Genomic DNA, 72,089 nt, shown 5'->3' with positions numbered 1-72,089 from the left:
AGAAAATATACACTCCAAGAAGAGATGCAAGAAGCTCTCTACTTCACTCAGGCATAGATCACACCGAGGTAATGAGAACCCCTCTTGTAGCAATTTTATCTTCCATAGGAATTTTCCCAAGGTGAAGTATTACACCCGCACCCGAAATATACCCTAATACCCCTAGGCAATTTAGACCTTACCCAAAGGGTAATGCCATGGTGGCAATGGTCAACATTGATGACCTTGAACCTAATACTTTATTATAGGTGTCCCCTCGAAGTCTTAGAAGTACGGGTCAAAGCCCTGCAACTTTCCTTGAAGTTTGGGCCCTAACAGTAGCATCAGAGCCACGACCAGATCCACTGCTGGTGAATCCGATCGATAATCCGCCCGTGCTGTTACCTGCCCTTTTGATTTATTTTCCTGTGGGACCCACATTCCCGTGTCTCGGACACTATAATCAGACTCTTGGACCACATGGACCCCCACCCTTACCTTCTTTTGCATTTTTGGATCTTGTATGTGGGCCCACAAGGCCCAAATATGATTTTAATGAGTTTAGTGTTAAAGGCCTAAACCAAACAAGACTCAAGACTTTAGTACTTGAGGTTTTAATGAGAAACCAAATGAACTTTAAGGCCCATGTTTTATTCTAAAACTAGCTTTAAATGTGTTTCTTGTTAAATGGACTTTTAAGCTACCCTACCCAAACAGGCCTTAAGTTATAATTAAGAAACCCTAGCCAAACAAGCCTTAGACTAAAACACATTTTGGGCCTTAAGTTAAGCCAAACATACCCTAACTAAGTGGACCTAAGAACCTTAACCAAACTGGCCCTAAAGCCCAACTTGAATTAAAATGGATTTTTAGAGATTTGGGCTACCAACCAAACTGGCCCTAAGGCCCATTTGGTTTTATAGCCAATAGGTTCTTTTTAGGTTTGAGATGTTGGGTTGGTTCAAGGACCATGGGTTTAATCTTGGCCCAATAGTTAGACCATGGCTTGTTGTAGGTAACAGGGAATAAAGACAAGGGTAGTTTAGGGAGTTTACCTTTTATTGTTTATTTTAGCTTTAAGAGGGTAAATAGAGGAAGCTCTTAAGCTTTCATAATTTCTCCCAATTGCTGAAACCATAATAGGGAGAAAGGAATAGAAAAAAAAAGGAAGAAGAAGAAGAAGAAGAAGGAGAAAGGGGGCTCACCTAGCCCTAGATCTTTGTTCTCCATTGGAGGTGAGTGATTTCCAACTCTCCCTCTCTATTTCTCTAATTTTTAGTTTAGGTTTTGGATTTTGGAGCTTGGGTTTGGCTTGGGTTTCACTTGGGATCCAATGCTCTTGTTGGGGAGATGATTGTAGTCCCTTTGGGATGCCTTTGCATACCCTTGCACCTCTCTTTGAAGTGTCATTCAACCCAAGCCATGAAAACCTAGATTTTTATCCAAAAACCCAAGTTTGGGTTAAGGAATTTGATATAGACCATAGATGGCTTAATACATTGTGCCATTAGGATTATTGGGACCCTAATGAACCTTGAAAGTCATCCCTACAAGCCTTTGAAGCCATTGGGGGCATTGGGGGTCAATTTGGATGAAGTTCGGACTTGAAAAACCCATTCCTGCTACGAGCGGACTAAGGACTGGAGTCACCATCGTGCATCCTCCCATGGATCCACTCCCTTAGGTGTGTCTTGGGTGCGTCTCAGGGTTTGAACGGATGCACAGGCGACTCACACAGCAGAATCCGTTCGTACGTGGATCCGCCTGCAGTTTACAGCATGACAATTGTTTAGTATTTTGACCATAACTTTGTCTATGCATATCATATCGACGTGATTCAAGTTGCGTTATAAAATAGACTTGAAGGGATACATTTTCTATGAAGAAACCATGGACTCAATCTAAATAAAAGACCCTAAAAAGTGGGTCCAAACCTAGATGATGTATTTTGACAGCAACTTTAGAACATAACTTTAGTTCGGTGACCTCGCCCACATTGTGGCTACTTGTGTAAGACTTAATAAATCTTATTGGGGGTTAATTACCACCTAAAGTGGCCCCCTTAAATATATTAATTAATTGACCTATCAAGGTGCCAAGGTCTACCCTTGATGCCCTCAAAACCCCTTGCTGTCCTAAGAGACTTGTGACCTCATCCTAGAATTGGGAAAAAATCCTAAAGTGATTCCAAACCCGTGAATCCCAAAACTAATACTTAGACTAGGCCTTGGTGGTCTTGTTGGACCTTGAAGTGATCCTTTTAGGGTTCTAAAAGCCATGACACCTATAGGGGTGAAGCTTGAAAGTGATTGACTTAGGAAGTTTGTGTTGTATTTTGTTAAACTTAACAATAGTAACACTTGGAGAAAACCTTGGAGTTGGATCCAATCCCTTGAATCCTCTAAGTCCTATAAAGGACTGTGTACTTTGGACCTCTAACGAAGGATTGGACTCACCTCCCTAACCCTAGGACCCTTGTGGTTCCATGGACGAAAGGCTGAAGGTGCAAATCTTCTCAGATTTCAAAAGAATGGTGGCGGGGGAACGATCGGACTCACCTGACTGACTCCGTTCCTTCACCCGCCCTTGCTGTCTTGACCCAGACTTCAAATAAACTATTGGGACCCTTCGTGGGACCCACCTATACACTTCTAACAATATTCTCATGAACCCTCAGACTTTGTAATTAATATGGGAGTATGTGCACCAAGGTAAACCTTACCGAACACACCGAACAACGAGCAAACGAACTATGCGTGGGTTTTACATGATGTTTGGGCTTGTTATAAATACATATATATATATATATATATATAATTATATAGATCATATAATTGTGTATGCTTGCATCCATACTTAACATGTTGCATTCTTGCATATAAATTATGTTGGATATGAATTGATGAATTATGGTTATGTGTTGGATAGTCTGAGCACCTGATGGCTGTGGAGGTAAGAGAGGCCAAGTTAGGGGTAGTGATGGCTATCGGGGTCTGCCACTAGGTGGTCATGATGGCTTCTACCGGTGTAGGTTTCCTCGTGATAATTGAGGTTTCACTGGGGCGATAGGATAAATGACCCTCAGTGTCTCCCGAGTTTTCACAGTAGTATATACCATGACTTAGATTGTTTGTTAGGTGAAAAATATATTTAACATTACATGCATCATGGACTATGTACGATTGTGTGTATGTGCATTCCCCATCCCCTCACTGGGCTCAGTGGAGCTTACTCCTGTTGCGCAACCCTTTTTAGCTGTATGCAGGTGACATATGATGGTGATCTTCTTTTGATGTGGACTGATCGGAGCCGTGATTTTGGACCTTTATCATGGCGTGTACTCATGGACTATGCCATTGGGGCACAATTTACATCTTTTGTTATTTTGTTCATCGTGGGTACTGTATATATTTAGTAGTATTCCTACTGTTTCAGTTTCTAGTTAATAATTTTGGATTGAAATGTAAAACATTAAACTATCTATCACGTAGACTTGAACCTTTTGTATTTGTAATGCTTCCGCTCATTTCTGATCTTTTGGAATGAAATATTCCTTTACTTTTCGTGTTCTAATATTACTGTAATTTAATATTAGTGTAAGACTGTGCGTTGGCCACTGCATCGAGATCCTGGTAGTGGTTAAGATGTTGGTAAGCATTCTATCATACCCCATTTATAGTATTTTATCCTTTAATGGGATGGGGGTGTGACAGTGTGGTATCAGAGCCGTGATGCTCTGCACCGATCACAGTCTATCGGAGACCCTTGATTTACTCTACACAATTAGGTTCAGAACTTAAAAGCTTGCAAGACAATAAGTTGATGAGTACACAACCTAGGTAGAAGACTAGTTAGGAGTGAAAGCCGATAACATCGATAATAAACAAAGTAACAAGGCACAGTAATGAAGAAATAACTATTCGGTCATAATTTCATCTGAATTTCTTGAGCTCTTACATATATGGGAAAAGAAATAAACTACTACTACTTGAACTAAAATAATGTAAAGAGCATAAAACGTAAGAAAACATAAAAGAGCTATAGACCCTATGCTTAGGATTCCATGTCACTGTCACTGTCAGCCTCTGTGTTTGAATGTAGATTTTCTGGGTGGTTGATCAGGCGATTGTATGATCTATTCGCAACTTGCACTTTAACCATCCAAGTCAACTGAGGAATTTTTGACTAGCTTTCTTTGGCCAATCCAATTCTAACTCATGCTATGTATTTCCCATCACATACGACTTGTTATGCATGCATATGTGTGTGGGAACTCAATGACGTAAACTCTTCTTTTGTACTTTGATGTTTTGGCGTATTTATGTTGAGGGTGGCAAATGAGCAAGTACTCGAAATGGTTCATACCCGTTCTAGTGGGAATCGTTCCCCTCCCCATGATGAGGCCGCAGACTCCTCCGGTGCGGTTCTGTTAGCGACGCCTCCAGTTCAAAATGATGCGAAAGTTACCGCAATGCTAGGGAACACGTTGCAAGCTATCCTACAGGATCAGCGGGTTATGCAACAAGAACAAAACTTATTCATGCAAACCCTGAATGCCCAGCTTCAAGCAATAGCAAGGGAAAGGCAGCCAGTGCCCCCATCACAAGTGCCACCACCTGTACCTCCTTCGGAACCTGCTACCATTGGTGCGCAGGGTAACCCACCCCCTGCACCTGCTGCACAACCCTTCCTCATTGGTCATGATGTCACCGTTATGGTGAATGATATGATGAGAAGTTTCCTGCGACGCCAAGAGGAATTTTTGAAGGACACGTTCTTGGACTTGCTAAAAGACCTTCAGCAACGTCAAGAACTATTTATGAATGAGGTAACTACTGCAGTGCAACATCAGTAGCAATAATTCATGGCTAGTCTGAATGCACAATTTCACACTGCACAGTGAGCACAGACTGTACCAAGGACTCCTCCAGTACCCGATACACACCCTGTACCTGATAAGTCTAGGAAGGACGTACAAGAGGAAGAATATGTAACTCAGCACAGATCCAGAAAGAGACCTACAAGTCCACAGGAACCCGTGGGGCCCAATAAGAATTTTAAAGGGGCCTACCCTAGTTCAACTCCGGTGCAGCCTAGAAGATAGAATGCAACTCCATATGGCCGATCATCACGATCCACCAATACCCCTCAGGCTTGTGATCCAAATATTACCTGCTATGGATGCAGTGAGCGGGGGCATATGATTAGGAATTGCCCATACCATAAGGTCGAGTACGTGCCGTATCTGAATGTCATGTATCCCGAGGAGTCATAGCGGGACAGTAGATCCCAAGGCAATGTCTCACCATGATTCTAGAGTGGACGGAGTCACCATCGAGCGCAGTGATAGGTATCTTATTCCTATGCCTGACATGTATTATTTTCTTCACATTGCTAGCATAACTTTAAGATGAAGTTCATTGTGTCAGGTACCATATGTTTATACCTATTACATGCATATGCTCTATTTTTTATTAGAACTTTGGACTCAATTTTAGTTGCCGACCATTGCTGTAGGAATCCCTTAGTGCGTAGCCTATTGTCGGCGAGAGACTCACCAAAGGACTTATTAGGTAGTCTAATGATTAGAAGGGGGTTTGTTCTTTTCTTTTCTTTTATTTTCTCGTGGCCTCAGTGATTGGCCCAGGCTTGTTTGGGAGATATCTGAGTGCTGAGATTGGGCCCGAATACCCTTGGGTGTGCCTATCCTTGGCCTTGTTCAACCCTGAGTACCACTTAGGAGTATCAGATGGAGATTTTGGTCTCAACCCTGAGCGATCCTTGGGAGAGCAGCTTGGATCTTGCCTGTGCCGGAGTACTACTCGGGAGTATCAGATGGAGATCTTGGCGTCGACCCTGAGCGACCTCATGAGAGTTGATTCTTAGATCTTACCTAAGCCTGAGTATCACTTGAGAGTGTTATATGGAGATTTCGGTCTCAGCCCTGAGCGATCCTTGGGAGAGCGGCCTGGATCTTGCCTGTGCCTGAGTACCACTCTAGAGTATTAGATGGAGATCTCGGCGTCGGCCCTGAGCAACCTCATGAGAGCTGATTCTTAAATCTTGCCTAACCCCGAGTACTGCTTAATATTGTTAGATGGAGATTTTGGTATTGGCCCCGAGTGTACCTCAGGAGAGCTGATTCTTAAATCTTGCCTGACCTTGAGCATCAATTAGGTGAGTTGATCGAGTTTGAGCATCGGCCCCATGCATCCCTTTAGGAGAGCTATTCTTAGAACTCATTAGTGACCATACTGGAAGTACTGGGAGTGGTCCTGAGTGCTCTAGAGTGAGCCTATGGCACCCATGACACTTGGGAGTGCCATTCCTAGGACTTATCGATAACCCTACTGGAGATGCTGGGAATGACTTGGTATACGGGCCTAGTCCATGGACCTTGTCCTGTAGGATCCCAGATGTGTGTATTTCAGAGGGGTGGTGAAAGACTGTAAGGCGTGTAGTGGAGAGTTAATACAGTTGTTCACCCACAACCGAAGGATGGCTAGAAGAGGTAGTCTAGACCAGAGGTAAAGAAGTCGGTAACAGCACTTGGGATAGAAGTCGGTGTAGAATGTTCTGTCGGGAGTCGGTCTTATAGTCTTGCATGGTTGAATGGCTTTGAAAACAGGAACTGAAGGATTTGACAAAACTTTACTCAACAATAGGTATGAGTGGAGTAATGGGTCACCGAACAACATGGGATCCATCAATATTCCAATTCATTCTAAAATTGAGTTAGGTATTGGAGAATCAGAAGTGAGAGTCTTCAGAGCAAAAGCCTTGTAAGAAAAAAGGTAGTACAGACTTATACCTTACAACCCAAAACCTCAAGAATTGAGACATTGGGCGTGTTATATAGAGATAGTTAGATCTGTTGATTCTCGAGGATTATTCAGAGTCGATCCTCCAAGATCCTTAGATATGTTGAACATAGATCAATCAAACTCGGAGGATTTCAGGCCACCGGTGTAAGGGTGCAAGGATGGATATTATTAAAAAGAGGATTTTGGATTGTTGACAAAAGGTACCACTAGGTCATTTACAACCTTAGTTGTACAATCGTTATTGATGGAGAAGATCAAAGAAGCCTGACCTACTGATGCAGTGTTACTAAAGCGATAGATGTATTCGAGAAGAGAAATGGTAGGAGTGAAGCCAAAGTGTACGGATTGGTACTGTCACCATCCTTGACAGGTAATTATGGTGTGTTCCATGTATCGATGTTGAGAGAGTATACTCCCAGCCTGACGCTTGTCTTGACTCGCGAGCTGCATTAGCTTGTTACGGACTAGATAATGAAGAGTTATATCCCTATGGGAAGGGAGGACCTGGAGTTTGCCGTAGGAGACGATGTGTTACTTTAGGTATCGCCAACCAAATGGGTGATGAGGTTCAGTAAGAATGAGAGTTGAGAAGATCATTAACCAAAGGCATAAAGGTTGGCACTACCTTTAACTGGCAGGAATCCATGATGTATTCCATACATTGATACTGAGGAGGTACATCCTAGGCTCAACTAATGTTTTGATTTGGGAATGACCTAAACTTGTTGCCGTCTTAACCTGCGGTGAGGACCTGAAGAGAACCTGGGGTGCAACAAGCTTAATCTCCACAACCATACTATCTCATAATGAAGGTACCGTGGAGTGAGCATTTTGATCAAGGAGCGTCACGGTGATGAGAAGATGAAAAGCAGTCCGAGTATCCTCATCTATTTGGAACCCCAGACACGTCAAATTTTGAGGACAGAATTTTTAATAAGGTTGGGGGGATGTTACACCCGTACCCAAAATATACCCTAATACCCAGGGAAATTTAGACATTACCTAAAGGGTAATGCCATGGTGGCAATGGTCAACATTGATGACCTTGAACCTAGTATTTTATTATAGGTGTCCCCTCGAAGTCCTGGAAGTACGGGTCAAAGCCCCACAACCTTCATTGAAGTTTGGACAATGACAGGAGCATCGGAGTCACGATCGGATCCACTACTGGTGAATCCGATCGATAATCCGCTCATGCTATTACTTGCCCTTTTGATTTTTTTTCCTATGGGACCCACATTCCCATGTCCTGGACACTATAATTAGACCCTTGGACCAGATGGACCCCCACCCTTACCTTCTTTTGCATTTTTGGATCTTGTATGTGGGCCCATAAGGCCCAAATATGATTTTAATGAGTTTTAGTGTTAAAGGCCTAAACCAAACAAGACTTAAGACCTTAGTACTTAAGGTTTTAATGAAAAACCAAATGAACTTTAAGGCCCATGTTTTATTCTAAAACTAGCTTTAAATGTGTTTCTTGTTAAATGGACTTTTAAGCTACCCTACCCAAACAGGCCTTAAGTTATAATTAAGAGACCCTAGCCAAACAAGCCCTAGACTAAAACACATTTTGGGCCTTAAGTTAAGCCAAACATACCCTAACTAAGTGGACCTAAGAACCTTAACCAAACTGGCCCTAAGGACTGTGTATTTTAAACCTCCAACGAAGGATTGGACTCACCTCCCTAACCCTGGGACCCTTGTGGTTCCATGGACGAAAGGCTGAAGGTGGAAATCTTCTCAGATTTCAAAAGAATGGTGGCGGGAGAACGACCGAACTCACATGACTGACTCCATTCCTCCATCCACCCTTGCTATCTTGACCCAGACTTCAAATAAACTATTGGAACCCTTCGTGGGACCCACCTATACACTTCTAACAATATTCTCACACATCCTCAGACTTCGTAAATGATACGGGAGTACGTACACCAAGGCAAACCTTACAGAACACACCAAACAACGAGCAAACAAACTGTGAGTGGGTTTTGGGTGATGTTTGGGCTTGTTATATATACATATATATATATATATATATATATATATATATATATATATATATATATATATATATATATATAATTATATAGATCATATAATTGTGTATGCTTGCATCCATACTTAATATGTTGCATTCTTGCATAGAAATTATGTTGGATATGAATTGATGAATTATGGATATGTTGCTTTACATTATTATATCAGGTTACGATGCCTGGTATGCCGATGCCGAAACCCCCGAAATGCTTATAATATTCATTGCTTGCCATCCTGGTCATTATGCGATGTGCCGTGCTGGTATCCGGGTATTAGATGGAATGAGACGTTGATACATCCGAAATACCTCTCGGGATGATAGGATTTGCAGATAGTACATCTGTGGCTAGGATTTATGCTCCCTTATGCTACGACCCTTGCCAACAGGGGATTATGTGTTGGATAGTCTAAGCACCTGATGGCTGTGGAGGCGGGAGAGGCCAGGTCAGGGGTAGTGATGGCTATCGGGGTTTGCCACTAGGTGGTCATGATGGCTTCGACCGGCGTAGGTCCCCTCGTGATAATTGAGGTTTCACTGGGGCGATAGGATAAATGACCCTCAGTGTCTCCCGAGTTATTACAGTAGCATATACCATGACTTAGATTGTTTGTTAGGTGGAAAATATATTTAACATTACATGCATCATGGACTATGTGCGATTGTGTGTATGTGCATTCCCCATCCCCTCACTGGGCTCAGTGGAGCTTACCCCCGTTGCGCAACCCTTTTTAGCTGTATGCAGGTGACATATGATGGTGATCTTCTTTTGATGTGGACTGATCGAAGCCAAGATTTTGGACCTTGATCATGGCGTGTACTCGTGGACTGTGCCATTGGGGCATAATTTACATCTTTTGTTATTTTGTTCATCGTGGGTATTATATATATTTAGTAGTATTCCTACTGTTTCAGTTTCTAGTTAATCATTTTGGGTTGAAATGTAAAACATTAAACTATCCATCATGTAGACTTGAACCTTTTTTGATCTTTTGGAATGGAATATTCCTTTACTTTCTGCGTTCTAATATTACTGTAATTTAATATTACTGTATGACTCTGCGTTGGCCACTGCATCGAGATCCTAGTAGTGGTTAGGATGTTGGTAAACATCCTATCATACCCCGCTTACAGTATTTTATCCTTTAATGGGATGGGGGTGTGACATGAAGTCTCCACGCAAAAATAGATTGACGAGGCTGAAGGAAATTTTTCCAAACCATAGAACAGCAAGCCACTTTAGGACCTTTCACACGCAGTTCTTCCCAGGCTGAGTGGACAAAAAAGAACCCGAAGAGGTAAGAGTCCATTAACAAACATCCTCCAGGGGCAGGGCAGGTAAATTCACCCTACTAATAGTATCAAAAACCTACAATAAGAACTAAGACCGAACCTGGGGAAGACGCCATTGACCTTCCACAATGTAATATAAAACTAGAGATTTGAAACTTTAAAAAAGCAAAGGATTCAGATTCAACATTTCCACAGTGGATGATTCTCTCAACCACCTATCAGACCAGAATAAAATCTTCCTCTAAGTCCCCACTGACCACCTTTCCTTGCTCGAGATAAAGTCCCACATCCTCCTCACACCTGGCCAAACTGAAGATGATTTGTAGTTGCCTTTGATCGACCCATCAGAGTTGACAAATCTGGCCCAAAAAAATCTGCTCATACCAGAGTCTTCATGCTTGATCTGCTAAACTAATTTACAAATAAGAGCCATATTCATCGCTCTCAACCTACGGATTCAAAGACCGCCTTCTTGTTTGGGTTTGCATAAGTCTATCCATTAACTCACAAAAGTTTTCTTGGAAATCTTCACATTTCCTGACCAAATAAAATGCCTAATCCATCTCTCAGTGCTTTTATTAATGACTTCGGCCACTAGTAAACTAAGAAGTTATGCGCAGGGATAGAAGATATTACCCACTAAACTAACTCCACCCTCCTTGCCATGGATAGCAACTTTTCTTTCCAACCTAATAGTCGCCCTTTGATTTTATCAAGGGAAGGAGGGGATCCCTTTTCACACACCCTTTGAAAATCTCAACACCCAGATAATGGGTAGGGATGGTGCCAACAGAGATTCCCATGATTTCATAAATTCTCATCTTGCGACGACGAGGAACAAGACTGAAGAAAAGTTTGCTTTTCTCTAGATTGACCCGCTGCCTGGAGAACTCTTGGTACTTCACCATGAAAGAGTTTAAATTAGAGACATACCTACTTGAGCATTCATGCAGATGACAAATGTCATCCGCAAACAAAAGTTGGTTGGGAATATAAACACCTCTGGGACCAGAGAGTGCTTTAATCATATTATGTTGCAGTAGCTTTTTCAAACCTCTATATAGCGAGGATGAAAAGCAAAGGGGATATTAGATCACCTTGACAAAGACCCCTCTCAACTCTAAAAAAGCCTACAAGCTGGTCGTTGAGAAGAATTGATATCTTCGTAGAGACAAGGATCTGATGAAGCCAACTATTCCATTTGTCTGAAAAAACAAAACTCTGAAGGACAACAAAAAGAAACTCCTATGACAAGGTATCATAAGCTTTTTGAACATCATGTTTGATACACATACCCCACCTTGAGTTGCAAAGAGTATAAGATTTGCTAACTCCGATGCCAAACCAATATGTCAAGATATTATTTTTCCTTTCGGGAAAGCCCATTGCTCCACTGATACCAACCTTGAAAGCTTGATAACCAGCCTTCATGCCATTATTTTTTACAAAGATTTGCAGAAGAAATTCCCCATTCAAATCAGCATGAACTGACCAAGCAACTGCACACTTTCAATCTTTGAAATCAAGGTTATAAAATAGTTGTTCACCCCTTCTAAGAGCTTCCCTGATGTAAAACAATTCATGACCTCTTTGCAATAATCTTCTACCACAATATCCCAACACTTTCTTAAAAAAAACACACACCTAAGTAATGAGATAAATACAGTCTTTCTCCCTCTTGCGATTTGGGATCTTCCAATTATGGAAACCGTATTGATGCATGGTTGCTCAAGAAATCCTTACATGTGATATCAAGTCCATGAAATCCTCACATGTGATAACAAATCCATCAAGGAATGGCAACTTCCTTATTGGCTGAGATTCCTTCTTAGCTATTGCCATATTCATTGTAATCTCTTATTATTCTCTTACCTCATAAACACCAACACATTTACTCTTTATATATTCTCTTCATTAGAGAGAATTAAAGCAATGCAAAGTATTCTAACTTCTAAGCTCTAATATGGTATCCAGAGGACATCCAGCTCCACCAAGCTTCTCTTAGACCTGGGCGAATTTTTTTTTCCTCTCCATGGCTGAGGAATCTGCCAACTCTTTGGCTTCCCCTACTATCGTTTCTCCCTCTATTGGAGGCTCTCCTCCCATGTCTTCTCTACCCAATGCTCACCACTATATTTCCTTGAAGTTAACCTCTAAAAATTACCTGTTCTGGCTGACTCAGATTGAGTCGTTCCTTGATGGTCAAGGTTTCTTTAGACATGTCGATGGCTCCACACCATGCCCTGCTGCTGCGGATGACGCTTCTCTTTGGCGTCGACAGGACTCTCTTATTCGCAACTTCCTTATTGCTTCCCTGTCTGAGGAAGTTTTTCCACTGATTGTTGGAAAGAAGACAAGCCAGGCTATCTGGCAGACTCTCTCCACTGCCTTCTCTACTCCGTTTAAGAGTCGCATCATGTCATTACATATGGCTCTTCTGGATCTTAACCAGAAAACTGATGAAAGTGTCTCTGCCTTCTTACAGCGTGCACAATCTATATCTACTGAGCTCAAGGCTGCCGACGAAAATATTCGATCAAGCACCTTCAACATGCATATTTTTCATGGTTTAAAGCCTGAGTTCCAAGCCATTGTCTCCTCTTTGCTTACTCACACCGATGCGATTGAGTATGATGATTTGCACGCCATGTTACTTAGCCATGAATTTCTTTATGATACCTCACTGACCAAGCTTACTCTCACGGACCAGCCTGCTTCCTCCTTCTCCTTCTGCAAACACGGTTCAATGTAGCAATCCCTCCACCGATGGGTCTCACACCTCTACTAGGGGTGGGCATGGGGGTCATGGTGGTCGCAGACGTGGAGGCTGTGGCCGTGGCGGCTTCTATGGTCCATCTCAAGGACGTTTTTGGTGTAACATCTGCAGACAGACAAACCATAGCACTAATAGGTGCTACTATCGCCAGCAATCCAATAACCCTTCACCACCATACCCTTCCCAAGGCCAGTTCCCTGCCACTCACTACACCAACCCCACCTTCCCCTCCTACTATGGCCACCCTAATCCATCAATTTTACCTACACCACCTGCATCACACACGCTTCCTTGGTACCCTAATACGTGCGCATCTCACCATGTCACACCAGATCTGAACTCCCTTTCGCAGTATAATGAGTATAATGGTAATGACCAACTTCATGTTGGGAATGGTAAGGGTCTATCTATTTCACATCTTGGTTACACTTCTCTCCCCTCTCTTTCTAATCATTCTTTTCATTTGAATAATGTGCTCCATGTTCCTACTATCTCTAAACCTTTACTTTTGGTTAATCAATTTACCCGTGATAATAATGTCTTTTTTGAATTTCACCCATCTCATTTTCTTGTGAAGGATCAAACCACCAAGTCTACTCTGCTGTCCGGATCGAGTAAAGGGGGTCTCTATGAGCTTCATTCTTCTTCACCGTTTGTCCACGCTGCCGTTCGTACTTCTCCTGACTTATGGCATTGTCGTCTTGGTCATCCCCATGTCCATCTCCTTCGCCAAATGCTTCAGTTTAATAATTTACCATGTCATTCCTCTAGTATTAGTTCTATGTGTTCGGCTTGTCAATTAGGAAAAGCAAGTCGCTTATCTCTTCCTGTTACTAGTAGTAAAAGTATTTTTCCTTTGGATCTTATTCATAGTGATGTGTGGAGTCCTTCCCCCACTCCTTCTTGTGCTGGACATCGATATTATATTATTTTTGTGGATGACAATACTAAGTTTATTTGGTTTTATCCCCTTTTGTGCAAATCAGATGTTTTTAGTACTTTTATTGCATTTCAGGCCTATATTGAACGCTTATTTGAACGTAAAATCAAAGCACTTCAAACCGATTGGGGTGGGGAGTTTCGCTCCTTACCCACTTTTTTTACTAAGCATGGGATATCTCATCGGGTATGCACATGAGCAACAAGGGGCTATTGAGCGTCGCCACCGTTACATTGTGGAGACTGGTCGCACCCTTCTTGCTCAAGCATCTATTCCTCAAATTTATTGGCACTTTACTTTTGAGACTGCAGTTTTCTTATTAACCATATGCCCTCTGAAGTTTCTAATGGTGTTTATCCCTTTCAATTGGTTTATCACAAAGTGCCAGATTACTCCTTTCTTTGGGTTTTTGGTTGTCTTTGCTTTCCGCATCTTCGTCCTTATAATAAGCATAAAATGGATTTCCGTTCTTCTCCTTGTGTCTTTCTTGGTTATAGTTCTTCACATACAGGGTATAGATGTTTTGATCCTTCACGAAACCAGTTCATTATAGCTTGCCATGTGCATTTTGATGAGCAGTCTTTTCCATTCTCTAGATCGATTTTAGGTCCCCCACCAGCCCTTACCCCCACTTTGCCGGTTCCTTGGGCCAGGACAGCCCTGCGTGTTCCCACCCAGCTCAATACCCGTATTGGCATGCCCTTGCCATCGACGTCTCCAAACTCATCTCTTATTCCCATGCCCATATCAGCCCCAATTCCCTCTCCTATTCCATTGGCTGAACCTATGTCTTCACTACCTGCACCTACCTCTTCCCCGTCTGGCCGTACTCGCTATGTTAGTGAGTTATATGCACAACCTGCAGATGTTCCTCCCACCCACACCATGACACTTCGACCACGTCCTACCCGCCCCAGTGCTTTACTTGTTACTAATACTACTAATGTTTTTGTTGAGCCTACATGTTTTTCACAGGCTTCAAAAAGTCCAGAATGGCGTTCTAAGATGACTAATGAGTTTACTGCTCTACTGTGGAATGGAACTTGGTCTCTTGTACCTAAATTCCCTTCTATGAACTTTATCGATTACAAGTGGGTGTTTCGCATCAAGCGCAAGGCTGATGGCAGCTTAGAGCGCTACAAAGCATGCCTTGTTGCTAAGGGATTCCATCAACAGCATGGCCTTGAGTAGAGTGAGACTTTTAGCCCTGTGGTCAAACCCACCACTATTCACAGTGTTCTCTCTATTGTGGTTTCCTAGGGCTGGCCTATCTGCTAGTTAGATGTTCACAGTGCTTTCCTCCACGACCAATTGCAGAAAGAAGTCTATATGACAAAGCCCCCCAGGTTTGTTGACTTGACTCACCCAGACCATGTTTGTAAGCTGCATTGCTCTCTTTATGGATTCAAACAAGCCCCCTGGCTTTGTTCCATCGTCTTTCAAAGTTTCTTATTCATTTGGGTTTTCGTGGTTCTCGCACAGATACATCTCTTTTTATTCTGCACCATGGCTCACATGGTAGTTATATTTTGGTTTACGTTGATGATATACTTGTTACCAACAGTGATCAGTCTTATGTGGCAACTCTTCTTCAACAGTTGTCCGAGGAATTCTCTATTAAGGACCTTGGAAACTTACATTTCTTTCTGGGTATTGATGCTTTAAAGCACTCCAAAGGCATCCTTCTTTCTCAGTACCGTTACATCAAGGATCTACTTCATCGGGCCTCCATGACTGACTGCAAATCCGTCAGTACTCCACTGGCAATCATTACGAAGCCTATTGATCAAGGGGGTGATCCAATGTCAAATCCGACTGAGTATCGTTCCATTGTGGGTGCTCTCCAGTATGTCACCCTAACGCATTCTGACGTCTCTCTTGTTGTTAATAAAGCTTGTCAGTTCATGCATGCACCCACCATTGACCACTGGCAACTGGTCAAACATGTTCTTAAATCTAAAAGGCACAAACACCCATGGTTTGTTGTTTAAGTGTTCTTCCTCCCAGTCATTACAAACTTTCTCTAATGCGGACTGGGCTGATGATTCCAGTGATAAAAAATCCACGAGCGGCTTTGCTATTTTTCTTGGACCGAATCTTGTGTCTTGGACCTCACAAAAGTAGTGCACTATTGCACGCTCTTCCACTAAGGCTGAGTACAAGGCTCTGGCAGATGCCTCTGCTAAGTTAATTTGGATAGAATCACTTATTTTGGAACTGGGTTTTCTACTTTCTGGTCCGCCAATACTGTGGTGTGACAACATCGGGGCTACATATCTCTCCGCCAATCCGGTCTATCATGCTCGTACCAAGCATGTGGAAATTGATTTTCACTTTATCCATAATCATGTCACCAAGAAACAGTTACAGGTGCAGTTTATCTCCACCAAAAATCAGTTGGCTGATACGTTTACAAAGCCACTCGGTACGGGCCGTTTCCAATTCTTGCAAGACAAGTTGAAGATTCGCGTTCCAGAATCTCCACCTTGAGGGGGTGTATTGAGGATAAATACAGTCTTTCTCCCTCTTGCGATTTGGGATCTTCCAAGTATGGAAACCGTGTTGATGGTTGCTCAAGAAAACCTCACATGTGATATCAAATCCATCAAGGAATGGAAACTTCCTTATTGGCTGAGTTTCCTTCTTAGCTATTGCCATATTCATTGTAATCTTTTATTATTCTCTTACCTTGTAAACACCAACACATGTACTCTTTATATATTCTCTTCATTGGAGAGAATTAAAGCAATGCAAAATATTCTAACTTCTAAGCTCTAATACTGAGAAACCATCAAGACCTAGGGAACTCTTAGGATCAAGATCTCAGACTACATTCTTAATTAATTTCTTCATTTGAAGAATTACCTCCAGCCCCATGATGTCCACCTCATCAATATTCTTTGGAATGTAAAGGAGAAGCTCATTGTGGTAAGTTAAGGGAACCGATTTATGGAGATCTTCGTAAAATTTAATCACACAATTGATAATCTAACATTAAGTTCATTAGTCATCATACACCATTACCACGAACCCATCTTAAACTTTTGTCTAGTAATGAATGAAAGAGTAGAGCTAAGCTGTTACAAAAATATCTTATGACTAACTTAGATTGCCCCCAGAACACAAAACATTCAACCTTATAGCATTGGCCGCGCGGGATGTTTGAAAACGATCCTATACCACCCTTGGAGCCAATTCTCCTTTGAGCCGATTTAAACTGTTAAACCCAGCTCTTGTTCTTTTTCCTACCTAACTATCCACTTAAAATTTTGGGTTCAGAGGAAGACTTTGACATGTGAAATTGTAAAGAGTGCTTTTTTGGCCATTCCAGGTCTAGAAACGATAAGAAGAAGAAGCAAAAGATCATTAACTGTAGGACCGATCCTTAATTGAGTATAAATGCTCTAGATTGTTTTTATTTGGTAAGTGCCAATATAATACAAAAGTCATGTAGGTTGAAAAATGAAACCAACCAAAAAAAGAAATTGTAGGATAATATGTCTTTTTCACATAAAACTCATTCATCAGCGGCGTGTGGTTGCACCCTGTGAAAGTAATGATTAATTAAAGGAAAACGAAGGTGATTCTTTTTGCACAAAGAATGTTGCTTGAGGAAAGATTCTCAAACACTGCAACTTTCAATCTAGCCTGGATTAGAAAAGATTATGGAGAACGAAGACTAATCTTTTGTGTTTCTTGATTTCTCTATTGATCAAAGAATGAATTTACATGGTTGCAAGGACCCTTATTTATACAAGTTTCTTCCCAATCCCTTCCCTCTGATCCTCCCTGGATCTACCAGAGGACTTTCCTTTCTGGTTAAGTGGTCCCCCTATGCTCGGATTAGGAAACCCTTCCACAAAGGGGAATTCGTTCATCAGATCTCGGGATCCTCAATCTTCTCGCACGTGAATTATAGTTATCAGCCTTCACCCACTTGGAAGTTCTTAACTGACCTTGCTGACGTGCCTAGGCTTGTATAACCGTTTCATTTTTGGTCTCCATTTTTCTGGTCGTGGGCCGGTTACTTGCAATCTAAGTCGGTCCTCGTGTCAAGTAGGGATTGGGTAGATAAAACGTGGTGTATCATTTGGCCCCTACTCCCCTTACCTGGAGGGAGGTATGGGGAGAATTATCTAATCATCAAGTGCGGGGACACCTTAGCTTGTATGCTCGGTTACCTGCAATCTTTGCCCGTTTATTATGTCTCGATGGTGATCAGTTTTAATGCTTGGAAAAACCGGGTACCGATCATGATCCATTTTCCTTTTTAAATTACATTTCTCATTTGGATGACTTTACCACTGAGAGTATTTTACAATCGCGCAACCATTCGCCGTTGTTTGCACGTGGGTCTTAAATATCTTCAGGATTTCACGTCTTTTGAGGGAAGTTGAGGGGATGTCATAAAGTTTGAATTTAAATTTCTTGCTTTCCCGGTGTTTTCCTTATCGAGGTAGCTTACCTCATTCTCGAAACAAGTGTTTTTTTTCATCTTTTCCTTGTATCTTGGCCATTCAAACAAAATTTTTGGTTGGATCTGGAGCCTTGGTTCTTTACCCCCAAGGATATAAAGTGTTCTTACTTTCGGTGGCTTTTCTTCTTCATCGTCTTCAAGTTTCCTTGCTTGAAAATCTCTCGACTTTCTAACTTCACTCCATCTCTGAAGCTACCCCGCTCTGTGTCTCTTCTTTCTCTAACTGCATCTCTTTTGCTCAAGTAAGTTCCTTTTCCTTTACTTCTTCAGTTGATTTCTTTCTCCTCTCTCTCTTTTCTTTTTATTTTGAGAGATGACGAAGTCTAAGAAAACCCTAGTTCCTGAGCCCAGTCGAGAGGTAGATTCCCTGTTTTAAGAAGCTAAGGAGTTATACCATGGGGAAGGTGTTAGGAGAACCAGGGGGTTCCTCCTAGGTCATCTATGGAGGGTGCCGTAGTTCCTAGGGCTTCTATTTTAGTTCAACGGAGTACATCTGGTGCTTCCGTCGATACTTCCAATCATGCCTCCCCCAAGAAATCCTTGGCTTCCCGTGGGAAAAATGCTTATCATATCCGCCAACCCCAACTTGATCCTTCCATAGGGAAAAGGGTGGATGAGATTCCCTCAGCATTGTCGGTGTCTGACCTTGTGGAGATCCGAGAAGTTTATTCGATCTCGGAGTCTGTTGACCTTAGGGTTGCCTCTCCCGAGGAAAGGTTGAATACTAAGCATCTTAATGAGGTTGGCTTCATCCTGGATGCTTTTGAGGCCAGACTCCGCTATCCTCTTCCGGTATTCGTTTCTTGTCTCCTTAAACATTATAGAGTTGCCCCCAGTCAATTGGTCCCAAATTGCTAGAGATGTGTCGGAGCCTTCATAGTTAGATGTACTCTATTAGGTAGACGTCCCTCTCCTACTTTATTCATTAGGTGTTGTTGAAGAAAAGACCTCATACACTCCAAGTCATCCACCATGATGACATAAAGGTTTTGATGATAACAAATAAAACCACTCTTGGACTAACACTTGTTTAAGATATTTAGATGAGAGCATAGCACCAAGTGAGGGGGAGCGTATATAAAAGCGTATATAAGAGCATATACAAGAGCATACAAGAGTACACACTCAAATCAATTGGACTATTGCTCAAGTTGATTTCAAATACATGAAAGTCAAAGAATCAATTTTTGAAGACAAAGACCAAGTCAAACAAAAGAGTCTACATTGAAGACTATCAAGTGTGAAGATTGAAGACTTTGTAATTGTTTGATATTTGTAAACTAAAGTCACAATCAATGTAATGCACACACACATGCATACATTCATGTAGAATGAGCTTAGGAGGTTAAATGAACCCCTAAACATGTGACCTTTTTAGTTTGAGAGCCCCCAAGGTAGCCCCATAAAGGAACTAGCTCATTTCAGCAAAAAATGGCTAATCCGGCCTACCGGATCCTTAAAACGGCATACCGGATCAGCATTGGTCTCAGGAAATAGGCCACAATAGCCTTCCAGCCCACGCTGGATGGTGATCCAGCATACCGGATCACTTCTGGCTGCATTTTCCTCTGAAACGGCATACCGGATTGTTATCCAGCATACCGGATTACTATATGACTGTTATAATTTGACTGTTAATCCTTAACTCATATAAGGAAATTTGGTGAACTGGCATAACGGATTGGGAATCGATATACCGGATTATTACTATCTTAACTAATGAGATCTTAGGACATTTTCCATATTAATTAAAGCTACCTAGACTATAAATACCCACTTGTTTAAGGCTCTAATCACTACTACTAATCACAATTAAAAGCCTTCTACAAGATACATTGAAAGATCACCAAAGTGAGCCATTCATTGATCATAAACATCAAATCATCACAAGCTCACACACTCAAAGCTACTCTACCTCAATTAGCTTCAAGCTTCAAAGGTGGAAGATAGTTTTTCACATCTAAGGTTAAGTTGAGTCCTCTTGCTCGAAATCAAGATTGATTGAGTCCTCTTGCTCCCAATCAAGATTAGTTGAGTTCTCTTTCTCATTCTCAAGATTTGTACGAGTTCTCTTGCTCATACTCAAGATTCTATTTAGTGGAATTCTCTCTAAGGTGAGAGGAGTGGATGTAGGCAAGTATTGGCCGAACCACTATAAATCTCTTGCGTTATCTTTGCTATTTATTTACATTTCATAGATAACTTTTTATTTTCGTAATATTTTTTATATTCCACTAAATTCACCTATTTACCCCCTCCCTCTAGGTGAATTCACAAATGTTTCCTATTGAACTCAAAAAGTGGCCACCCTGGGTGGTATTACTTTCGTCAGCGTGACATTTCTATTATGGGCAGAATCCCCACCTCTATCCATGATTGGAAACAGAGATTCTTTTGGGCTTCATATGTGGGACCCAGGTTTCCTAATATATGGGGTTTCCCAAACACCTCTACTTGAAACAAGGTCCCAATCCTTGATGTCGAGGACCTATCCACCTTAGAAATGATGGTGAGCAATCAAAAACCTGTGGAACTGGACGCTATTGATTCTCTGGACATGTTCGAGTTGGAGAGGGGTGAGCACCCCTAGATTTTGTCTCTATTTACTGTCTTCTTCTTGTTGGTTTTCATTTTGTGCTAACCTCTTCTTTTTTGTTCGGTGAAGTGGATTTTGATTTGAGTTCTCTTACCAATTTCATGGAGATGGAAAATCTCCAGGTTACCGGGGATACCGTCCTCTCCCCTTTGGACAAGAAGAAAAAAAGAAAGGAAGCTCCCACCGAACAGGATAAGGATCTTCCAAGAAAAGAACCCAAGAAGAGTGTCCTTCCCCGTCTTCTGGGGGTCACAAAAATCAGGACCAGCGTTCGAGCAAAAAGAAAGTACCCTCCTCCTCCGACCATACTGCACGGGAGCATAGCTCTTTCACAGTCTTTGAGGATGCCCCCTTGTTGGAAGTTGCCAATAAGGATAAGGGTAAGGAGAAGGTGATCTCGGACTTGTTTGTCCCTAAGTGGTCGGTGTGAACTGACCAAGAGGTGATCGGGGATGCGGAGGCTACCGAGCATTTGGCATTGACCTTCATTCCCCCAGCTGACCGGGATGTCCTCTCGGATATAGAGGATGATGTGCTGGAGAATACCGCCCTTGTGCGGGCTTATGAGGTGACGTTTTCTTCCATTATAGATTTCGTGATTTCAATTTATCTTTACTGACTTTTTCTTGTTGTAAGCTTTGGCCTTTGCTTCCGGTTCAGTACAGTGGAAAAGAAAGATTGCCTCTATATACATCCAACTGGAGAAGGATTACAGGGAGCTGAAATGAACCTATCTTGACAGAAACGATCAGATCCACTCTCTGGTTGCGGAGGTGAAATTGTTGACAGAGGGAAAGAGTATCGCAGAGAAAGCCCATTCTACGGCAGACAGTAGTTTGGCAGCCACTGAGAAGTGTATTGAGGATCTCAGCCTCTCCAATAAAAGGGTTGAGGAAGAACTGAGTATGAAGGACCAGCTGGTGAAGAACCAGGAAAAGGAGTTGCAAGCTTGAAGTCTAAATTGGGGGACTCTAGTGTTAAGGCCGTGGAGGCCTATCTCAGCTAGGACACCAATACCAGGGAGCACCTGAAGACGTCCTTAAAGGTTTTTCTATAAGTGTCCCATTCTATCTGGGAGCAGGTGAAGGAGAAACAGCCTGATTTTAATTTTCAGAGTATACCCGAGGTGCAATATATGCTCATCCGGTTGAACTAGGGGTCCTATGTCCCTACTTCGACTAGGGGACAGTTGGTGATTCGCTGCTGCGTCCTCCTTCCACAACTACACAAGTGGCAAGTACTGTGGCTGGGGGGTCCACCTCTGCGGTGGTGACTGAGGAGACCATGGTCGGGGACACTGAGCAAGCCTAGATGGTTGAGGAGGCTTCTGAGCAAGGCACTGAGCAGGGCGCCAACCTGGTGGATGAAAACTCGTCACTATTACCCACAGATGAAGCAACGCCTACTCTGGATGCTCAGGATCCGAAAGATTCTACTTTAGTTTAGCTCTTCTCCTTTTTCTCTCTAGCTTTTTGGAGCCTATTCTTTTTAGTCTGCAATTGTAATTCACCGCACATATCTTTAATGAAGGACAATTATTTTTTAGACTCCTTTGTTCTATACTCGTCTTCAAAGTTACATTATCCGATCATGACCTTTGTGTTTTGCCTATAAGGTTATTCTTCCATGCCCGGTATCACACAACCTAATGCTAGGGAGCAAGAGAAGGAATTGCAAGCTCGGATAATGGCGTATGCGAATTCAAATGCTACTCTACACAGACTCAACTCTCACCTTGAGAATGAACTAGACTATTATAAGTCAATTGAAAATTGGGAGAAGGATTTACTGAAAAGATTGGACTTTGCTCAGGATATTGTAGATAATGTTACTGACTATCTCTGGGCGGAAAAATATGCGACAGCGAACCTCACCATCGAATATCTCGTGAAATCGGCGATCTTCCAGTGCTTTTGTGAAGATAAGGCTTTAGAAGGTGCCCAACGCCTATATGATAAAGTAAGGAAAGCTGCCTCCCCCCTTCCCCACTTTAAGTGGGGGAAGATCAACTTAGGGTTTGATCCGAGAATTCCCGTGCAGGAGGTGAGGTTAGATCCATCTTCTATCTCGATACCCTTCTTTCCTCCTCCCAAGAATGTTCCAAGACCACTGCCCCCCAATCCTCAGCATCCCAAGCGCCTATATTTGTAACAGATTCATTGAATCTGGTCAGGTGGTAATAACTGGCATACTTTATATATGGAATTTTTATCCCTTTGATGCTCGGTACTTGTCTAGCTCATAATGCTTAGTTCTCCGCCTTAGTTAGGTGGAAGTCATTTCTTCTTGTGGTGCTTGTCCCCCTTTTTATTTTTTATTTTTGGCTACAATCACCTTTATGGTCAGGAGATCTTTTAGATGATCTTGTTTGTAATTCCCAATGCAGAACATTTATTGCCTGACTCCCTGTTAATGTGTCCTTTACTGCGCCATTAATGGGACTTAAGTAGAAGCTGAACTGTTGCCTCCCTTCTTAAACCTTTTCATAGTTTTCGAAAAGCATAGATGCAATGGGGACTTGCCGCGTAGCCCTTAGCAGTTACTTCTCTTAAATCCGAGTATTGCCTTTTGGGATTCTCTTTCAATCTGGGTCGTCCATTCCTCCATAAATAGTACTTCTTCCTTCTTTCTCCCTTACCCTTCTCTACTTCTTTCTTTTGGAGCGAAGCTATGGACTTTGTCAGCGGGTTTCTTCCCAGCAATTCTCTTGAAGCGCTCTTACTTTGGTGTCTCGACTGCCATTGCCTTTGTGACTACACCGGATGCCTATTTTTGGATGTTGACTTTCTACTTTGTGAAGTTGCTTTCGGCTCCGATCTTCAATCAATATTTTCCCTTACAGCTTCGACCTTCAATCGACACACAGTGTCTTTTGGTATTTCCAACGAGTGGGCTACCTCTCTGAATGGTGTGCCCTTGCCAATGCTTGGTGCGGTCATGCTATCACAGAGAGGATGGGAGTTTTGAGGGGGTTGTTTCCTGCCTTCCTTAACCTCCTCAGAGTTCGAGGATGGGAGATTTTTCACAAGCAGTGCACTGGAGGACCTAAACCGGCGTGTTCCTTGTCATCTTCAACCTCCTTGTCTCTGGCAGGGTTAGGGGGCCGCCCATAGGATTCATTCTATCTTCAGAGGAGCTCAAAGATGCTAATATGGTGATTCTCATTTGGCGAAGCAGTCCCCCAAGGCTTCTCGGGGTCGCTTTGGGCCATGGTGTATTGCATTATGAATGTCGGGGTTGATCATAATCGACCTGGAGTTCTTGTTATAGCTACACGTGTCTCACGCTTCTTGGCCCCTGCACCCCTTATCCCCCAGATCTCCTCTCTGGCGAGCCAAGTCGACATTCTGCATGCTTGTGGTTTAGGCGCATCTCGTTCTTGTTTCATTTTCGTTGCATGGGAGAGGCGTTCACCTACAATCGAGCATGTTCTATATCTTGTACATCTTATTTGTAAAAATAATCATGTATTTGTTGTATACCTCGGTATTTGTCAATAAAGAACTTTCTGCTACTTGACTTGTCGCTTCTATTTTCTGTTACTTTTGTTCTTCTTGTCAAAACTTCTCGTCATGGTCGTCCGATCATGTCATCCATACTAGTGATACTCTCCAACTTATGGTCGGCACACCTGTTAACTTTGAAGCGCCACCATGGTGCAACTTCCAATTATGGTCGGAAGGTCGCTGATTGTTTTTGCAGAGCGCTACTATGGTGCAACTCTCCATTATGGTCGGAAGGTCGCTGATTGTTTTTGCAGAGCGCTACTATGGTGCAACTCTCCATTATGGTCGGATGACCATGGATTATTTTTGTGGAACGCCACTATGGTGTAACTCACCATCATGGTCGGGTGACCATGGATTATTTTTGTGGACCGCCACTATGGTGCAACTCACTATTATGGTCGGGCGACCATGCGATTATTTTTTGTGGAACGCCACTATGGTGCAACTCACCATTATGGTCGGATGACCATGGATTTTTGTGGAACGCCACTATGGTGCAACTCACCATTATGGTCGGATAACCATGGATCATTTTTGTGGAACGCCACTATGGTGCAACTCACCATTATGGTCGGATGACCATGGATTTTTTGTGGAACGCCACTATGGTGCAACTCACCATTATGGTCGGGTGACCATAGATCTTTTTTGTGGAACGCCATTATGGTCAGATGACAATGGATTTTTTGTGGAACGCCACTATGGTGCAACTCACCATTATGGTCAGATGTCCAAGGATTATTTTTGTGGAACGCCACTATGGTGCAACTCACCATTATGGTCGGATGACCATGGCTTATTTTTGTACATCATCGATAATAACATGTAAGATTTACTTATGAAAATGAATCATTGCTCTCCAAAAATGACGGACAAATATTGATGCCTTTATTGATCGTAGTTAGGGCTGTAAATGGATAATCAAAAATCCGAATTCGATCCGCATCCGTATCCATGTAGGGGCATCCGTACTCGATTAGAGATATCCAAAAAAAAATCCAAATACTCCGATAAAAATCCAAATCCGAATACTTAATTATAAAAAATTAAGTAAATAATGATCTTAAGGGTTTTTGAAGCTTCAATAGGTTCTAGAGTATGAGGAGAAGAGAATCATGATCTAAAACTATGGATTGAGTATGAATTGTATCCACTAGGGGGAGGAAGGTTCGGGTTACACAAGGTAGAGGTGTAAACGGATGGTCGAAAATCCAAATTCGATCCACATCTGAATCCATTTAGAGGCATCCGTATTCGACCAGGAAATATCCGAATCTGATTACATCCGAGCCGAATCTGATCCGTTTACAGGCCTAATCGTAGTAATATGAGCATGTAGTAATACGAGCCCAATTTGATCTAAAATAAACGAGGACTGACCTTTATTGATACAATTTTCTCAAATTTTTTGAATTCCAAGACTATGGTATGGGTATCCCTTCCAAAGTCTCCAAATGGTAAGCTCCTGACGCCACTTGTTTGGAGATTCTGTATGGTCCTTCCCAATTGGGTGCTAATTCTCCCATGGCTCTCGGATGAGAGGCTTCTACTTTACGAAGTACAAGGTCTCCTTGGTGAAACATTCTTGATTTTACCTTCGCATTATAATGATGTGTTGTCCATTGTTGGTGAGCGGCATTCCTTACATATGCTGTTTCTCAAATTTCCTCCAACAGGTCCGAATTTGCTCTTAGTTCTTCCACATTAGCTTCTTGATCATAGAGTTGTACCCTCAGTGAAGTTTCTCCTATTTCCATAGGGATCACTGCATCGGTTCCATATGTCAACATAAATGGTGTTTCACCTGTTGCGAATCTTGTGGTTGTTCGGTACGCCTATAGAATACTCGACAGCTCCTCGGCCCACAACCCTTTGGCTGTTTCCAACTTCTTTTTTATCCCATCCAGTAGGATTTTGTTCATGGCTTCTGTCAGGCCGTTAGATTGGGGATGTGCCACTAAGGTTTTACATAGCTGAATGTCATATTGATCACTGAATTTCTTAAACTTTTGCTCAAATTGCTTTCCATTATCCGTGACAAGTGTTCTCAGAATGCCATATCTGTATATGACGGAATGGAGGAAGAACCTCCATACCTTTGCAACTGAGATTAGTGCCAAGGCCTCTGCCTCCACCCATTTAGTGAAGTAATCAACTGCCACTACCATAAATTGTCTACCTCCCGACGCCTTTGGGAATGGACCTAGAATGTCCATTCCCCATTGTACGAAAGGTAATGGACTAGAGATGGAAGTGAGCTCCGTGGCCGATTGACGGGTGATTAGTGCGAAGGTTTGGCATTTGATGCATTTGTATACAAAACTAATTGCTTCCTTTTGTAGATATGGCCAAAAGTACCCTTGTCTGATGACCTTGTGAACCAATGCTATGCCCCCCAAGTGTTGTCTGCAAATGCTTGTATGGATTTCCCTAAGAACGTATTCTGCTTCGGATGGCCTGAGGCATTTGAAGTAGGGCATGGCGTAGGCCTTCTTGTATAGTACTCCTCCGATCATTGTGTACTGCGCTGCTTTCATTCTTGTCTTTTTAGCTTCTTCTTTATTTGTTGGGAGTGTACCCCCTTGGAGATAGGCTATGAGGGGGTCCTTCCAACAAGACTAAACTTCAATGCGTAGTACGTCCTCAATTTCTTCTATGCTCGGTGCACTGAGAACATCTATGTACACCGTTTAGCCTAGGTCTTGAAACTCCGAGGTGGCTAGCCTAGAGAGTGCATCTGCAGAGGCATTCTGTGCTCGGGGCACCTGTAATATTTGAAAGTGAGTAAACCCATCTATTAGGTTGCATACCTTTCCCAGATATTGCGCCATGCGCAGTTCTTGATTAACAACTAACTAAGAATCACTGTGGATGGTGATGTTCTTTATCATTAGACTCTTTGCCAGATTCAAACTAGCAACTAGGGCCTCATACTTTGCTCCATTATTTGTGGTCTGGAACTCAAATCTTAGCGCGTACTACACCAAGAATCCCCCTGGACTTGTCAATATTAGGCCTGTGCCACATCTGTTATTACTGGACAAACCATCCGCATATAGAGTCTAGGATTCTGCTAACTCCCTAGCACCATCTTCTAGCATTACCTCATCGTCTGGCAAAGTGCATTCGACAATGAAGTCTGTGAGGGCCTGAACCTTGCTGGTGGTGCGGGGCTTGTACTGGATGTTAAATTCTCTAAGTTCTACCGACCATGCTATCATTCATCCTGAATGGTTGTGTTTAGCCAGAATTTTCTTCAAAGGCTGGTTTGTTATTACCTCTATGGTAGAGGCTTGAAAGTATGGTCTTAGCTACCGTGCGGCCATTACCAAAGCATAAGCATACTTCTCGACATTGCTATATCTGGTTTCGCCAACTAGGAGCACCTTACTGACATAGTAGAATGGTCTCTGCACCCGATCATCTCCTCGGATTAATACCACACTTACTGCTATCGTGGTTATGGCTAAATAGAGCTGAAGAGTGTCCCCTAGCTTTAGCTTGGTCAAGAGTGGTGGATTGGTCAAATACTTTTTCAAATCCACGAACGATGTCTGACATTCTTCCATCCATTCGAAAGTTAGCCTAGTTCCTTTTTCCTGTCTCTCCCGGGCTCGATTTTTCAATGCCTTAAAGAAAGGGAGGCAACGGTCCTCGGGAGACAAACCTTCCTAGTGTCGTCACTCTCCCTGTCAGTTCTTGTAGGTCCTTGACTTTGCCCGCTAGCGCATTTCTAGTATAGCCATGATTTTAGCCGGATTACCCTCTATTCCCCTTCTTGAGACCATAAAACTGAGGATTTCCCCTGAGGTTACCCCAAAGGCACACTTGGTCGGGTTCAACTTCATTTTTCTTTCCCTCAAAATTTGGAATGCCTCTCCTAGGGCGGCGACATGATTTGCTGCCTTCAAAAAGCTTTTTACCAGTATATCGTCCACATAGACTTCCATATTACGCCCTATTTGACCTTTAAAGATGTGATTCACCAATCGTTGATAAATAGCGCCTACATTTTTCAACCCAAAGGGCATACGGGTATAACAATATATATCCCTTCCGGCGATGAAGGAAGTCTTCAAGATATCCGGTTCGTACATTCTAATCTGATTATATCCGGAATAGGTGTCCATGAAACTTAACATTTCATGGCCGGCAGTCGCATCTATTAGTAAATCAATACGAGACAAAGGGTAGTAGTCTTTAGGGCATGCTTTATTCAAATCAGTGAAATCGATACACATCCGCCATTTGCTGTTAGGCTTAGGTACCATTACAACATTGGAAAGCCACTCTGGGTAGATGGCCTCTACTATGAACCCTGCTTCCAACAGCTTGATTACCTCTTCAATCACTTTCTCTTGTCATTCTGGGGCAAAGGTCCTCTTCTTCTGGAAAATCGGCTTGGAGGTAGGATATACACTGAGCCTATGTTCGGCCAACTCCCGATCTACTCCAGGCATGTCTGATGTCGACCATGTGAATATATTGACATTGGTCCTCAGGAAATCCATGAGGTTGTTCCTCTGCTTGTCGCCCAAGCCTGCTCTGATCTGCACGGTACGACTCCCATTTCCTTTAATGATTTCTATGGGGACTAAATCCTCTGTTGGTTCCGTTCTTTCATGCGTGGGATTGTCTCGATCATCTTCCAGGCTAATTAAGAGCATCTGAGGTTCCTTACCCTTGGCCCTCAAGTAACCCTCATAGCATTTTTGGGAGGTTATCTGGCTTGCTCGGCATTCTTCGATTCCCTGATCGATAGGGAACTTCATCACCAAGTGGGGGGTGGAGACCACAGCCTGGAGAGCGTTGAGCCCTGGACCTCCCAGTATCTTGTTGTGGGTGGAGTTCACCTTCACCACCAAAAAGTTCATCATCACTGTAGAGAGTTTAGGTTCCATCCCTACTGTTACCAACAATTCAGTTAACCCTTCTACGTGCACCGGGGCTCCGTTGAATCCATATAGAGGAGATTCAACCCTTTTCAACATCTCGGGTTTCAGGTGCATTTTCTTAAATGCATCATAGTACAAGAAGTCAACCGAGCTTCCATTATCCATAAGGATCCTAGCCAAAGTACAGTTGGCAATAGTCATTTTGATTACCAAGGCATCATCGTAGGGAGATTATATGTCAGATAAATCTTCATCCGAGAACATGATCTGATGCTCGATCCTTCTTCTCTTATCGGGTATATCTGTTTGGAACACGCTCCAAGCATGATTCTTTCTAGAATTAGAGGACTTATCTCCCAGCCCTGAGCCCCCGTATATTGTAACAATTTCTCTGAGCGATGCATTCTCGGTATGTCATTTCCCCCTTGCTCGATCTTCCCTATCCAACCGAGCAAGTGATTTGGCCTTCTCCTCGGACTCCCAGGGACAATACTCCTGCCTCCTTTCATTACCAACTTTCTTAACAAATCGGCTTAAACGGCCCCTCTAGATGAGGGCTTCGATCTCATCCTTCAATTGCCTACTATCCTTGGTATCGTGACCGTGGTCTTGATGAAATCTATAGTATTTTCTCTTATTACGCTCGTGCGCTGGTTTGACCATCTTGGTGGGCCAATTCAAGGTCACCTGGTCTGTAATCTCATTCAGGATATATGCCTAGTTGTGTGTGAGAGTCGTGTAAACTGACTCTGGCCTTGCATCATTCTTTGTAACCCAGACCTTGTCGTCTCTCTTGCTCTTCCCCTCCTTCTGTTCTCTGTCGTGCTTCGGGCCGTTCTCCCCAACTTATGCATCTTTCTTTTCTTGGCTTTTCTTCTCGAGTTTGCCTTCTTTTTTATGCTCAACTGCAAGAACTTCGGCCAGGTTGATGTGCTTTTCGCAGCGTGAGAAAAGCTCATACATGTTCGCTGGTTCATCTATGATCAGGGACCTCTTTAACTCGACATCCCTGATGCTACTGCGCAAAGCCTGGAACTTAACGATCTGGTCTAAGTTTTGCACCTCCAGTGCCTCCTTGTTGAATCTCGTGAGAAAGTCCCTGATAGACTCATCGGGGCGCTGTTTTATAGCCAAGAGATTGGCAGTTGTCTTCTTGTGGACCCTGCTACTCATGAAGTGAGCCAGAAAAGCAGGTCTAAGCTCCATGAAGTTGGTCAGGGAGCGTGGCCAGAGGCACGAGAACCATTATCTCGCTGCCCCTCTCAAGGTAGAGGGGAATGCTCTACACATTATTGCATCCGAGCCGCCTTAAAAGAACATCAACGACTTAAAGTTTCCAGGTGATCTTCTGGATCTGCCTTGCTCGCATACTGTTCAATGGCCGGCATCTTGAATCTCTTTAGCAGAGGTTCCACACGGGTCTTGTCAGTAAAGGCCAAATCGATAGTGAAGTGGAAGTTGTGATTTGGGGCTAGGTTCTTTCCTCTTATGACCTCCTGAATTTGATCCTGCAGCTCCAATACTTTATCATTTAAAGCTTATTCGACTTTGGTCATCTAGAGAACCTTGGCGCTTGTTGTTCCCTTGGATTTCTTTATCCTTCCGTCAAGCATTATTCGCATTACTGTGGTTCTTGCTGTGCTCAAGGGAAGTGGTTCTTTCCCTGGCCTATGGTGGAAGTGGTGGTATCTGGATCCCTTGCAAGAAATTACATTGCAGCTCTACCATCTGATCCATCTTGTCCTGCCATCGAGCCTGTAGCACATCGAATTCTTCTATCGTTATGTACCACGGCAGGTCTCCGGGGAGTCTCGGCTGAGACTCCTCTTGCTGTGATTCATTCACCTCAAGGATTGGATCATCTGCTTCATGGTGAGAGCTTGCAAGTCTGCCCAGAGCTCCTCCCTGAGTAATGGAAGGAGCAGCGACAGCGGCCCTAGAAATCTTCGATTGATTCTGGGTGTTTGTCATGGTGGAATCCTTGTAGGTTTCTATTCTTCGTTCCCACAGACGGCGCCAAAGAATGTTGCTCAAGGAAAGATCCTCAAACACTGCAACTTTCAAGCTAGCCTGGACTAGAAAAGATTACAGAGAACAAAGACTAATCTTTTGTGTTTCTTGATTTCTCTATTGATCAAAGAATGAATTTACATGGGTGCAAGGACCCTTATTTATACAGGTTTCTTCCCAATCCCTTCCCTCTAATCCTCCCTGGATTTGCCAGAAGGCTTTCCTTTCTAGTTAAATGGTCCCCCTATGCTCGGATTAGGAAACCCTTCCACAAAGGGGAATTCTTTCCTCAGTTCTCGGGAACCTCGATCATCTTGCATGTGAATTACGGTTATCGACCTTCACCCACTTGGAAGTTCTGAACTGACCTTGCTGACGTGTCTAGGCTTGTATAACCATTTTGTTTGTGGTCTCCAATTTTCTGGCCATGGACTAGTTACTTGCAATCCAAGTAGATCCTCGTGTCAAGTAAGGATTGGGTAGATAAAACATGGTGTATCAATTCTCATATTTTTCAAGCTTGATTTGATCTTCTCTCTCTTCTCTTTGCAAAATTTGTGCATGGTGACCACTAAGAAATTCATGAAATCTCCCTCAAACTTATTAAAACAAAAAATAGTATTAAGCTGTGAAAACCCAAATCCCTTCATTTTTTTCTAAAAGTTTGGCTCGACATGATCAATGCTCAAAAGGTTCTCTGGTGAAGACTTAATGAACTACTTTAGCAGGGGAGGTGACTATTATTACCCTTCTTTTGCTCCAAGAGAGAGAGAGAGAGGAGAGGTTACCGTTGGAGAGGAGTGTGAGAGGAGAGAGAATAGGGTTGGGTTTTGGAGGGAGAATGGGGTTACAACGCCACTACGTCAATGAAGCTTCAATGGAGTTCTCCAGCTGAGGCCATTGGAGGCGAGGAGGAATAACAGCTGGACCAATACTCCAAGTGACCAGAGTTAGGGTTAAGAGAGTTGGTGTAACCATGGTTAGCTTTGGAGGTAAAACTAACTTTTTAAATTCTCACTATTGCATTCGTCTCCTCCACGTGTCACCATGGAAGAAAAACTTGACCGAAACCTATGGAAACCCCCGAGTTAAGTCAGTTTCGCAGGTTTCCAAGAGGAGTTGAAAGAGGATTTTATAAAATCCCTGGATTCGATCGGGTTTCGATAGTTTTGACTGGTTTCGATCATATTTTGGTGGTTTCAACACATATGCCCATCGAAACTAGGGGAAACTTGGCTCGAAACTAGAACACACGGGTATTTATGCCGAAAACTGCCAAAAACCACGACAAACATTTAGTTATGTCTAATATCATTTGCGATTTACTTAAGATATTATTTATAAATAAGAAAATACCCCCTATTTGAATCTAATAAAAATATTTAAAAAATCAAATTCCAAAAGGAAAAAAAGTCAACCCCCCCTAGTTCAAGAACAAAAATTGGATTTTCGACGGTAGGTGCAATTTTCAACTTTCTAATGCTGGGTTTTTCTCAAATCTAAAAATTCCATAAATCTTAATATGGTAAAACATTGCTAAAACCAAATGTGCGGTAAAATATTCATTTTTTTTAATGTTCAAAAAATATTTTCATTCAGAGCGCTTTTGACAGTATTTGAGCACACCAAATTAAGTTTGACTGGTACATAACTCCTTCAATATAAATCAGATTTAAGCAATCTTGGACTTGTTGGAAAACTTTCAAAAAAAGCTTTCTAAAAAATCCAAGATTGCTTAAATCTCATTTATATTGAAGGAATTATGTTCCGGTCAAACCTTATCTGATACCATGTCCAAGAACAATATACAACCAAGTAATATTTTTAGTGTTCTCTATATGAAACTAATGCATGGATTGAGTTTAAAATGTCAAAAATAGGCAGCACTACAAGAATCAGGACAAAAAAAAAAAACAACTTCTGAGCCTCGAAACCAAGGTTCAAGTTAGCCTGGAGAAAGTTCTAGGTTTCGATCGAAATATGATCGAAATCAAGACAAACTCAGTTTCTGACTGGTCGAAACCTAGTCAAACCCGAACTTTGCGTGTCACTCACCCTGGGGTATCTGCCAGGAAACTTGTAAATTTTCAATTTGAGAGGAGGAAAATCCTTCCAGATCTGGAAACTAGAAAAGGCAAAAGATCATTAATAACTGTGGGGATTTTTCTCCTCTCCATTTCCCAATTTGTAATTTCTTGTTATTTCCCCCTGAGAGTGCGACATGTGTCACAACCAAATCTAATGATCTGTATTTAAATGCTAACTTTTAAATCCTAACTAACCCTGGTCACACCAACCCCTAGACTAACCCGGGTTGGTGTAACCCAACCTAAACCTAAACCATGGGTTAACCTGATTAAACAACCCAACCTAACGAATCGTAACCTCTTCTACTGCCCTCATTCATGCGAACCAGTCTCTCCCTCCCTCACTTGGTCGCCCCTATCTTGCCGGAGACGTCAAGGTTAAGCGTTTGGAGAATGCTGCGAACATCTCTCTCCCTCACTCCATTTGGAGACACCAACCGGAGCACCTTCGCTCAACTGTTGTTGCCGGAGAGGTTACAATTGAACGAGAGGGAGCTGCTACTTTCACTACTTTGTTCGTCGTTGTAGGAGAGGAGATAGGGTCGTAGCGGCGTTTAGAGACACCAATCGAAGCACCGTTGAAGCTACTGGTTCCCTCGCTCCGACACCATTGACCGGTTTCCTCTGTAGATTTCCTTTTGGTTTACCTATAGAGAGTCCAGTAGCGATGACAACTCCTTCAGGAGCTCATGGTTCACTCAACAGAGTTGCAGCTGTGGGTTCTGCCCTTATCGGCACCTTCGCTTTTGCCTTGTTGATCTAAGACTCCATCATCATAAATTTCCTCACAAGATTTCTTTTGTATTTTATTTGACCTCTATTTTTTTTTTTATACTTATTTTACAGTTCATCTTCTTATGTTTATTCATGGATGGACGGAGTACTCATTATTGGGAGATAATAATTTATTGGTAGCTTGGCATTAAACGTGAGATCTAATGGTAATGGTTGTGGATGAATCACATTGTATACTGAAATCATATTAATAAATAATTTTTTACATCCTTTATACATTTTTGGTTTTTGAGTTCCAAAGATACAATTCTTGAAATTTCCTTATTATCTTTGCCAATGAAATTGTGATTGAGATATAGAGAGATAGAGAGGAATAAGCTCAGGCTAAAATTACAGTTGAATCATCTTCATGTTGAACAGTGATGGCCACTGAGAGGGGGGTGAATCAGTGGACTATAAAATTCTTTTTCCCTCAACAGTTTCACTATCTATTCACCTGTTGAGATCACTCACCACAACCACCCACACAGTCTTCTCAGAATACACACAGGCATACAATCACACTCTAATAGCAATCCTGACTCAGTCTCATACAACCACAGTCACTGATACTGCTGCCAAGAGCTGCTATGTTAACTGTTGGAGACCCCTCACTCAAGCACACTGACTCAATCACAACTGGAGGACCTTACTGATGGCATACATATACACATACACACTGGTTCCTGGTAATTGCTGGGAGGATCTGAATACAAACTACAAATTCGTGTACACACCCCAGCCAGACTCAAAGGCTCTACCAAGTGTGTACACCCATCCTGTAGAAAGGCACTTCTAACCAAAGCAAGCAAGCATCCACAACACAGAGAAATACGTGCTTCGGCAAGTTACCTACATGCATGGAGTAATGGTCGCTTGGATCTCAGCATCTACTCATCACTAATTTTCCCAGCATAAAACTGAGAGGCCGCACCCACAGCAGATGATGTTTCAGTCACACCTATGACTCAGGACATCTGACCTGCTTCTATCCCTAAATATAGAGACAAGGGTGTTAGCCCCAATGGTTTTCCCAGCATCCACTGGTAACCAGCACTGTGTCCAGATGCAACTGAACAACTCAATAAAAACAATTGGGCTTATCCAAATGCCCTACAATGAAATCCACATAGCATAGGTCTATGGCAGTATAACCTAGCTAGCATATGCAATGGAAATACAGTATATCAAACACAACATGCAATAAAATGTAGAAAATCTCACAACCATGCATTGTCTCTGATCACTGATGTCCGGTGATGGAGTCTGGCAACTCTAGTGGCTCATTGGAATTTTCAACTTCTCCCAATTTGATGGAGAACTGGAATCTTCAAGTGTGCTTAAACACTGATGCCCTGGAGTGATTCCTAGCAATAAAGAAACCACTTTCTTCTCCCCTTTTCCTTTCTTTTCTATTCTTTTCCTTTCTTTTCCTTTCTTTTCCTTTTCCTTTTCTCTTTCTCTTCCCCTTTTTTTTTCTTTCGTTTCTTCTTTCTTTTCTTCTTTGTGTCCTCCACCGAATCTGAGATTTGGGATTCAAACCTATTTGCTTTTTCTTCCGTTCTTCTTTCCTTCTTCCGTCCTTCTTTTTCCTGTCTCCTTCTACTTTCTTCTTTCTTCTTTCTTTTCTCTTTTCCCTTTTCCTTCTTGGCTGCAACCACCTAAAGAAGTTCTAGTTCTATGATTTCAGAACATCAATGGCATCAAAGAAGGGCTGGAGACATGAGATAGAGAGGGAGACTCAAATCTTAGATGCATACAACACCTCTTAGGGCTGCAACCCTTCTTCCGGTGACCTCTGCTTCTTTTCTCTCTTCTTTTAGCACAGCGATGGATAGATCTCGAAAAATTACCCAAAATCAAAAAAAAGTTCACCTCATTTGGCCATTGGATGAGTGAGATATCGGGTTTAGAAGTTGACCCATTCGTGTAGCTTGAAATGGAATCTTGAGGGAGAGTATGCGTGGACGCGCAACACTTTAGCGCCTCTTGATTCTGTGTAGCACACATACAGTATCGCTCACAGCAGGAATCTCTGGATCAGAATCATAGAACTTTAGACCGTCAGATTGCTTCAGATCGTGTCAACGGCTGACATAGCAGGCGACGTTTCGCGGTCCTATTGGTTGTCTCGTACGGCGAACTGCGACCCGTTAGATCTGTCGGTGAAGGCGCTAAAGCTCTTAGACCGTTGGATCTTCATCATTTATATCTTGAAATAACAAGGCTCATGATATCCTTCCAAAAAGAATCTTTCTTGGACTTCTCTACACAGGCGCCACACTTAATCAAGGACCACAGGGTCTACAGATCTGAATTAATCTGGATCGCACATTCAAATTTTAAAATCTCAGTTGAATGTGATCGTGTTGATCGGAATCTTCTGCATCTTCAACCAACCAAGGAGCCCGAAATGGAATCTAGGCCATAACTTCTTCGTTTTAGCTCCGATTTAAGCGCCGTTTACTGCCACGTGTCCATGACGATGAGCACTACCAATCAATATTAGCCACATCAGCAAAATCCTTACTGATTTTCTCAGGAAACCCAGAAACAGTTCGGATTGACTAAATTGCCCTTCATTTTAAGTGACCAAACGGGAATTAATGTAACTTCGCCGTCCGAATTCGGAATTGCGCGATTCCAGTTGCATTTCGAAGAGGACTCGACGAACTAAAATATTCATGTAGAATGCTCCACCCAATTCTGTCAAAAAATGCTCTAAAAATGCCGACGAACACGCTGCCAGTATAGAAACCTATGTAATCAACATTCTTAATGCACCTAGCCTTCACCCAAGGCTGTGTAAGGCTTCCAAACACTGCAATGAACAATCTTATGCTGCCACATAATTTTCAGATGCTCCAGCATCATTGCCAACATGTCACAACACTGTCAAATGACCAAAATGCCCCTATGAGCTGTATCTGCACCAAGATGCATTGTGTTGACCACAACAACACACATGCACTGTGTTGACAACAATGACAACCAACACACAATCACTGCCATCTGCACTGTGTGTTCAACACTTCAATCATGGATAGAGCACCTTTGTGTTCCTTTGTGGAACCTGTTTCACCCACCGGGAAAAAATGTTTCATTTTCATAATGGGATTAGTTCCAACACTGAACTTTGCCTATTAAACCAGAGGCGGAGGCAGGAAAACCCTCGAGCCACCATAAAGAGAGATGAGGGAAGAGGAGATCCCTCTATTAGCAGAGGGAAGCGATTCTGTGATCCAAAGGATATGGGTTGAATCGAGGCGGATATGGCAGATCACAAGCCCTGCTATTTTTAGTTGTGTAGCCTTGTAGGCTATGACTCTAATAAGTCAAGCATTTGCAAGACACTTGGGGAATCTCGACCTTGCTGCAAGCTCCATTGCATCCACTGTTATCATCTCCATCAGTTTTGGATTCTTGGTAGTGTTCTTTTCTTCATTTCCCATTTTTTCACTAGATTTTCATCTATCCTTCTCAATCTATTGCTTCTGAATTGATGAAACAAAGGATTTGTTTAGTTGGGTATCACAAGCGCCTTGGAGACTCGGTGTGGTCGGCACCAAACAGTACCACATGTTGGGGATGTATTTATCTGCAACGTTCTTGGATTGTTCTGTTCCTCTTTGCGGTCCTGCTCTTGCGAAAGAGAAAAATCTAAAAACACTTTCAAAAGAATCATAGAGAGATTAGGGAAGAGATTAACCCATGGTTTAGGTTTAAGTTGGGTTACACCAACCCAGATTAGTCTAGGGGTTGGTGTAACCAGGGTTAGTTAGGATTTAAAAGTTGGCATTTAAATACAGACCCATAGATTTGGTTCCCATAGATTTGGTTGTGCCACATGTCTTGCTTTGAGGGAAGGAAATAACAAGAAATTACAGATTGAGAAATGGAGAGGAGAAAAATCCTCAAATCCGTGTTATTTGGCAAGTGCCAATACAAAAGTCATGTAAGTTGAAAAATGAAACCAACCATCAAGAAATTGTAGGATAACGTGTCTTTTTCACATAAGATTTATTTATCAGCCGTCAAGGCATCGACGGGATAGGGAAGCAGGGTGGGTGGGAATTGGGAAAACGCATTATACAAGCTTGTGAAAGTCGATCCAACCACTCACGTCAGATTTCATGTTGATCCAATTATTGATAGATTAGTTTCAATCATTTTGAATTTTACGTTAATTTTAAATTTTGATTTGAACTCGTCTATCAACCATTCCACATAGAATTTGACGTGGCGTCCTAACTGACGGCAGCACGGTCTGGGAACATATATAACTATAATAACTGTATCTTGCAAGCTTCTGACAGCATTATCCAAAAAAAAAACTTGTAAGCTTCTGTAAGGGGATCCAAAACCTCAATGGATCATCAGCCAGGACTAGGAGAGATGCTAAGACTCTTTTGGTCAATCTTCACTCATGCCGTTCTCCTCTCCTGCATGGGTTCACACCTCTCATCCGCCACCTCCAACCCTGGAAACCACTCGGATCTCCTGGCTTTGCTCGCCTTCAAAGATGGGATAACTCAAGACCCACTTCGCATCATGAACTCTTGGAATGATTCTCTCCATTTCTGTAAGTGGACCGGAGTGACATGCAACCTGGCAACCGAAAGAGTTACTGTTCTCAACTTAGAATCTCAAAGGTTGGTTGGATCTTTGTCTCCTTCTATTGGAAATCTTACTTTCCTTTCTTCAATCAACCTTCAAAATAACAACTTCCATGGCGAGATTCCTCAAGAAATCGGTCGTTTGAGACGCTTACAACATCTCAGACTGACGTACAATTCCATTGAAGGCAAGATTCCTTCCAATCTCACTCACTGCACGTACCTCAAAACCCTTAATTTATCTATAAACAACATTATAGGGCAAATCCCAGACCAGCTTAGTTCACTCTCTAAGATACAAAATCTCGGCCTCGGAGGTAATTTTCTCACGGGAAACATCCCAACGTGGATAGGGAATCTTTCATCTCTATACCTTTTCAGTCTTGGACAAAATAGTTTCCAAGGAAGCATACCTCATGACCTTGGACGACTTTGTTGCTTGGGAAAATTTACAGTCTACGGTAATGAGCTCACGGGTGAGATCCCATCGTCACTTTACAATATCTCCTCCATTTATTACTTCTCAGTCACACAAAACCGTTTGCAGGGTAGCCTTCCCATCGATGTAGGCCTCACTCTCCCTAATCTTGAGGTATTTGCTGGGGGTGTAAATAATCTTACCGGATCCATTCCTATGTCATTGTCAAATGCTTCTGAGCTTGAGATACTTGATTTCGCCGAGAACCATATTACTGGTCCTGTGCCTGTGAGTCTAGGGAGCTTAAAGCGCTTAAGTAGACTTAATTTCGATGATAATCATCTTGGAAGTGGCAAATCCGGTAACCTGAATTTCCTTACATTTTTGACTAATTGTACGAATTTGCGAGTATTGGGTATAGCTTACAATCGTCTAGGAGACGAATTGCCCGATTCCATATCCAATCTCTCGACTCAGCTCAGCATATTCACTATGGGTTCAAACATGATACATGGAAGCATTCCTGTGGGGATTGGTAACCTTGTCAATTTGACATTACTTGGCATGGAAGGGAATATGTTCACTGGTAGTATCCCTGCTGCCTTGGGGAAACTTAAGAAATTACAGAAATTGTATTTGAACTATAACAGATTGTCTGGTCTAATTCCTTCCTCCATAGGCAACTTGACCCAATTGATTGCAGTGTTCATGGAGGACAATAACTTAGAAGGAAAGATACCTGCTAGTCTTGGAAATTGTCAAAATTTGCTGCAATTGAACCTCTCTTTTAATAACCTAAGTGGTATCCTAACAAAAGAAGTTATAGGTATTTCTTCCCTTTCCATTTCATTTGCAGTGGCGCATAACTCTTTGAGTGGTTCTTTACCAGTAGAAGTGGGTAACTTGAAAAATCTCATGGAGTTGGAAGTCTCTGAGAACAATTTTTCCGGTGAAATACCGAACGCACTTGGCAGTTGTGTTAGCTTGGAACGCCTATACATGGCCGGTAATTCCTTCCAAGGATCATTCCCTATCTCCTTTGAGGCTTTAAGAGCACTAGAAGAATTGGATCTTTCACGCAATAAGCTATCCGGGGTGATTCCACAATATCTTGAGTATTTCTCATCCTTGAAGATACTCAATCTCTCTTTCAATGATTTCGAAGGACAAGTACCAAAACTTGGGCTCTTTGCTAATGCAAATGCAATTTCAGTTGTTGGAAACAGGGGTCTTTGTGGTGGTATACCAAAACTACAATTGCCCATATGCTCCAAAGAAGCCCCTAATAGAGGAGGGAAGGTTTCTACATCAAGTATAATAATCATAATTTCCATTGTGGTTTCAACGATTGTTGTCATTTCATGTTTCGTTACTATCTTCTCTTGGATGAGACGCCCACGGAAGAGAGCTTTAGCAGCATCTTCTTCTAATGATTGGCAATTACGTATTTCTTACTCGGAGCTATTTAGATCAACTAATGGATTCTCAGAAGATAATTTAGTTGGTCTTGGTAGCTTTGGTTCTGTGTATAAAGCAGTTCTACAAGAAAGTGAAGCAGTATGATACGTCTCTGTATCAGACAATTAGAAAGTAGACGAAGGAGAGAGAGGACGAAGGAGAAGAAGGAAAGAGATAGAAGAAGAAGACGAAGAAGAGACAGAGAATTGGGTGGAGATTGAGAATTCACTATTCATTTCCTTTACAATCGATCCATACACTATATAAAGCCATTTCTCAATCAAATTACCCAACTACCCTTAACCACTAATTACCCATCTACCCTTAACCACTAACAGAGTACCCTAAAGCCTATGATTGTAACATTACCATCCCCTTCAGACAGAACCTTGTCCTCAAGGTTCTACTGAGAATCCATGGACAACTGGAGCTGAAACTCCTCAAGGTTCTGCGGTAAAGCTTGTACATCGATCCCCGGATCAAACACAAAACGTATCATAATCGGCAGCTGGGTGGTGGCATTCATGGAGTTGTGGTATCCACCTAGATCAAAAGGCTGAAGGAGATCGTTCAGTCCAACATTATCACAAACAAGTGGCGGTCGGGAAAATTGCTGAAATTTCAAATGCAATGAAGTTGATATATTGGGATCTCTAATTAATGAAGCCATTTCATTTGCAGCCTGTTCCTTAGGATCTTGAGACCTTTCCGCATCCTTGATCCTGTGAAGTGCCAGAACATATCTAATAAACATGCAATTGGGATCCAGTGGCACATTTTGAATAAAATCATGTGCTTCTTGCACCCACCCTGCCCTAGTAAGCAAATCAACAATGCCACCATAATGTTCTATCTTAGGCATGATCCCATATACTTCCTTCATCCTCTTGAAGTACTCAAATCCCTGATCCACCCTTCCACAATAACTGCAAGTATACAAGATCCCAACAAAGGTAATCTCAGTGGGAACCAATCCCTCCCTGCACATCAGATAAAAGAGATCCAAAGCAACATTGACACTTCCATTCATCCCACACCCCAATATCAATGCAGCCCATGAAACCACATCTCTTCCTAAATACAATCCCAGCCGCAGACGCCTCCCAATATTCCACCTGTGCACATTCTTACCATGTCTCAGCCAGCCTAATTGGCTACAAATAAAAAACAAGCTAATCATAACCACAACATCAAGCTGAGTACCTTCACCAACCATCTCCCTAAACATCATCAAACCCAACATCAGTTTTCCCATATAAGCCATCATTATAGGGAAAAGCAGAACCCCTGTGAAGATGGATCCAACTTTGCTCATGTGATTGCTCATCATCCAGCCCATAACACATGCACATAAGAAATATAGACTGATCCCAGTCAAGCACACCCCTAGGAACCGAAGTCGTAGAAGCAACACAAATGGTAGTTCAAATGATAAAATCAACGAAGCAAATATACTTACTGCTCCAAATGAGCCACCAACAATAGAAGCAATTACCCCCATCCCATCATTCAGCAACAGGGCAGAACAATCTCTGAATGGGCAGTAAAATATTTGGGGCTCACGAATTAAAGACTCACAGAGAGCAACCTTTCACTTTTCACACTCCTCGGGTGCAAGAATTAAAAGACATGATTCAAACTCTAACGTTTCTTCACCACTCAACTCTGAGTACTTTATACTAGTTATCTTCTCTTCTAACTTGGATATCACATAACTGCTAATGTACTCACAACAGAATACATGGGTGCAACCAATTACGAAAAATGATTCGAAATCCCACCTGAGTTCAAAGCTGATTTTGCATTGGGAAGCTATGGCAGGAGAAGACGGCGATGGTTTCGATGGAAGTCGAGGGTTCCAGTCCCCATCTCTCCCTGGCCCATCTTTCCCCAGCATTTTTGCAGAAGCTGTAAGGCCAAGTTGGGCCATGTCGATACATAGGTGCTGACCCAGAAGACTCGAGAAGAAGATCGAAGACAGACCCTCTAGGACCTAAGAAAATACCATAAGACTTGTCTGCGCAACCGGGAAGCACTGCTGTTTCTTTCTTGCCTGTGCATAAGCAATAATCCTAGATTTCCAAGAAACCACATCCCTATTGAGAGTTTTCACGAACACCTTAAAAGCCTTATCCAATTCCCCGTATGCAGCATAGAAATGAATGAGAGAATTCAGAATGAAAATATCTGAACCCCAAGAGGCTATAATGACCATGCCATGAAGCACTCTTCCCTCGCGCAAAGCTGAGAGCTCTGACGCTGCCTTGATTGCAATGGGGTAAGTGTATTTGTTGGGTGGGTGAAGACACTGATGGAGCATTTTGGAGAAGATAAGGAGGCTATGGTTGGGCGTTGGACTGGGAGCGTATGCACGAATGAGGGTGCTCCAGGTGAAAACATTTGGTTGGGGAATCTGGTCGAATATCTTTCTAGCGTAATCGAGACTGGAGAAGAGAGATAAGGAACAGAGGAAGACAACGCCACAGCACCAGCTAAGTAGTGGTGGTGGTTCGCTTGAAATATCATTCCAATGATTCAGGGGTGGTGGCCATGGTGGAGAAAACAAAAAACCCCAGAAGTCTTCACCATTTGCATCCATGGGTGCTCCAGGAAACGGAGAGGGAATGAACAGATGATCCCCTTCAAACTCAACCAAGCCAGCGATCTTCTGTTGCGATGATTCCTGCAACAAGACTGCCATCGATCCCCTTTTTTTGAATCTTGCAAATCTCACTGATGCAACTGGAACTTGGTTCGTGAAGACTGGAGCGACCTCCGAATCAGCGATCTCTAAAGCGACGATCTCCAAAGCAATTGGTCTCTGATCGATGAAGGCAGGACTGAGCTCTGATGCAACCGGATTCTGGCCCATGATGGCAGGAATCGAAGCCCCATCAAACTCAACCGACATAACGCCGAGAATCGTCTTCTTGCTCCGCAGTTCGAGTCCGCCATGCCGTTGGAATTTTCTTCATCGATTGATTCATGTATCAAACGCTGAAGTTCTTTTGATTGCTCATTGATTGCCGCAGAACTCAAACACAGATATGCTATGTTGTTTTGCATCTTGAAACAGTTCTTCTTGTAATCAAGCAACAAGGCACGAATGTCCTTTAATTCTTGAGCAAGGGTGAACAATGGGGTGAGGCGGAGTTCGTCGACCATGGTTGGTTGCCGATTCTCTCAATGAAAGCACCAATGTAATGACCAAGGTGGAAGATCCGACAGGTCAGACCAATGATACGTCTCTGTATCAGAGAATTAGAAAGTAGACGAAGGAGAGAGAGGACGAAGGAGAAGAAAGAAAGAGATAGAAGAAGAAGACGAAGAAGAGACAGAGAATTGGGTGGAGATTGAGAATTCACTATTCATTTCCTTTACAATCGATCCATACACTATATAAAGCCATTTCTCAATCAAATTACCCAACTACCCTTAACCACTAATTACCCATCTACCCTTAACCACTAACAGAGTACCCTAAAGCCTATGATTGTAACACAGTAGTTGCTGTGAAGGTATTGAACCTTCAGCAACGAGGAGCTTCTAAAAGTTTTGCAGCTGAATGCGAGACCTTGAAAAACATTCGGCATCGAAATCTTCTCAAGATATTGACAGTCTGCTCAAGTATAGATTTTGAAAGGAAGGAATTCAATGCGCTAGTTTATGAGTTCATGCCCAATGGGAATCTCGACGAATGGTTGCATCCAAGAATTGCTCAGATCAAGCCTCTAAACCTTATTCAGAGATTAAACATAGCGATCAATGTAGCTGCTGCCTTGGAATATCTTCATTTTGATTGCGAAATACCAATCATTCATTGTGATCTAAAGCCAAGCAATGTGCTTCTTGACAAAGATATGACTGCCCATGTTGGTGATTTTGGACTTTCACAATTTCTTTCTGAAAAATCCAATATTTCCTCCAACGATCAAAGCATATCAATTGGGATAAAAGGATCTATTGGGTATGTTCCACCAGGTAAAGATTTCTGTTTGAGTTAAAATAATACCGCAAGCGTACGGGTCAATCGTAGCTACGGGTCGAACACGAGGAGATATATGCCACTCTATTTAACTAACTTAAAAGTAATGCAAAGTGAACCAAATTAAAGTGTTAAATTAAACTAATTAAATTAATGAAAATTAATGCATCCTAACTCATAAGCATCTAACAAAATTAAGGGATTAAATTGGCGTCCTAACACGTGAGCATCTAACCTATCAAACTAAAGCGAATTGAAAGGAATAACAAAAACACAGCCACACTTCATAATCACATAAAAAAAATAAGGGAATAAAAGTGCATCCACATACCACAACCATATAAAAAAATAAAAGAAATAGAGGGAGAAGAAGAAGAAGATAGAGAGAGATAGAGGAAAGGGAGAATGAGATTAAGGGTTTAGAGAATGAGATACCTTGATGTGCTTGAATACTGGAATAAACTCACCATGGCTTCCTCTTCTAAATCTCCATGTCTTGTCATCAACATAGGAACTTAGACTAGGAAGCTTTAAACTAAAACTATTACAACCATTAAACTAGACTTATGAAATCAAAACTAAGAACTTGAATTCAAAACTAAGAACTTAAGCCACAAATAGAAAAAGAAGAGAAAAATTTCACTAAGTGAATGAAATAAAAATTACACTAAAAACTGAATTAAAATTGAACTAGAAACTAACTAAAAACTGAACTAAAAACTACTAACTTCTTACAACCCAAAGGGCAAGGGGTATTTATAGGGGGAAGAGAAGAGAAGAGAGAAGAGGGAAGTGTAGGAGAAATATTCCCTAAGAAAAGAGAATATTCTCTTCTCCTTCCTCTTTACAATGCCTTGAATCCTAAGAAAAAGAAAAAAATAGAAAGAAGAAGAAGAGAAGATTGTTTACATAGACCTTCTATTTAAGAAAAGTAAACTTCCAATTCTAACAAGTCTTCCTTTTCTTTGTAGATATCTTCTCCAAGCAATAAAATCAAAACATCTTTGATTTTTCAACTTTCCATAGGTGAGAGAATATCTTTCAAAATAAATCTATCCCAAGTAGAATTTCAGAAGTGCCCTTGAGAAGTTGGAGGAGAGAGAGAGTAAGGGTGATGACTAGGATTCCTTCAAGAATAAATAAAATACCCATTCTGTCCTTCAGGAAACGTGGAGCATGGGGTGCTTATATAGGCCTCACCATTGTGTTCCTTGCGAAGAATCACCCAAAATAGACCCAAATTTCGTCCAATTTGGAGTTCGGGAGCCCAAGATATCTCAAGTTGAAGTTGGACTGCCCAGAGCCCTCCAAATGGAATCTTTCGGGTACAAGAAATATAACTTCTAATAATTGCGTTAAGGCCCCTGCAATCTGAACTTTCGTTTCACTTTATCCCCAGCCGACTGTCAATAATTACAAATAAACCCCTATAGACCATTTTCGTGCTTCGTTACGGAAACATCCGTAACTTCTTCGCTTCAACTCGGAATCATGTGTCGCTTGAACCGCTACGGCTGACTCGATGGGCTACACATCCAAGCCATTAACACCTTTAAACAGCTTAAAAACATTTTCTTAGCATCATCTCCTCCATTTTCACAAGAAATCACCTACAACCTGAAAAGCACAAGAAAGCACCGAGTAACTCGTCCAATGTGATAAAATGTATGCTTTATGCCCTAAGATTTCACACATAAATGTGCTCATCAGATTCCCCCACACTTGAACGTTACTTGTCCTCAAGTAAAGCAAAAGAAAACTAACCTAGAATGCGAAAATCCTAACTCACTTTCGTAGGAATCACGGTTGCACTTAGCATGTGCAACAAGCCTTTCAACCCCTAGGTTACCCCTAGTGGACGAGTTGTGTCTCGTGGGTGTTTGTAGTGAATATACACCCAAAATTCAATAAATCAAAAAGAATGATGTAAATTTTTCTCATGGCATAAGTAAGATAGGGCACACAATCTCAAAGAAATACTCAACTAAAGATTAAAGAGCCAAAGGTTCCCCACACTTGAATTTTATCACCCCACATCAATTCAAGTAACAAGCATGCAACAAGTTCAAGGGATCTCCTCATATTTTCTGAACACTACTCACTTTCAAGTAAACCCCCCATAGCATCGATGGAACTAAAGACTTAGGCATTGAGTATTGTTGACCATACTTTTTTTTTTCGGCATTGAGGCAAAAGTTTTTTCTTTCTCAACCACAAACTCTATTTCTACTCCACTACCATTTTCTCGAATGACATGGTGGAGCATACACCGACACCCAAATACTTGGTAGCTTCGCTTTTGCATATATCCATAGAGATTTTGAGACATTGATGCAAGAGTTTTTTTTTTGAGTTTCCTTCCAAGGAATTTCGATCAAGTCACCCCGCTTCATGAGGCACAAGTGCCTGTCTAGTCCCAAGGAATTCCACTTTCTTTTCTATTCCTTATTTTTTTCTTTTTCTTTTTTTCATTCACTTCCACTTTCATGCCTTGCCTTGCAACAAACAAATTGGTCTCAACTACTAGCCAAAAGATCAAAGGGTCCATAAAACACATAGAGGAATCTAGCCATCAAATGAAATAACGCTCATATTTTTCAATTCAATCCCTCTCACCGGATACAAACCAATTACCGTCCTTGAAAAGGGATTTTTATTATTTCGCATGCTAGGATACCTAATTCCCTCTTTCTCTCGCTTTGCAATCAAAGAGACATATGCACAAAACCAAACTATTGTCACAATCAAAATTCACCAATTAAGCCCAACATCCCCCCCACACTTAATTCATGTAGTGTCCTCAATGCATGCATAAAAGAAAAAAATAAGGACAAGGGAGGAGATGAAGGGGCTTACCGGATATAATCAACAAAGAGAATCATGAAGAGTCATGAGCTTTACAAAAAGTGCTAGGAGTAGCAACAAATCTCAATCCATGGCCAAGAAATGGAGAAATAGCTTGCACCGTAAAAACACTCGACCATGAATTTTAGTAAAGCGAGAAATAATATGGAAGTTAAGAACAACCGAGAAATATTCAATAGAAAAATCTATCCTCATGGGACAAGGAAAATGAAGGCATTAAAACTCGTGCCATAAATTCGTCCCTCCTCTCCCATTTGCAATGTAGAACACCTATCATTCTTTGAAAAATCAATCAAAAATGGATCACAATAAGCATAAAAAGGATTATGAATAACCTCATCTAAATAATCATCAAAAATTGGAGGTTTACTTAAATCAATCCTGGCAATACAACTATCCGCTCTTTGCATAACTTGGTTTGCCAAATAAGGATCATGGAAATATGCTTTAAAGGAATTATGACTAACATTGTCCTCCTCAATAAAATCGTCAAACCTAGGAGGTTTGGACAAATCAACATGTGAGACAATGAAATCCTCAAAATGACCATTATCTAAGTTTTCCAAAGAGAGAGGGGAGATCGAATTTCCGGGTTTCTATGTTATCATGAAAATCTGATTCTAAATCAATAAAAACACTAGGCTCACTAAAATCAGAAATTTTAGGAAAAAGTTGGACTTCCCGGTAGCTCATCAAATCTCGCTTCACTAATTTCCCGAGGAGACTCAATCTCAACAAATAAATCATCATGAAACTGGGGTGGTGGACTTTCAATATCATTAAACTGGGATGGGGCGGTTTAGGCCGACTAGGTAATGTACCCGTTTCCTCCTCTTGTACCATGGTTATCAGTTGAGAGAGTTGCTTCTCCATGGTATTTTGGCTTGTTGTGAGAAGGTCTATGTATTTCTCAAGCTCATTCAGTCTGGCCTCCTCACCCATGTTCGAAACTCAAGGGGTTGGTGATATGGTTCAAGGAGAGGTGGCCCATTGAGATTTAATGGAGGGTTGGGCATTGGAGGACCAAACGACCATGATATTGGAAATTGGGTGGTCCAACTTGGTTATTCCATTGATCCCACAAAAATCGGGATGATCACTCCACCCCGATTGTAAGTGCCAAAAGAATTGTATTGAAATTGAGGACTCACATTCTCATCACCATAGCTACCCCCATAAAGATTAGGGCATCCTTCCATAACATGGATTGTCTGGGAAGTGACCAATCAAAATTTTCCGAAAGCCCATAGTTGGGTTGGGGAGCAAAATTGTACTTGGGGTGGTGCAAAATTGTTCTCTCTCTCACTACTTTTGGCTTCCCTAACTGTTTAAACATTTCCTCCAAAATCATGGTTGCCTTAGCATAGGTCCATCTTTCCCCCAAAGTCTTATTTGGAAGTGTATCTCCCATTATTCTAAATTAACCACCTATCCCAAATTGAGGTCTCCCATAAAAAAAAAAATTTAAAGAAAAATAAAAGACTAGAAAAAAATACTAAAAATAAGAGGGAGCCCAAGGTAGATAGTGCATCTATCCTCGAAATCAAAACAATGGTTCCAAAGTCGTAAGGTTGCCATATAGGTTGACAAGAAGGGAACCCGTATAGTCTTCACGAGCCACCTACGGCGACTCCAAATGGATTCTGATGTAGGGTGGAGGACTACTATACGCTTATGTTTCCAACGCTCACTATGTCGCTTTCCTGTTATCAAGAGTGGTCACCTCCAAAGATAAGTCACATGCCAATCCAAACCACCCAACGAATCAAGGGGCACCAAGATTGGTTGGGTTTGGGCATATGAAGGACTTTAGATTGGGCGCACACTATTGAAACAAAAAAAGAAACAAAAGGAGGTTTTCAAAAATTTTTTTTTTTTTAAAAAAAGAAAGAGGAGAAAGAGAAGAAACTAAAGCACTTGAATTACTTAAAAATAAAAAAATAAAGTGGTCAATAATCTCCCGTAATGGCGCCAAAAACTTGTTTGAGTTAAAATAATACCGCAAGCGTACGGGTCAATCGTAGCTACGGGTCGAACACGAGGAGATATATGCCACTCTATTTAACTAACTTAAAAGTAATGCAAAGTGAACCAAATTAAAGTGTTAAATTAAACTAATTAAATTAATGAAAATTAATGCATCCTAACTCATAAGCATCTAACAAAATTAAGGGATTAAATTGGCGTCCTAACACGTGAGCATCTAACCTATCAAACTAAAGCGAATTGAAAGGAATAACAAAAACACAGCCACACTTCATAATCACATAAAAAAAAATAAGGGAATAAAAGTGCATCCACATACCACAACCATATAAAAAAAAAAAAAGAAATAGAGGGAGAAGAAGAAGAAGATAGAGAGAGATAGAGGAAAGGGAGAATGAGATTAAGGGTTTAGAGAATGAGATACCTTGATGTGCTTGAATACTGGAATAAACTCACCATGGCTTCCTCTTCTAAATCTCCATGTCTTGTCATCAACATAGGAACTTAGACTAGGAAGCTTTAAACTAAAACTATTACAACCATTAAACTAGACTTATGAAATCAAAACTAAGAACTTGAATTCAAAACTAAGAACTTAAGCCACAAATAGAAAAAAGAAGAGAAAATTTCACTAAGTGAATGAAATAAAAATTACACTAAAAACTGAATTAAAATTGAACTAGAAACTAACTAAAAACTGAACTAAAAACTACTAACTTCTTACAACCCAAAGGGCAAGGGGTATTTATAGGGGAAGAGAAGAGAAGAGAGAAGAGGGAAGTGTAGGAGAAATATTCCCTAAGAAAGAGAATATTCTCTTCTCCTTCCTCTTTACAATGCCTTGAATCCTAAGAAAAAGAAAAATAGAAAGAAGAAGAAGAGAAGATTGTTTACATGACCTTCTATTTCTAGAAAAGAAACTTCCAATTCTAACAAGTCTTCCTTTTCTTTGTAGATATCTTCTCCAAGCAATAAAATCAAAACATCTTTGATTTTTCAACTTTCCATAGGTGAGAGAATATCTTTCAAGATAAATCTATCCCAAGTAGAATTTCAGAAGTGCCCTTGAGAAGTTGGAGGAGAGAGAGAGTAAGGGTGATGACTAGGATTCCTTCAAGAATAAATAAAATACTCATTCTGTCCTTCAGGAAACGTGGAGCATGGGGTGCCTATATAGGCCTACACCATTATGTTTCTTGCGAAGAATCACCCAAAATAGACCCAAATTTCGTCCAATTTGGAGTTCGGGAGCCCAAGATATCTCAAGTTGAAGTTGGACTGTCCAGAGCCCTCCAAATGGAATCTTTCGGGTACAAGAAATATAACTTCTAATAATTGCGTTAAGGCCCCTGCAATCTGAACTTTCGTTTCACTTTATCCCCAGCCGACTGTCAATAATTACAAATAAACCCCTATAGACCATTTTCGTGCTTCGTTACGAAACATCCGTAACTTCTTCGCTTCAACTCGGAATCATGTGCCGTTGAACCGCTACGAAGCTGACTCGATGGGCTACACATCCAAGCCATTAACACCTTTAAACAGCTTAAAAACATTTCCTTAGCATCATCTCCTCCATTTTCACAAGAAATCACCTACAACCCGAAAAGCATAAGAAAGCACCGAGTAACTCTGTCCAATGTGATAAAATGTATGCTTTATGCCCTAAGATTTCACACATAAATGTGCTCATCAGTTTCATCTCAATTATAGTGCTTCTCAAGTTTAAGATTGATCTGTTAAATTTCCATTTTATTTCTTTTGGTATTCCACTCTTTCACTAAAGATTGAATAATATATCCTGATGCAGTAGATTGTTGAATTGCAGAGTATGGTATGGGTGCCCAAGTGTCCATACTTGGTGATGTATACAGCTATGGGATCCTGTTACTGGAGATGTTTACAGGCAAAAGCCCAACTGATGATACGTTTAAAGATGGTCAAAGCCTCCATGAATTTGCTGCAGCAGCGTTGCCTGGACGAGTGATAGAGATTGCAGATCCTCAATTGTTCTTGGAAGAAGAGGGACTGAAAGAAGAGGAGGGTAGAAAAGAAATAGACGAATTGCCTAAAATCCATAACTGCAATGCTGGAGAAATAATCACTAAAAGCTTGATTTCAATCATTCAAATTGGCCTCTCATGTTCTGCTCTATCACCGAGAAATCGGATTACAATGAAGGAGGTCAGACACAAGTTGCATCCTATTAGAGATTCGATTCTTCGGTTCGAAAATCGAAATCGAAACAAATGGAAAATGTAGAATTATATTTTAACATACAAAAGAAAGAATAAAAGGGAGGGTTGAAGTTGTTTTGTGTATATATTTTTTTTCCTAAAAATAAGAGTAAACTACTTGTACACCCCCTGAGGTTTGTCTCTGTTGACTTGTACACCCTTACTTTTTAAAACTTTACTTTCAGACCCCCTGTGATTGACAGAATACCCATTTCGTTAGGGGGAACCTCTTAAGTGATGATGTCAGTAGGCCATAAATTCGTAAAAAGCCAAAATACCCTTATGGTGATAGGAGTTTACCATAATACCCTTTTGGATAAATTAGATAGGTGGAGTAGAGTGTTTGGCGGAGGACGGTTGTAGAGACACCGGAAAAAAGGGCAGTGATGCCTTCAGTCTAGACGATCTTGTTGTCAACGGCGATGGAGCCCATTCTTTGTGGTGATGGTGGCAGTGGAACGTTCACTGAGTTGTAGCGTTCTTCTTTCCAATGTTCATTTCTAATTTCGAGCCCTAAATTGTTATTTCAAGGTTGGAGATGGAATAAGGGTACAATGGCCATTTTAGTTTTGGCTATTTTGAAAGAAGATGTACAAAGGCGATTTTGGTCTTTTACATTGTAAAACTAACAACTAACTAACACCGTAATTCATAGGGGGGTTTGAAAGTAAGGTTTTAAAAAATAGGGGGTGTACAAGACAACAAGATAAACCTAAGGGGGTGTAAAAGTCATAACACAGTCAGCCAAAAAGGCACGGTTATATGCCTTGTAGTCCATCATGAGATATTGTTTAGTAGAGGGTCCTCTGTGCAAATTAAAGAGTTTAATTATGCACGACATTTAATTGAGAAATAAAAAATAGAATGGTGATATTTTATTTCGGGTTATTAATTTTATTTGATAAATATAATTGAATACAATTAAAATATGACAATGTCCCTTTTAGATTCTATAACGCAAGCTCGAAAATGTTAAACCGACTACCATACTCCTCAAGGAATAATAGAGGGTGGGGATGTGCTCAGCTGGAATGATATAAGCTCCTTCTAGGCCTGTCTTCAAACTCTTCAAGGCTTGGAAGGGGAGAAGTTCTTCAAGACTTCTAAAGGAGAAACTCCAAAATCAATTCAATATACATTTCCCTTACATTGTTCCCCTTTTACATATTTAAAGAAAAAATTAAAACCTAATCAATCTCAACCACCCACTGAATTGAATCACACGGTCGAGATTGCGTAGAGAAAAATAAGCTTAATCAAGGTAACCTCGATTAATGTAGGTTTCCTTAGTACAATGCATTACTACTTTAACTATTTTCACTCTTTTGGGAGATTACAACTCTTAGAGACTTCACTTACCTTGGAATCTCATTCAACTCTTTTCGGAGACCAACTCTTGGAGACTTCATCCACTTTGGAAGACTCTACCTCCTTGAAAATCTACATTAATTAAATAACTATCCATGGGCTTGGGATGACCCATCAACTAAATAAAAATCTAAAATAATTAGGATTACTAAAACTATGCTCAATTATATTAAATAATTAATCATAAACCAAAATAAATAATAAGATGTAATTCTGGACCTGCATCATTATACCTCTTCCCTCTTTAGAAGCAAGTTGGAGTGCAAATCAAACTTATCTTCACCAACAGTATCTTATTCACTTTAGGAAAGTGAATAAAGGAATTTAACACAACCTTAAGAGATTGTGATTGTATATAGTAGCACCAAGGGGAGGGGGAGAGTAGTCTTGGACGAATTTTCTTGTTATACCCGCACCCAAACTACACCTTAATTCTTCGAACCAAGTCGAACTTTCACTAGTAGATGTGACGGCGCTGCCAACGGTCAACACCTGTGACTTTGGGTCGTGACAGTCAAGGAGTTAACTGGAATAAAATAGTGGAATTTTGATGTGATGGGTGATGTGACCGCGTGAAGGTAAGCATTTAATCCTTAAATATCATGTGTACGTGCTCCCTTCGTAACACTCGAAAGGTGGGCCAAAGCCCGGGGTCTATTGCCTTGGATTTACCCTATTTCTGGTGGGCTAGGCCCTAAACTGGACCCGGTGGTGAGTCCACACCTGCCATATGATTTATTGTGGATAAGGTGTCGTGGGTCCCATCATCTCCTTTTATATTTTAGTATGGGGTCTTAAAATATCTTAGGGATCCACTAGAGACAAATAAGAGTTTTGGAGTTATGTGAATTAATCCAACTATCCACTCACAAGCCACTAATATCTTAGGGACCCACTAGAGACAAATAAGGGTTTTGGAGTTATGTGGATTAATCCAACTATCCACTCACAAGCCACTAGACACCCACTACCTAAGTCACTACACTTGGGGTTATGACCATTAAGTGGTCATAACTCATCTAACCTAGCAAAATCGTGAAGGTGAGGAGAGAAAGGAAAAGAGAAGAGAAAAAGAAAAGAAAGGAAAGGAAAGAGAAGGAAGGAATTGGAAGAATCCTAGGGCTTGTGCAGCTCTACCCTCGGAGTGTTTGTCTTGGTTGAGGTAGGTCCTTAAATCTATCTCTCTTTCTCTCTCTCTTCTTTAATTCTTTTTGGGTTTGGAGATGAAGCCATTTAGGTTGGAGGTTTTTGAACCTAGGGTTCCATTTGGAACCCAAGGATGCTTTTGGGTTAGTATCCTCCCTACTTGGAGGCTTAAAGCTAGCCTTGAGTCTATTCTCTTCCCTCTTCTGGATTTTAATTCTTGGATTTAGGGTTCTTGGTGGAGAAACCCTAGATTTGGGGCTTTGATGAAATTACCCTTTGAACCCAACAACCCTATGATAAGGGTAGGGTATTATGACCCTAGGTGGCTTATAGACCTTTTCCCCTAGTCCTTATGGGCTGAAACCCAAGAGAAATCGAGTTCGGGAGCTTGCATGTGGTGAATTTCGAATTCAACAGGGTGCTGGACCCTGTGGTGGACTCAGACCAGAAACCACAATCAGAGTCCACCCCTTCTCTGCCTACAACTGGACCCTGTGGTGGACTCAAACCAGAGTCCCCCCTATGAGTCTGCATGCTCGCTGGTTCGTGCTGGACCTAGGAGTGGACCCAGACCAGAGTCTACCCCGTGAGTCCGCATGCTTGCTGGTTCACGCTGGACCCAGGAGTGGACCTAGACCAGAATCCACCCAAGAGTCCGATCCTGGTTTTTGGAGTATTTTTCCCGGGTTGGACCCAGATACTGTGCCTCCATTCAAGAGTCCACCTGGACTCTATTATCCTTCCTTAAAACTTAATCTTTGGAGACTCTTTGGGACCCCTCCTACCTTACCTAACTTGCTTTATCACGCTTCTTTAGGCACCATTACTCTTACTGTGAGACTTATCATACGTTGATCGACGATGAACCCTAATAAATGAATAGCGAACTAATAGGTGAGTGGGTGTGGATTTGATTTAATTTGGGAGTGTTTTGCATTATGTTATGCTTATATGTCATTTCTCATGCATACTCATTCTTGCATTATTAAAACTATGTTTGTGAAAATTACGAATGTATGTGTTATGAATGTGGCTTGTTAATCTCTTCATCATGTTTATAATTGGTCTGTCATGCGTCGTGTCATGCTGCTACCCGGGTGATAGATGGTATGGGACGTTGATGCACCCGGAATACCTCTCGATACGACAGTATCATATTGCATCATACGGTTAGTGCTATTATATGGTTTGTCATGCACCGTGTCGTGCTGGTACCTGGGTACTAGATGGTATGGGACGTTGATGCACCCGGAATACCTCTTGACACGATAGTTCATATAGTATGGTTAAGGTTACGTTCCCCTTGCTATGACCCTTACCAACAGGGGTTTAGGTGTTGGGTAACCAAGGCTCCCTATGTGCCTGAGGAGTGATACGAGGCCAGGTCAGGGATGATCATTGGTTATCGGGGTTTGCCTCTGGGTGGCGAGTGGCTTCTACCGACGCGGGCCCCAAGGTAACAATTGAGGTTGTATCGTGGTGATAAGATAAGTAATCCATGATGTTTCCCGAGTTGTTGCAGTAGCAAGAACCTAGTGACTTAGACATGTTTGCTAGGTGGCTAATATTGTTAATTAATTCATGCATCATGGACTATGTGTTATTGTTTGCATGTTCCCCATCCCCTCACTGGGCTCAGTGGAGCTTAACCCTCTTTGCGCAAGCTTTTTAGATGCGTTGCAGGTGATGTTTTGGTGAAAATCTCTGTGGCTCTTTCTCTGGGATATGTTTTGCTTGGTGTTACTGACGTGCAATCGGTGACTTATATCTATGATGTTAATTAGATGTTGATGACTGTGCCAATGGGGCACTTGGATCGAGACACTTATTTCTTTATTTTTTTTTAAGTTTCATCATTTATATGGTATAAACTCTCTAATAATTACTGTTGTTCTTAGTTTTATTTAACCTCTTGAGAAATGATGTAATATATTATTTGTCTATCATATAGACTTTTGAACGCTTTTATTATTGTAAATGCTTCTATTCTTTTGCATCTATATTTACTTTTATTGTAAATGTATTTCTTCCCGCACTCTGATGTACATATGAGTTGTATTGAGTTGACTGTGATTCGAGCTACTGCATCGAGATCCTGACGGTGTGGGGTGACACGTGTCATCCTAATTATACCCCCTTTTATTATATTTTATCACTTTTTGGGATGGGGGTGTAACATTTATGCTCCCTCTCCCTGGCCGAAATTTCTCTCTCTCTCTCTCTCATCGTCTGATTGTGGTGGGGTGCTTTGAGGTTTTGAATCTCAAGTTGTTGGTGATAGTTCAAGTTGATTGTTTGCTTTGATTTGGAGATTCAAGAGTTGATCTTCTTCAAATCCCTTCGTTGCGCAAGTGTGGAAGAACTATTATCTGGAGGATGAACTACACTTGTGGTTTATGTTTCCTGGGTTTTTTTTTTTTTTTCGTTATGGGAAGAGATCCCAAACTTAAATACAAAGTCTCTGTTGCGTATTCGAGTAACCGGGTTGGTGGTTAAATTTCAATAGTTTTCTACTATATGAAAACACTTTGTCAATTGTTATCATAATGAAGAACACAATTCCTATAGCTTTTTTTTTCCTAAAAGACCATTTGTATTATATAATAGAAAAAAAATGTACAAAGAAGAACTCAAAAGAGCCAACACATAGTTGCAGACTAGCAAAGAAAGTCCTTGCCAACTTCGGCATTACCATCAATGACAAAAACTAACTAGCAACAAAAGAAAACTACCGAAAGATAAAGTGGCATTTCAGTCTGCATTGAGCGTACATCAACAATGAGTTTGTCTTGGATTGAAGGAAGCAAAAAAACAACAGTGGATGAATCCAACAACCTGGCAGCTAACTTTGCCAGAAAATCAACAATCAGATTAACCTCTCTGAAGCAGTGGGACACCTTACATTCGATACCCGATAGATATGATTGAAGGTCAAACCAATTCTGCTTAACAAACCAAGGGACTAAATTTCTTGAAACCAAAAATGAGACTGAGGTAGAGTCACACTCAATCCATAATTTCCTGATATTGAGATTTCGAGCATGCTCCAAACAAAGAATAGAGCCCAGAATTCAGCTTCAAAATTCGCATTAACCCCAAATAACTTGTGAAGGAAAACACAACCCTAACCAAATCATCACGAACCAACCCTCTAGCACCAGCTCTACCTAAATTACCTAGCAAGCAATCATCCACATTAAGTTTAAACCAGCTAGGAAGAGGGGGAGAGCAAAAACCCTCCAACAACTCATGGGCCATGCGAGCTTGGAAATGAAAACCCATCCTTTTAGTCTGTACTAGATCATTTACAGATGACACCAGGTGCAAGAAATATGAAGAGATAACACAGAGTTTGCTCTTAATTGATTCCCAAACATCATATGGACTTCTTCTTCTGCCTTCAAAATGTCTTGTATTACATTTCATCCATATGAAATATGGAATCAGAATAAGACCCACAATCCAAGCTTCTTTAAAGGAGATGGAACCAAATCTTCTCTTCCACCATGAACTCAACTCTAGGAAAGAAACTTGATTTTGCCAATTAATGCCAAAATAAAGACAAAAGGACCTACAAATAAAGATAGAAAATATACACTCCAAGAAGAGATGCAAGAAGCTCTCTGCTTCACTCTAGCATAGATCACACCGAGGTAATGAGAACCCCTCTTGTAGCAATTTTATCATCCATAGAAATTTTCCCACGATGAAGTCTCCACGCAAAAAATAGATTGACGAGGCTGAAGGAACTTTTTCCAAACCATAGAACAGCAAGCCACTTTAGGACCTTTCACACGCAGTTCTTCCTAGGCTAAGTGGACAGAAAAGAACCCGAAAAGGTAATTAACAAACATCCTCCAGGGTATCAGACCATATCTCATCATATCCGACCATGCGGGGTAGGGCAGGCAAATTCACCCTAGAAATAGTATCAAAAACCTACAATAAGAACTAAGACCGAACCTAGGGAAGATGCCATTCACCTTCCACAATGTAATATAAAACTAGAGATTTGAAACTTTTAAAAAGCAAAGGATTCAGATTCAACATTTCCACAGTGGATGATTCTCCCAACCACCTATCAGACCATAATAAAATGTTCCTCCCAGTTCCCACGGACCACCTTTCCCTGCTTGAGATAAAGTCCCACATCCTCCTCACACCTGGCCAAACTGAAGATGATTTGTAGTTGCCTTTGATGGACCCATCAAAGTTGACAAATCTGGCCTGGAAAACTCTACTCATACTAGAGTCTTCATGCTTGATCTGCTAAACTAATTTGCAAATAAGAGCCATATTCATTGCTCTCAACCTACGGATTCCAAGACCGCCTTCTTGTTTGGGTTTGCACAAGTCCATCCATTAATTCACAGAAGTTTTCTTGGAAATCTCCACATTTTCTGATCAAATAAAATGCCTAATCCATCTCTCAGTGATTTTTATTAATGACTTCGGCTACCAGTAAACTAAGAAGTTATGCGTAGGGATAGCAGATATTACCCACTTAACTAACTCCACCCTCCTTGCCATGGATAGCAACTTATCTTTCCAACCTAATAGTCACCCTTTGATTTTACCAAGTAAGGGAAGGAGGGGGTACCTTTTCACACACCCTTTGAAAATCTCAAAACACCCGGATAATGGGTAGGGAGGGAGCAAATAGAGATTCCCATGATTTTAGAAATTCTCATCTTGCGATGAGGAGGAACAAGACTGAAGAAAAGTTTGCTTTTCTCTAGATTCACCCGCTGTCCAGAGAACTCTTGGTACTTCACCATGAAAGAGTTTAAATTAGAGACATACTTACTTGAGAATTCATGAAGATGAAAAAGTCATCCGCAAACAAAAGTTGGCTAGGAATATAAACACCTCTGGACCAGAGAGTGATTTAATCATATGATGTTGCAGCAGCTTTTTCAAACCTCTATATAGCGAGGATGAAAAGCAAAGGGGATATTAGATCACCTTGACAAAAGACCCCTCTCAACTCTAAAAAAGCCTACAAGCCGGTCGTTGAGAAGAATTGATATCTTCGTAGATACAAGGATCCTATGAAGCCAACTATTCCATTTGTCTAAAAAAACAAAACTTTGAAGGACAGCAAAAAGAAACTCCTATGACAAGTATCATAAGCTTTTTGAACATCAAGTTTGATACACATAGCTCCACCTTGAGTTGCAAAGAGTATACGATTTTCTAACTCTGATGCCAAACCAATATGTGCAGATATTATTTTCCTTTCTGGAAAGCCCATTGCTCCACTGATACCAACCTTGAAAGCTTGATAGCCAACCTTCATGGCATTATTTCTGACAGAGATTTGCTGTTAGAAAAACACTGATATCAAAAGAAGAGGACAAAAAGATAGCCTAAGTCGAACGAGAACGCTTTGTCCTTAAGACAGTATTTGCACCCTATTACTGCACTGGGTTGCAGCAAATCTGCCTCCCAAGATAAAACAGGCTGGACTGATTAATGATTTGCAGAGACAGTAATCACTTGAAACTATCAGAGAATTGAGAATTTGTTAATGCCTGACTGACTGAAATCGTACCACAAAATTGAATGATTTGGGCTATCCATTTCACCTCTATTTATAGTGGTGGATGTATCCCTACAAGACACCTCAGGGAATGGGTGTGTCCATTGACATGAGTGGATAGGATTAAAATATTCTAATCCAAGCACTTATATGTAAGTGTCTCTTGAAGATACCCCATGGTGTAGGTGTGTCTCTTGGTTCAATGGACTAGATTAAAAGATTTCAATCCAAGTGCTATGAATGCACCTATACAAATGGATATGTCTCTTTGAAGATACATGTCTGTAGACGCTGAATTTTGGCACCTTCGAAGTGTGACTCGGCGATGATGATTAAAGCTCGACTGGCATACGTGGTGACCAAATGGTAGAAAATTACCAATTTACCCTTATCCCATTTTTTGTAACCAAACTATCCCAAGTAGAGCCCAAATCTCTAGGATAGCCTTGTTTAACCATTTTAAGCCCACATGTGAAATTTCACTCCAATCTGACGCCTTTTGTCAAAATGACTGTCTTACCCCTGGCCTGGTTCTCTGTATCTGGACTGCCCGATTTGGCCCAAAACACTTTGGATGACCTTATTTGGTCATATTAAGCTTTCACGAAAAGTTTCGGCCAAATCGGATAACTTTTATGAAAATGACCATTTTGCCCCTGGCATGGTTCTTGGTACCCAAGCCACCCGATGTGACCTGAAACCATTTGGATAACTTTATTTGGTCATATTGTGCTTACACATAAAATTTCATGTAATTCCGGTATCATTTGGACCTTGATCAGTGTGAAACACCATTTACGTGCTTCCCTCGATATCCATGCCATTTTTAGGCAAGATCTGACCATATCTGCCACATGGATGGAAAGTACATGTTGAGACCTTCGCGGCGATATGTGGCGCATCAAAATCGGCCATTCGGATCAAAAGATATTGATGTTTGAATATGGACCTTTAAAATGGAATCTCTAAAAGGAATATATAAAAAAATAAAAATAAAAAAAAGTGGGACAAACTGAGTTGACCCGAACCGGGTCAACCCAGCCTTACCCGACCCAGCTAGGACTGTCGGCAGGGGACAAAGCCCCACCATTTAGGCTCAGCCACACAAGGCCCATCACCCATGCCCACCTACCCAGCAGGCCTAGGCACACCCATGCCCAGGCTGCACAGCAAGCCTAGGCACATGCAAGCCCAGGCCATCACTCACCTTATCCCCAGCCTTTAAGGCCCCAAGGGTCTTTGAGACCTTCCCTCGAACAGATTTTATCCTATAAATAGGAGGTCATTTGAAGGGTTTAGGGACCGAGAGAATTCATGAAAAAATTATCATTGTGAAGTTCGTTCTCCCCTCTGTCCATCCATTCTAGAAACATCTCCATATCATGCTTCCATACACATATAAAATTCCTCAAATACCCCTTTTTCACCACTCTTGCCATTTGGGGCAAACACACTTGGAGTGGCTTTCGGTGCCTTCCGGCGATAATTTCGGCCATCCAAGGATATGTAGACTGAGCCCAGACACTTCCACGCTTCAATAGTAGGTTTTATATATCTTTATTTAGTTTTTATGTATTTCTTTTGATTTTCTTTAGTTAAAAGAGGCTGTTTTCAGTTAAAAAATCTTCAAAAATAACACAAGAGTGGTAAATTTCTGAAAATTTTAGGGAAGATGTTCCCCACTGTGCTTGATGTCCATTAATTTTCTCAAGCTCCAAATCACGGTTTTTGTGACATTTTTGCCCCTGTGAAGGATTTTGGATTATGTAAAATCTGAACCTGTGGGTGGGGATTTGGACAAAATCATTATGACCATGTTAAATATCATGTTTTGATTAGTGGGTGTGGGCTCCGGTTTGATCCAATTCGGATCTGTGATGGGGATTTTGTATTTTTCTTTGTTTTCCCTTCTTTTTAGCATTTCAGAAAATATTAAAAATAGTATAAATGCATAAAAAATCACAAAAAAATTATGGGATACATATTTCATCAGGATTGATTTTATGGGATCATTAATCACTGACATGAATGTTTGATCATTTTCATAGGTGTTCCTTACCATGTTAGGGATGTAGATGTCATTTTTGTATTTGTTGTGAAAATCCAAGAAAATCAGAAAAAAAATACATTTCTAAGCATTAAATTCTGTTTTAAGTTGTTTTAGAATGTTTTCATATGCATACATGCCCACCATGAATCATAACCCTGCATAAAAAGTCACTTCTGCCCTCAGGGGTATTTTGGTCATTTTGCGACCAAATCATATTTAGGGCCTTGGAAAGGTTTCTATCACTTTATTTGCACGTTTTAACTTTTATAAGCATGTTTTAAGTATAAGTTTGCATTTTCATGCATATTTGTATTTTTGCCTTAATAGGGGCATTTTGGTAATTTTACCACTTTATAGTATTGTATATATCTTAATAATTCACATGCATGCCATTAATCATGTTTTAATCATTTCAGCATTTAAATGTGATTTCTTGCCTTTGTACATATTTTGGTCCTCTAGGGATATTTTCATAATTTTGGCCATTTTGGCTCTACATAATCACCTAACTTAGGGGTAGTAATTAGGATTAAACATTAATTTTAATTAGCCTAATTAGGTCCATAAATTTCAACAAAGATAATCAAAACACAAAAAATAAAATAGTTTAATTAGGTGCATAATACGCATAACACAATAGTATACAATAGAGTTTGGTCTAGGAAGACCGGCCGTCGGCCAGGCGGTTGCTGGGTGCCTAACACCTTCCCAGCCCGTAACTTGACACCTACCCAGAGATCTGGAGCAGACCATCCATTGAGTCATTGGAGTTAATTAGCGCCCTTCTCTGAAGAACGGACACCATTTGTGGGTCCTAGACCTTGATCTAGGTGGCGACTCCCTACACCATCAACAACAATCCCCGTACCGCTCCCACACTCGGGGGCACCACACCAGAAAGAGGTCGCGGATCGATCTTCATCCGTTGCGCCTATAGTGGTGACTCCACTGCGGATCGTCAGACTTCTGATTGACCATACACTTTGTTGTATACTTGTTATGTTATACATATTTGTCTGTATATATCATAATTGTACTGAGTACATCAAGCATCATGTTCGGAGTGAAATCAAACGACGAGGGTACTCCCTGTTGTGTCTCTACCCCCAGGGAGGTGAGACACATCATACTAAGTACTCTGAGATCGGATGATACCCGCTTCCTACATAAGAGTGTTCGAAGTGAAATTAGGCAACGACGATGTTCCTTACGGATATTCTGAGTTCAACTGATGGCCACTTTCTACACTACACTCATGCACACACTCACGGCATGGAATCACTTTAACCACGTGGTTTAGTCATTGGAACCCATGTGTAGTCATGGGTAATCCACGGCTAAGTCACACCCCTTGATACTGTACTTTATGGGTTTAGAATCACCGGCGAGGGTGGTCACTTGTGTGCTGTGGGGTACATTCGATACTCAAAAAGGGCACTAGTTTGACCATTCTGAGATCGACTGATCTACTCCCCTGGTATATCAAGGAACCACGTACCCATGACCCGCTTATACGAGCGATAGGTATATCGGATCTGTCAAGGGTGACCTGTTCTGTCCTATTAGCCTACCCTTTGCATGCATCATGTAGTGGATATAGATCTGAATCATTAGAAATGCCACAAATGTAAAATTGTTTAAGACTTGGGTTAGAACTCCCCCCATTAACCAATTCTACCCGTTTCAGTCTTCATCCACCAACGGATAAACATGGTCCATCTTTAACGTTAAGATTTGAGTGTTGGTAACTACATCAGCGTTGACTTATGTGTCCACACTGCATGGTTAGTACCGTAGGGTGATGCCTACACAATCGATCCGGTGTGACGAACATTTCCACCTAGTAAAAGTACCACGTCTCTATCTCGATGTTAGGGACAAACCAAGTTCATCCATTACATGGTTCTCGATCATTGATTCGACGTAGGATTGGAAATAGGGTTTATTCTTACCTAAGCCATCCTTGTATGGTTCGGTCATTTTGTTTTGCGCATGATTCTTGCCTTGTGTTCTATCAAAGGAGTGAGTCCATCCCTTAACATCCCTTATAATCTATCATCGAGTCATCTCACCTCAAGTCAAACTTGATCAGGGTGTGTTTCAAGGTTGTAAGGCACCATTTCTCGACAACAGACTCAATCTCTGTGGCCCGAAGGGACGGCCGTCTTGTCAGAATATCATCACCACCAGTTAGTCAAAGTATTTCATTCACCATGAGCTCAACCGAAAATCCCCCTATCAGAGAAGAGTCTTTGCAGGAGCAGATGAACAAATTGCAAGAGGCAGTGGCCAATTTGTCAGCAATGTTTCAGTCACAGTTTCAGGCTAGTAGACAACCAGAGTATGAGCAGAGTGTTCCTCATACCCCACGGAGCATCCGACACATGATGTTGGATGAAGAGGAAGATGTGGTGTTCAAGCAACACCAAAATCCTGAAGAACCCCCTGAGACAGAGAGGGAGAAGCTTATGCGTGAGAAGTTGGAGAAGCTCGAGTTAGCTTTCAAGAATGTAAAGGGCATCGAGGATCAAATTATTGATGCGGAAGGAATATGTTTCTTTCTTGAAGCGAGGCTTCCTTTGAATTTCAAATACAAGGGTGAGAAATTCACTGGAAAAGGAGATCCTAGAGCCTATCTCAGAGCATATATTGGGTAGATGAGGATAGACAAGCTTACCCCTGAATAGATGGGACAGGCCTTCCAGCTGAGTCTCAAGGATGCAGCTCTCCAATGGCTCATGAACCTTGACCCGTCTCAGACTCGTACCTGGAATGACATGATCAAAGCGTTCAACCACCAGTACTCTTATAACACTGATGTTGAGCTGACTCGTCGGGATTTCGAGACAACAAAGCAAGAGCCCAATGAGACCTTCACAGCTTACTTGATAAGGTTCCGTGATAAAGCATCGCTGATGGCAAATCGCCCCACTGAGCGAGAACAAGTGGCAATGGTCGTCAGAGGATCGTAACCCCACCTCAAGAAGTATCTGTTTCCACAGCCGTTGACTTCATTCAACTCATTGATAGTTGCTGGGCAACAAATTGAGGATGAATTATCCCATGGGTCGCTTCCAGAGATGGATCGTTATGCCCCTAGTTCAAGTGGGGGCAAGAAGAACTTCCCAAAGAGGGCCCCCGAGGTAAACCTTGTGCTTCCTACTCCAATCATGTCTCTAGCATCAGCTCCACCTCCCACCACTTATGCACAGAGGGCAGCTCCACCAAAGAAGCCACCGAGAGAATTCACAGATCTTGGAATGCCATTAAGTCACGTCTTCACCAAACTACTCAATGCAGGTCGATTAGGCAGTAGAGCCTCGATTTGTCCCTCGGCCTCCACCACGTTGGTATAAACCTGAAAAGTATTGTGTGTACCACACACAACATGGGCACTCTACTGATGATTGTTTGATCCTTCGGCACAAGATACAAGACCTTTTGGAAGCTGGAACATTTGAATTGCATCCCAAACAACAGCAGCTAATGTGATGACCAATCCCCTCCCAACACATCCAATGTGAGGGAAGCAGAATCGCCCGAAGGCATTAAACTACGATCATTTAATTGATGAGAATAGTCTTGTCGGCTGACTTAAAATGATTCCAGGCTCCAGCCCGGCTAGAAGGGCACCTTTTGGCTACTGCACATTTTGAGATGGCAAATGGCACTATGACACTACTGCATGGAGACGGAGAATGCACACTGAAGATGTTACCGGGTCCGGATATAAGTCCCTTAGGTCTTTAGATTCTCCTTTTGTCGAGTCTCCTTCTGTAAATGCCTCTTGATGTGCTTATTCCATCAGTTATCAATAAATTATCTCTTTTCTACATAAACATTCTTCTCTACTCTTTGCTTTCCCTCAATGTTGAAGATGATCTTCGTGATGATAAAAATGAAAAGAAAAAAATGGTGTCGAAGTCTTGACAATAAAAGTTCTTGAGCTTTCCAAACATCTGATCCCCTTCAAATGAGCACGGAGCTTATAAGGAGATTTCACTTCATTGAACCTGTTAAGGGAGGCCATCCTTGACTGCTAGCTATGCCAAATAAATCCTAAAACATTGGAATCCACTAGTTACCACTTTGGGCCTCAGCCTGCTTATTTGGAACCTATTTTAGCTTACCCTCTAACCCATCACCAAAGTACTCTTGATATACTTAGTCCTAACCGCTCCCAGGGTCTAATTGGAAACATTTTCATATCAAAGTTTGACGTTGCCGGGAGCAATAAAGGGAAAAGGAGAGTCCCCGAGATTTAGATTGTGAAAAGAAAAAGCTTATTCCAGAGAAGATTCAAGAACCCAAGCTAGTGACAAAGAAAAAAATGAGTTGAAGAAAAAAAAAAACTGTGATGACAATCCAAAAAAAAAAAGGAACAAAAAAAAGTCAAAAAAAAAAGCAAGAAACAAAAATCAAAAAGTCAAGGGAATGCATTAGTCTGAGCAAGGTTGAGAAAAATCTTACGAGTAATCGGGGGCAAAATTGTCATATTTCTCGGTTTAACTTTTGAGGAACAAAATTGTAAAACCTCTTAGTCAAACCTTTGAGAGGAGAAATTGCCAAACCTTTAAGGGTGGAATTGCCAAGCTTTCAATTAACCTTTTGAGGCAAAAATTACTGAATTTTGGTTGGATCCTGGGGGCATATTTGAACATTTGCCATCTCTTAGAACCCATGTCCTAAACCCCCTTACAACCTAATAAGTCCTCCTAGGCTAAACGCGGTGAGATCTTCGTCGATGGCTCTTAGTTCACCCAGCTATGATGGAACTTAATTATCAAGGCTTTGACACCACAAAAGCATGAACTACGTTTGACCTAATTCCTGACTTGGGATACGTAGGCAACTTTCTAGCTCGCTCACACCACCCATCACATCTTTCCATCAAACTTCATTTCCTTACCATATACGCTCGCTTCATCGATGGTTTCAAACCCACATTCATGAGCCAGATGTGGGGAAGCTTTCATTTTGCTCTCCTTGTGCCCAAGAATTTAGTCATACTTTTGACTTTTGTGCAACTGCGTGCCCCTCGGAGTCAAAGGGGGCGTGCAGACGCTGAATTTTGGCACCTTGGAGGGTGTGACTCGGCGATGATGATTAAAGCTCGTAAGCACAGAAGTGGTGACCAAATGGTAGAAAATTACCTATTTATCCTTATCCCATTTTTGTAACCAAACTATCATTAGAGCCCAAATCTCTAGGATAGCCTTGTTTAACCATTTTAAGCCCACATGTGAAATTTCACTCCAATACGCCTTTTGTCAAAATGGTAATCTTTTGGCACAGTTCTCGGTGTCTGGGTATCAGGTTGGCCCAAAACACTTTGGATGACCTTATTTGGTCATATTAAGCTTTCACCGAAAGTTTAAGCCCCACGGATACTTTTATAGTGATCATTTTGCCCCTGGCATAGTTCTTGTAGTACCCAAGCCGCGATGTGACCTGAAACCATTTGGATAACTTTATTTAGTCATATTGTGCTTACACATAAAATTTCATGTAATTCCGGTATCATTTGGACCTTGATCGATGTGAAACACCATTTACGTGCTTCCCTCGATATCCGTGTCATTTTAGGCAAGATCTAACCATATCTGCCACACGGATATGGAAAGTACATGTTGAGACCTTCGCGGCGATATGTGGCGCATCAAAATCGGCCATTCGGATCAAAAGATATTGATGTTTGAATATGGACCTTTAAAATAGAATCTCTAAAAGGAATATATAAAAAAATAAAAATAAAAAAAAAGTGGGACAAACTGAGTTGACCCGGAGCCTGACCCGACCCAGCTAGGACTGTCGGCAGGGGACAAAGCCCCACCATTTAGGCTGAGCCACACAAGGCCCATCACCCATGCCCACCTACCCAGCAGGCCTAGGCACACCCATGCCCAGGCTGCACAGCAAGCCTAGGCACATGCAAGCCCAGGCCATCACTCACCTTATCCCCAGCCTTTAAGGCCCCAAGGGTCTTTGAGACCTTTCCTCGAACAGATTTTCTCCTATAAATAGGAGGTCATTTGAAGGGTTTAGGGACCGAGAAAATTCATGAAAAAATTATCATTGTGAAGTTCGTTCTCCCCTCTGTCCATCCATTCTAGAAACATCTCCATATCATGCTTCCATACCCAAATACCCCTTTTTCACCACTCTTGCCATTTGGGGCAAACACACTTGGAGTGGCTTTCGGTGCCTTCCGGCTATAATTTCGGCCATCCAAGGATATGTAGACTGAGCCCAGACACTTCCACGCTTCAATGGTAGGTTTTATATATCTTTATTTAGTTTTTATGTATTTCTTTTGATTTTCTTTAGTTAAAAGAGGCTGTTTTCAGTTAAAAAATCTTCAAAAATAACACAAGAGTGGTAAATTTCTGAAAATTTTAGGGAAGATGTTCCCCACTGTGCTTGATGTCCATTAATTTTCTCAAGCTCTAAATCACGGTTTTTGTGACATTTTTGCCCCTGTGAAGGATTCCGGATTATGTAAAATCTGAACCTGTGGGTGGGGATTTGGACAAAATCATTATGACCATGTTAAATATCATGTTTTGATTATTGGGTGTGGGCTCCGGTTTGATCCAATTCAGATCTGTTATGGGGATTTTGTATTTTTCTTTGTTTTCCCTTCTTTTTAGCATTTCAGAAAATATTAAAAATAGTATAAATGCATAAAAAATCACAAAAAAATTATGGGATACATATTTCATCAGGATTGATTTTATGGGATCATTAATCACTGACATGAATATTTGATCATTTTCATAGGTGTTCCTTACCATGTTAGGGATGTAGATGCCATTTTTGTATTTGTTGTGAAAATCCAAGAAAATCAGAAAAAAATACATTTCTAAGCATTAAATTCTGTTTTAAGTTGTTTTAGAATGTTTTCATCTGCATACATGCCCACCATGAATCATAACCATGCATAAAAAGTCACTTCTGCCCTCAGGGGTATTTTGGTCATTTTGCGACCAAATCATATTTAGGGCCCTGGAAAGGTTTCTATCACTTTATTTGCATGTTTTAACTTTTATAAGCATGATTTAAGTATAAGTTTGCATTTTCATGCATATTTGTATTTTTGCCTTAATAGGGGCATTTTGTTAATTTTACCACTTTGTAGTATTGTATATATCTTAATAATTCACATGCATGCCATTAATCATGTTTTAATCATTTCAGCATTTAAATGTGATTTCTTGCCTTTGTACATATTTTGGTCCTCTAGGGGTATTTTCATAATTTTGGCCATTTTGGCTCTACATAATCACCTAACTTAGGGGTAGTAATTAGGATTAAAACATTAATTTTAATTAGCCTAATTAGGTCCATAAATTTCAACAAAGATAATCAAAACACAAAAAATAAAATAGTTTAATTAGGTGCATAATACGCATAACACAACAGTATACAATAGAGTTTGGTTTAGGAAGACCGGCCGTCGGCCGGGCAGTTGCTGGGTGCCTAACACCTTCCCAGCCCGTAACTTGACACCTACCCAGAGATCTGGAGCAAACCATCCATTGAGTCATTGGAGTTAATTAGCGCCCTTCTCTGAAGAACGGACACCATTTGTGGGTCCTAGACCCTGATCTAGGTAGCGACTCCCTACACCAGCAACAACAATCCCCGCACCGCTCCCACACTCGGGGGCACCACGCCAAAAAGAGGTCACGGATCGATCTTCATCCATTGCGCCTACAATGTCCCTTAGCCAAAAAACCAAGCCAACATTGAACCAAAGAATGACCCAAAAACGCCAAAAAACCAGACCAACATTGAACTAAAGTATGACCCAAAACCGTCAATACAATTATTGAAAAAATTCCAACATTTGCAGAAAAATTCCCCATTCAAATCAGCCTGAACTTACCAAGTGACTACACACCTTCAATCTTTGGAATCAAGGTTATAAAACAGTTGTTCACCCCTTCTAAGAGCTTCCCTGATGTAAAACAATTCATGACCACTTTGCAATAATTTTTCTGCCACATTATCCCAATACTTTCTTTAAAAAACACATACCTGAGAAACCATTAGGACCTAGGGAACTCTTAGGATCAAGATCCCAAACTGCATTCTGTTTGCACCCAGTTTTCGCTCTACGCTGTCATGGTCAGGAAGGGGCCCTCGGCCACAGGGCAGCCTGGCCAAGCGAGGTGATCGATAGCATCTTGGCACTTCCAGTCAGAAGCAATTTCATCGGCCAAGGCGGCGGGCAGTTTCTTTGCAGTTTGAACTGAGTAGGAGTGGTCGCCTGAACATGGCACAGTTATGGCCGATAATCAAGGAAACCGTCTCTTGCGGTTATACTTACTATATAAATAAGCAGGGGGAGCAAGGAAGAGGCATCAATCAAACACATAACAAACCTGCAGTTTTTACTTATGTTTACTTTCCTTGCATTGTTTTCTTTTACTTTCATGATGGTGTGAACTTAAGGTTTTTCCTTATTTAGCTTTATGCACCCTTTTGATTTGCACTGTAGATCGTTCACGACAAGTAATCCAAGTGCAATTCTAATCCATTGTCTGGGTCATTTGTCTGTCTGTTGTCCTTGAGAAGTCTTCGAAAAACCGGGGCACGAGTAGAACCGATCGATCAGAGTGTCTTGTTCCATTAATTCCAGCCACACTGCGCTGGTTGAAGGATTTCTAGCATAACACATTCTTAATTAATTTCGTCATTTGAAGAAACTACCTCTAGCCCCATGATGTCCACCTCATCAATATTCTTTGGAATGTAAGGGAGAAGCTGTTATCACCAGACTATGGGTAGAACAATATAAGAATACAAACAGTAATAAAAGCATAAACTGTAGTACGAAACAAGAGTATAAATAATCAAATAAATATACGTACTTGGTAGTTGCAGGATATCGCCAAAGGAGACAGTAGGTTGGATCGAGTCGTATCTAGAAGACACTCTCCTTAAGGTCTTTAATCGCCCCTTATTAGTGCAGACCGGGAACAATGCGATTATACCTCCAAGATGAAACGATCCACTAATCACTAAAGACGGCACTCCCAAAGTGATTACAGAAGGGGTCCGAAAGCTATACTCAACACACAGAGACAGTAAGGACGGACAGAAACACTCTCTGATGAAAACAGAGAAGAACCACGCCTTGAGAAGCAACAAAATAGGAAAAAAACGAAGTGAAGTTACCCCGCCAATACCCTCGTATATATAGAATACGTAGAGGCAGGTTGTAAAGGTATCGCGTATACGAGCATCCCCGTATACCGTGCAGTACTTTAAGTGTCTCCTTATGTGTGTACAGTACCACTACACACTCGTATAGGTACTTGTGGGTGCATGTATAAAAATAAAATTAAGATATTTATATACACCCACACCCACACCCGGACCCGGACCCGGACTCGGCTCGGCTCGGTTCGGTTCGGCGCGCGCAATGTAAAAGCACCCCGGATCAACCCCCCACACAAGTGAGAGGACACACTTCTCTCTAAGGAACCCATGTCCCTTAAGGACCCATGAATACTTATAAGCAAGCTCACATCCTTGAAGCTAACCAATGTGGGACTAAACAACATTGGTTCTTTTACAAATGCAACTCAAAATCTGGAGGGAAATGAAAACTCAAATTTGAATAAGATTGGTGAAAATACCTTTTAGACAAAAGACAAAAGACAAAGACCACATGTGACAAAGACCTTTTGAATCTTTAGTATGATGAGATGGAATGAAATTGAATATAATTTCATTACATATAATTTTTTTTACAACAATCCCCCACAAGATTCAAAATGTCGATAGAGTGACAAAAGTGTTGAGTATATTAGACATAATAGGACACATCGTTGCAGGTGTCTTTCGGACTTGAACCTACACTAGGTCTGATGAACTTCGCTACAGAGTACGGGTGAAGTCAGACTTCTTGAACCTTTCCTCATTGGTGTAGCCGGCAAGCTCACCACCCATATCCTATCAGTCGACTTTACGTGACGTACCCTTATAAATTAAACGGATATTTTACTCTGTCTTTCAAACAAAATCCGACCTTGTCCCATATCTTGGTATTATGGACGTTTAGAGAGTTCGCCTTTAAAACTCTCATTGGTAGGCGGCCTCACCTCCTACATCCATTTAGGTCAACCCACAGTGTGCACCACAGATAACACACCCCCACATTTCGTGAGATTTGGTTTGATTAAGAGTTAGTAACTCAACCTCTTCCATTG

General features: G+C 41.4%; 3 protein-coding genes and 1 long non-coding RNA gene across 4 annotated transcripts; all 4 read left to right on the top strand.

The window, feature by feature from the left end:
• Nucleotides 1-15,179: 15,179 nt before the first annotated feature.
• LOC122650533 (uncharacterized mitochondrial protein AtMg00810-like) lies at nucleotides 15,180-15,841 on the top strand. Its single transcript, XM_043843938.1, has 2 exons — nucleotides 15,180-15,228; nucleotides 15,333-15,841. Exons 1-2 carry the CDS (start codon nucleotides 15,180-15,182, stop codon nucleotides 15,839-15,841), a joined length of 558 nt encoding a protein of 185 aa, XP_043699873.1.
• A 9,668-nt stretch (nucleotides 15,842-25,509) lies between these two features.
• LOC122652322 lies at nucleotides 25,510-37,488 on the top strand. Its single transcript, XR_006331584.1, has 3 exons — nucleotides 25,510-25,520; nucleotides 32,104-32,120; nucleotides 37,389-37,488. It is a non-coding gene; the product is annotated as an uncharacterized LOC122652322 (long non-coding RNA).
• Nucleotides 37,489-38,566: 1,078 nt separating this feature from the next.
• LOC122650532 (putative receptor-like protein kinase At3g47110) lies at nucleotides 38,567-40,795 on the top strand. The gene has a single exon (XM_043843937.1). It carries the CDS (start codon nucleotides 38,567-38,569, stop codon nucleotides 40,793-40,795), a length of 2,229 nt encoding a protein of 742 aa, XP_043699872.1.
• Nucleotides 40,796-43,893: 3,098 nt separating this feature from the next.
• Nucleotides 43,894-51,822, top strand: LOC122650531 (probable LRR receptor-like serine/threonine-protein kinase At3g47570). Its single transcript, XM_043843935.1, has 3 exons — nucleotides 43,894-43,918; nucleotides 44,165-44,671; nucleotides 51,355-51,822. The coding sequence occupies exons 1-3, from the start codon at nucleotides 43,894-43,896 to the stop codon at nucleotides 51,786-51,788; spliced, it is 966 nt and encodes a 321-aa protein (XP_043699870.1). The 3' UTR covers nucleotides 51,789-51,822.
• The last annotated feature ends 20,267 nt before the right edge of the window (nucleotides 51,823-72,089 follow it).

Source organism: Telopea speciosissima, chromosome 2, assembly GCF_018873765.1.
Source record: "Telopea speciosissima isolate NSW1024214 ecotype Mountain lineage chromosome 2, Tspe_v1, whole genome shotgun sequence".
NCBI classification, from domain to species: Eukaryota; Viridiplantae; Streptophyta; class Magnoliopsida; order Proteales; family Proteaceae; genus Telopea; species Telopea speciosissima.
This window is presented reverse-complemented; position numbering and strand designations above follow the sequence as displayed.

What these genes read in the sequence shown, in the direction of transcription:
- LOC122650533 (XM_043843938.1), top strand. Translation starts at nt 15,180, where the DNA reads ATGACAAAGCCCCCCAGGTTTGTTGACTTGACTCACCCAGACCATGTT. An exon ending in GACTCACCCAGACCATGTTT is followed by an intron (nt 15,229 to 15,332) that starts GTAAGCTGCATT and finishes GTTCTCGCACAG; the next exon opens with ATACATCTCTTTTTATTCTG.
- LOC122650532 (XM_043843937.1), top strand. Translation starts at nt 38,567, where the DNA reads ATGGATCATCAGCCAGGACTAGGAGAGATGCTAAGACTCTTTTGGTCA.
- LOC122650531 (XM_043843935.1), top strand. Translation starts at nt 43,894, where the DNA reads ATGACCAAGGTGGAAGATCCGACAG. An exon ending in CAAGGTGGAAGATCCGACAG is followed by an intron (nt 43,919 to 44,164) that starts GTCAGACCAATG and finishes AACCACTAACAG; the next exon opens with AGTACCCTAAAGCCTATGAT. An exon ending in TATTGGGTATGTTCCACCAG is followed by an intron (nt 44,672 to 51,354) that starts GTAAAGATTTCT and finishes GTTGAATTGCAG; the next exon opens with AGTATGGTATGGGTGCCCAA.